General features: G+C 36.5%; 3 protein-coding genes and 1 non-coding gene across 8 annotated transcripts; 3 read left to right on the forward strand and 1 right to left on the reverse strand.

Moving 5' to 3' along the window:
- Positions 1-3,611: 3,611 nt before the first annotated feature.
- On the forward strand, positions 3,612-5,540 carry LOC104602673 (uncharacterized). Of its 3 annotated transcripts, none has more exons than XR_016083616.1 (6): positions 3,614-3,814; positions 3,895-4,010; positions 4,121-4,246; positions 4,340-4,608; positions 5,064-5,294; positions 5,389-5,526. XR_016083616.1 is itself a non-coding variant. In XM_088899964.1 (5 exons), exons 1-5 carry the CDS (start codon positions 3,706-3,708, stop codon positions 5,215-5,217), a joined length of 774 nt encoding a protein of 257 aa, XP_088756090.1. In that variant the 5' UTR covers positions 3,612-3,705; the 3' UTR covers positions 5,218-5,364. The 3 variants fall into 3 exon arrangements, 1 of the variants encoding a protein (XP_088756090.1); XR_016083617.1 differs by having other exon boundaries at positions 3,619-3,814; positions 3,895-3,998; positions 5,389-5,540; XM_088899964.1 differs by lacking the exon at positions 5,389-5,526 and having other exon boundaries at positions 3,612-3,814; positions 5,064-5,364.
- On the forward strand, positions 4,640-4,713 carry TRNAV-AAC (transfer RNA valine (anticodon AAC)). The gene has a single exon. It is a non-coding gene; the product is annotated as a tRNA-Val (tRNA).
- A 9,757-nt stretch (positions 5,541-15,297) lies between the features above and the next one.
- LOC104602685 (nicotinamide adenine dinucleotide transporter 1, chloroplastic-like) lies at positions 15,298-36,636 on the forward strand. Of its 3 annotated transcripts, XR_736106.3 has the most exons (10): positions 15,518-16,135; positions 16,473-16,568; positions 25,403-25,509; positions 28,516-28,564; positions 28,708-28,820; positions 35,250-35,344; positions 35,529-35,617; positions 35,702-35,796; positions 35,914-36,365; positions 36,475-36,636. XR_736106.3 is itself a non-coding variant. In XM_010266466.3 (9 exons), exons 1-9 carry the CDS (start codon positions 16,063-16,065, stop codon positions 36,292-36,294), a joined length of 1,098 nt encoding a protein of 365 aa, XP_010264768.1. In that variant the 5' UTR covers positions 15,298-16,062; the 3' UTR covers positions 36,295-36,431. The 3 variants fall into 3 exon arrangements, 2 of the variants coding, with proteins under 2 accessions (XP_010264768.1, XP_088757239.1); XM_010266466.3 differs by lacking the exon at positions 36,475-36,636 and having other exon boundaries at positions 15,298-16,135; positions 35,914-36,431; XM_088901113.1 differs by lacking the exons at positions 28,708-28,820; positions 36,475-36,636 and having other exon boundaries at positions 15,520-16,135; positions 28,516-28,659; positions 35,914-36,431.
- A 4,985-nt stretch (positions 36,637-41,621) lies between these two features.
- On the reverse strand, positions 41,622-42,699 carry LOC104602699 (50S ribosomal-like protein). The gene has a single exon (XM_010266480.3). The coding sequence runs from the start codon at positions 42,339-42,341 to the stop codon at positions 41,865-41,867; it is 477 nt and encodes a 158-aa protein (XP_010264782.1). The 5' UTR covers positions 42,342-42,699; the 3' UTR covers positions 41,622-41,864.
- Between the last annotated feature and the right edge of the window lie 19,843 nt (positions 42,700-62,542).

The following is a 62,542-nucleotide window of genomic DNA, read 5'->3' on the forward strand; positions in this document are numbered from 1 at the left end:
AAGAACCTACCCGAGCTCAGGCCGGCCGCAATGAGCTTGGCCTCCGTCAGATACTGTTGATACTTCAGCCCAAGCCGCGCCCATTGCCGGAGGCTCTTCGCCGTCTCCTTGTCAAGCGTAACCCCGGAGTCAGGAGCGGCCATCCCCCACTCGGTCTGAAAGGCCACCCCAGCACACTTCGCACCCCGAAATAGTCCCGCTTCCATGCTGGGACCTTGTTGGGGAGCTCGTGTAAAAGCTTAAAGCCCGGGCGAGGAGACAGGTAGTAAGTCTGCCTGCACCCGGGGAGAGGACCCGCTTGCTTCTTAAGCATCAAGATTGAAGAAAAAATCTCCAAGTCCAACGGAAAGCTCTCATCGCAGAAAAAGGAGATCGTCCCCACCAAGTTTCGAATGGAATTCGGGTGAAGCTGGCCGACTGTCACACCGAAGTGGTTCAAGACTTCGACAAAGAGGGGGTGAAAAGGCAATCGCAGCCCGCGGCGAGCTGCTCCCGGAATATCACGATCTCATCAGGACTGTGTTCCCAAGGAAAGTCACCCGAAGGTATGAAATAAGCATACTCCCCGGGCAAGTTATAGTAAGTAATAAGGGATTGGAGCCCTTCGGGCGTCATGGTCGAAGGGCCGAACTTGTCTAACATCCGACCCCGGCGAGAGGTGAACACCAAACTACCCGAAGCACCACGGCCTACGGGCTCAAACTCTTCCTCGAGCTCTACCTCCGGCTCGCTAGGGCTATCGGGGATGCAACTTGGTTCGTAGAACCTGCATCAGACCCGCTGAAAGGACTATCTGAGCCATCCGAGCTAGACATTGGGAGTGATGAGATCCAGGAAAGTACTCACCCGGACAAAAGCTGTAGACCACAGGAGCTCGGACGAACGAAAGACCTTGAGCGCGAACTGAAAAAACCTGGACGTGAACTGGATGCGAGCTGAAACTCAGACGCGAGCTCGAGAGAAATACAAAAGTGACAACAACTGGGGTCCCCCCCCCCGCTATTTATACTCACAATGACCGAAAGGCAACGGCTTAGATCAAAGCCAATCCGACGGCCTACGTCCGCACTGACCGCACGTCCCCCGAGACCGAGATGTGATTGGCGCACGTCTTTCTGAAACTGATAGCGTCGGCGCACATCTTTTCGAAACTGACGGAACGTCAGCGCACGTCTCCTCAGAAAAAACGGCAGCGGCACGTCTTTTTCAAATTTGAAAAAACACCCGCTATCGCGCCCCCAAGTGGCGCGCTTTTTTTGAAATTTCGAAACAACGTGCGCGCCGCCACATCTATCAGCATTTAGACAGACCGACTTGCTTCCCGCATAAATGGATGCTCGAAGAAGCCCAAGAAACCTTGACAACACACCTCGCGCTAGCGGAACCAAGATTCAAAGTGCAGGACAAATCTACCTGACACCTTGCGAACTCCCCGCGCCAGGGCAAGACCCTTAGCACGAGGAGTGGGGGGCAATTGATGAAGGAAGATTTGGCCCGACCTCGCAAATCACGGCACGTGGCAAAAAAGCAAGTAGCTCGGCACTTAAAACAGCGTACCGAGGGTACAAACGCCAAGGGGAAGAGACCAGCAGTCCGAACTCCCTAGCAAGGTGCCCGAACTCCCTACTTAGAGCCCGAACTCCCTGCAAGGAGCCCGAACTCCCTGCAAGGTGCCCGAACTCCCCACTTATTGCTCGAACTCCCTACGAGGAGCCCGAACTCTCCCTTTGGCCCCGAGTCACACAAAGTAGAGACCCGAACTGGCCCGTCTTATGACAGTTCGGGGCCCCCCTTATCCGAACTCAAAACTTCGCCTCACGTGCCGCTCCAGGTACTTCGCTTCCGGAGCATTGAACTAGACGAACCGTGCCGTACCTGACACCGAAGGAGTCCGTATCTAGGGGCGACACACCCGACTGACTTGGGATCTGACGCTTGACGGCCGCATTTCAAATGGCCACCTGCCATCGTCACCTGTCACCGCTACCTCCAGTTACAGAGACGGCTCCGACAAAAGGAACAGTGACGGTTCTGCCCCAGTAGAGGCGATGACGCCCGAACTGGCAGAAGCACGGCAATACTCATTCCCGACCTAATAGGAGTCTAGGAGTGAGTGCGCGAGGTGGTTATAAAAGGCTCTCCACCCCTAAAGAGGAGGTATGCAAATTTTGCGCTATCTGGTTTATCTTGCCTTTGAAGGATTCTAACTTAAGCTTCGGAGCCTTTACACCGGGTTCTCCTCAGAGCTTCCTCATCTTCTCCGTTTCAGGTTCCCCGTTACTCAGTTCAGAGGCAAGGTCGTTGACAGGTAGGACCGGCCAGATTACGCATCATCAGATTTCAATTTAGATTCCGACTACAAAGCAAATGGACCCTAAAAAAACAAAAATAAAGACACAATATAGTATAAACCAATACGCCCTAAACCGGCATATTAGCTTGACATCAGTGTCCAAAGGGTTAGGGCTGAACGACCAATTCAGTTGAAATGGGTTGTGTAACGTTTATCACAAAGAATGTAAAAGAAAGAAAAAAAGAAGAAAAAAGTCTATATTATTGAAAAGACATGATACCAAAACTCCAATAGAATAGGATTTTGATCAATCAAATCCCCCAAGTGAATTTCGATAAATAGTGATTGATTGGTCAAAATTTTTCTGGTATCATAGTGGAATCCAGAATTTTTCTTATATCATAGCCTAACCCAAATTAAAGATAAAGGAAAAAAGTCAGTGATTTGAGAAGAAGTGCTGCAACGTTGTTATGGTGTTTTCAAGTTTCAACCATTGGATCCATATCTCATGGGACAAGGGCTTCATGGATGCAATTTAGACGGTGCAAAAAAGTAATTTACAACAGAAATACTTTTCATCCCTCTTACAAATCACATGTTAAATCATGATTCATGAAATACCCTCTTCGTGATAATTGGAGATGAAGTAGGCCGTCACAAATGCAATAGAAAACTACAATCTTATTTGGAGCATCAAAACCATACAAGTGTTAAAAATGTTTAGTTTTAATCAAATTGAAGTGCAAACCATAATCACAAATAAATAAATATAAAACTGAACCAGAGTGGAATTGGGATCTGGATTCTCCTCACGTACTGTGCCTCACACCGATCGACCTCACGGTCACAACCTACCTTATATTGGAAGCATCTCCTCCCTAAATAATGTTCTCGATGTATGACAACAATATTTATAAAGTCGGTGTGAGACGCACTCTGTAAGGAATAGATTCGAACTGAGATTGAGATTTACACCACAAACAGACAGAGCCAATGGATATTAGTTCAGCCGGACCCGTAAATGGGAAAATGAATGGTTAGATGTCGAGATAGCCATATATCGTAAATAATTTAATTAGAAAGCTCACATGATAATTAAGGCCATATGGGCCCCGAACTTAAGAAGCCAGGAAGAAAGCAAGGGAAAAATATCACAATTGTTATCAACTTATCCGCACCCCTTTCCACGTGTTTGTTTGGTGCTTTCAACACGGCTTATGACGGAAACTCAGGCGTTCAGACTTACACCACAAAGCTGCTTAATTGACTTGAGCTTTCTGTCTTCACAAAACCACGCATCTCTGACTCTTAACCATATATATGCATCTGCATCGCACAGAGTGAGAGACATGAACGCAGCCCAGCAAGCTAAACTTTGCTTTTAAGTTGCATTTTTTTTTTTCTTATTTATCATGTACCATTTACTTCCCCAACCCAAAATTCATGATTTTCCCCTGTCACATGCCACAACGGCACCTAGTATCCCGACAGAATTTCTCCAGGAAGCAGTTTTCGCCGGAGGTGCAACCCTCTCTCTCAGTATTCAGATAGCAGTTTATCGGCTCTTCTCTTGGAACTAATTAAATTTGTGGTCACTGCAGGTAGCTTTTGGGGACTGGAAGCTGCATTTGGGCGTTTAGATGGAGTCGTGAAAACGGCTACAGGCTATTGTGGAGGAACCCTTACGAAGCCTACATATAGAGAGGTGATTATCAGGGTAAAGGAAAAACTAAAAATCTTGAAGACCCATTTTAAATACTTTTTAGTCCCATTTTTGTTTTATTTCTAAATTTTGACAGAAATAAGTTTTTTGTTCTTGATTTTCAGGTCTGTGAGGGGCGCACAGGCCATACTGAAGCTGTAAAAGTCATATATGATAAGCGAAGGATGTCATACAGAAGCCTCTGTGATTTCTTCTGGGAATTCCACGACCCCACCAACAAAGAATATCTAGTAATTTCACCTTTCTTCTAATGTTATTTATTTGATATTTTACTTTCATAATCCCCTTTTCTATCGCTTTTGCCTGACCAAAGGTTGTTGCAGAATTTTGGGATTATTGCACATTTTCGATCAGCGATATTTTACGCGAACGAGGAACAGAGGAAGCAAGCGCAGGAGTCGAAGATCAGAAGACAGATGAAGCTGAACAAAAGAATTGTCACAAAGATCATTCCCTGTGGCTCTGATTTCTTTATCGCAGAAAACCAACATCAGAAGTATTATTTGCAGAAGAATTATAGGCTTTGCGAGAGCTTGACTTTGCGAAGCACGGAGCAGTTTGTGGATTCAGATGTCGCTTGCAAACTTAACGGGTATATTTTAGAGTCAGTTCTTTCAAATGATGGTGTCGTGGTGTAGTTGGTTATCACGTCAGTCTAACACACTGAAGGTCTCCGGGTCGAGTCCGGGCGACGCCATATGGGTGATATTTTATGCCAAAGCCATTTGGATTGTAGATTTCAATTTTCTGTTTTGAGATACGGTCGCCACTCGCCGGCCAACGTTCCGACGTTCGGTCGAATTAACTAGCCAAGTCATTTACACATATGACTTAAGTACATAACACACGACACGAGGAGTTACTCCATGGTAGTCAATAGTTCAGTGACTGGGTCAAGTTTGGCCGGGTCCAAAATCCAAATCTGAACTGGGTCTAACAGAAAGCAGGATCCATAATTGATTGTTCTCTCTATCTCAGACAGAGTTCTTATTATTATTAGACCAATTGGATCTCAGTTAGTAATCCTGTTTGTATTTTCTATTGTAGGATATTAGCGATGGATGGGAAAACAGCTGTTGAAAACATGAAGAGATTCCTGAGGAGTAATGAGGAGATACCGAAGCAAACCAAGTCAATCTGTGAAGGAATTATTCAAGAATTCAGCAGAAACGAGGGAGAAGAGACTGTAAATGCATCATGATCAGTCTAATAGTATCTTCTATGCAGGCCAAAATCCATTTGAATGCGTACAAAGTGGGGCAATGAAAAGCAAATCAGGTATGCAAAAACGAGATGTCGCAGCTCTCTATTAACCTCAACTCATTTCTTCTGGAAAGATGCTTCATGTCTTATGATAATTTTCTTATTCCAGATTATAGTGGTGTGGTTCAAAGTCATCAATCGAAGTGGCCGATTTTCAAGACCTGAGACAGTAATTAATATATTTAACTGCTTAAGGAACAGCAGTTTGTACCTGTTAAGAGAATTTTTGTTATATATACTGAACTAAAAAAAAAAAAAAAATCGTCAAAGTCTAGAGACATGGCGGATTCATGGAAAGATACGGCTAGAAAAAAGTTGGGAATGTCCTTTCATGGGTTGTAAACTTGTAATCGGGTTATATTTGGATTTGGAATTGGCCCAACCACATTTAAGTACGATTTGATTAAATCTGACTTCAATCTAAAATTTTCAGGAGATGTCAGACTGATTTCCGATCTGTTTGGATCTTTAATATTTTATTTAATTCAAATTCATTTCACGATTTCACCAAGGAAAAAAATTTATGGCAAATTTACATGTTGTCTTAAATCATTCCTACTGTTTTTAACAACTCACATTGTCAGTAAATATTAACAGAAAAAACAAAATATCAAATTTACTCTACTATTTCTTAAATTTTCAAAATAAAATCCAACGAAAAAAATGGATAAATTTTTTAAACTATACTTATCGTTTAGCTAATTAATTAAATGTACTGTTACAGAAAAAAGGAAAAGAAACGTTAGTTCATCAAAACCCTAACCTTTTTAAACCCAACGAAACCTCAAAATAAACATACATCAAAAGTATATGACTATATGGTGATTGAAATAGAAAAAGGGAACGAGAGAGAACGAAGGTGAAGGAGATAGAGAGACCTCATGGGTTTCGTTGTTGCAAAAACCTCTCACAGAGAGACTGACGTTCTCCCCTGCACGCAAGATGCCACCATTGCTGCTCTTCCCCTCTCGTTCCTACCATTCTTCATAAACAACATCCTTCAGAAACGGCTCTGCAGACAAATCCAAAGGAAAGAAAGACCACTGTTGTTGCTCTTCCATTTCTCTTCTCCCTCTATATCTCTTTCCATGTTATCCCCATCCAGACACCATTTCTGCCGCTGCAACTTTGCAGCGGTAGACCCAGACAAAACCGACAGAGATTGAACCCTTGGTGTCACTTCCCCTCCATTTCCGTCCTCATCCTCTCCCCTCACTGCATCTCTTGGGTTTCCCGATGAAATCTCCATATAAAAAGGAAAGCCCAAGACCGTTTAAAGAGCGACAGAGTGGCTGAAACAATGAGAGCAAAATCATAACATGCCAGGCTCGATTTAAAGTTGCTGCATCTTGGGTTTGGGCTCCATCCAAACCCAGCCCCAGCATCAAAGACGAAGATGTCAGCGACGGAAACTGTGCCGGACTTCCAAATCAGCTTCTCTTATTAGCGACTATGGCAGAATTAATCAGAACTGTGGCAACACTCTTCATATAACGCTCGGCAACAAATCTCTTCCATAAATTGCTCCTTTTCTTGCATCTCTTAAAAATGAAATGAACTGAAAACTGTGGACACCCTACGCTCGGAAAAGAAACCTCCTCCATAAAAACCAGTGCCAGACTGTCAGCTCTAGGCCTTATTCGCTCTCATCTCTTTTGTCATCTCTGCTTTTTTCTAGTTTTTTCATCTAAAGCCCTTATAATAAATGTTTGTCTCGTGATTTCTTCCATTTTTTCCTGATTACAGAAGACATCTCACTGTAGAAAACCGCTCTATCGTTGGAAACCCATCCAAAATGTTACCGGATTCCGACTCTCTCAGTCGCCGGATACTAACGGGTATGATTCTCTTCGTTGCAGTGGCATTAACGTGTCTTGTTCTCAGTGCAGTGATCAATCTCGACGGAGTTTCTACGTCTTTTCTTGTTTGATTAAGCGATTGGTCTGATATCAATTCCACAATTTTTGCCCAATTTGTTCTCTCCTATTATTTCTAATTTCAAATCCAATGCCGTCCACATGGGCACTCTGCAATCAGAGCTGATGATCAAACTGTAAACTGTACAAATTTTTGTAGTGTAAGATGTTTCCTTACAACATCCAATGGTAGTGATTACAGGGGGTTGAGCTTTAAGTGGTCGTTCGGCCTGCCTTGACGACTTAGTTTATTTTGAGGTTTGAGAGGAACTTCAGATAACTTACGAAGAGCACGGTGAAACCCCTCATCCTTTCAGCATGAGCTTGAGAGAGAAAGAGGGGGAAGGAGGTGGAGGGTAAAATTGGGTTTTAAAAAATATATATTACATATGAATGAATTTTGATGGAATATTAAAGATCTTAATGATAAAGTAGAGTTAATCAAATAGGGGTAGTGTTGGTTAATTTTCAAACAATAAAAGACATACTTGGTCAATTAACTAAACCTTTAAGAAATTTACCCAAGAAAAATTTACTATCCCCTCTTTTGTTCCATCTTCCTTTCCGTTGTAAGGCCTATGTTCATCAACGGACTTGCGCCATTCTTTGATGGTGTAGAGGTCACAAAGAACCGTGCTGGAGGAAGATGTGACGTTGTCGATGACGATAGAGGGGGTGCCAATCTGTACAGCATCGTTGCTGGCAAAGTTAAAGTTTTTTGGAAGCGGTATTTTCGTTTCTTGGCATATTTATCATGGACGACAATGACACAACACCAGATTAGTGACACTGATTTTGTAGAAAATGAACGTTCCGTAGATTGTATACTTTCAACTTTCCGTAGCTGTTAACAAGAAAGAATCTGTTGTAACTAATCTTGTCCATGTGGAAGGCAAGTTGCCAAGTGGCTTCCACTGAATTTGTCTTTGTCATGGTATCAGAGTGATAACAATCGACTCTACCTCAGCTGCCCCTATCTGTCTGTATTCCAGCTTCCACCATTGTTCCTAGCGTACCCCTATTTGTGTTCTAGCTCCCACCATTGTTTCTAGCTTTACATTCTGACGAATTCTATAGCTTCAGTCAATCTTGTTGAAAATATGAATGATCATCTGAATCCAAACTCATCGTACTACTTACACCCCTCAAACAACCTAGGGCCGATTCTAGTCTCTTGTCCTCTAACAGGAGATAACTATGCAACATGGCAGCAAGCCATAAGGAACTCTTTGAAGGCAAAAAATAAGTATGGTTTCATCAACGGCCGTCTTCAAAGACCTAAATCTAGTTCGACAGAGGAAAGATCATGGTCCAAGTGCAACTCCATGGTCATTTCTTGAATCTTTAATTCTCTTTCCTGAAAGTTGCATCAGAGTGTTGCATACATTGAGTTCACAAGGGAAATTTGGTCCGATCTTCAAGAACAATTCAAACAGAGCAATGCTTTGCGAATCTACGAACTCAAAAGAAATCTCTCATTCTTGCACCAAGGAGAAGATATTGTAGCTACATATTTACAAAGCTGAAAGGAATCTGGAATGAACTTGCAACTCTCACACCAATACCTGCTTGCACCTACGGCACCTCTAAGGAGATGATTGTAGATCGTGAAAGAGAGGCTCAACCGGTTCTTAATGGGCCTCAATGACACCTTCAACAGCGTCCGATCGGGTATTCTTGCTTCTGATCCTTTGCCTAGTGTTAATCATTCCTATGCCTTGTTGGTACAAGAAGAGAAACACCAAGCCGTGCTTTCTCAAAAAGGAAACATGACCCTTGATGTTGCTGCCCTTTAAACTTCTGCACAACGACCAAGTAATGTAATCATTGCAAAAGCAAGATCACACAAAGGAATGTTGCTATGAATTGAATGGCTATCTTAAGGGATGGGAAAAAGGCAAAACATCTAACAAATCCAAGAATAGTCATTTCCAGACCATAACAAATTGTGTACAGTTTGATCCTCTCACAGACTCATCAATCGCAGATCTCCTGCATGAGCAATACACTCAACTATTGCAGATTCTTACCAACAATTCTACTAATACATCTGTTGTTGCAAATATGGTTGGTAAGACTCCTTGTTCCACTGATCACTCAAGTACTTGGGTCTTAGATAGTGGAGCATCCCATCATATGACCTCCAATAAGGATCTACTGCTGCATCCTGAAACTTTAACTATGCAACCTTTAATTTGCTTACCTGATGGTTCCACCTTGAAAGCCACTTACAAAGGGACAGTTCTCTTGCGGCCCAACCTAACCATCATAGATGTCCTTTATGTTCCCCAATTTAAACATAATTTACTGTTAATTAGCAAATTAATATCTCAATTGCATTGTACCATATTGTTTTTCTCCAAACCTTGAACAATATAGGGCCCAGTCTCTCACAGTTTGATTAGCCAAGGAGAATTGTGGAATGACATCTACCTATATTAATAAAGAGTACCAGACATGGCACAACCGCCTTGGACATCCCTTTGTTCAACAACTTTCTCTCTGTTTTGATGGGTGCCTTCTTTCACAAGTAGAGGGTGCTTGTGATGCTTGTGAACGAGCTAAACATGCACGTATCCCATTTCCAATAAGCTCCACACAAGCATCAACACCATTTGATCTCATACACTACGACATATGGAGAGCATATTGCACACCTTCCTTATCTAGTCCAAGTTTTTTCTCACATTTGTTGATGACTATAACTGTTGTACTTGGTTATTTCTTATGAAATAAAAGTCTGAAACCTATCAACTACTTGTATCATTTTACAACATGGTTTTTACACAATTTGATTGAAAAATCAAGATGGTTAGATTTGATAATGGGAAAGAAATTTTCTTTGGACCTATTCTAAATTTTTTTTCTACACATGGGTAATCAATCACCACTCTTGTATTGATTCCCCTCAACAAAATGGTATTGTTGAAAGAAAGCACCACCACCTTTTGGAGGTAGCACAAGCCCTTCAATTCCACGCTTCTTTACCCAACTCATTTTGGGGTGAATGCGTGATAACAATTGCCTACATCATCAATCATCTACCATCTACACCCCTACATGGCAAAAACCCATTTGAATAATTTTTAGTAAGCCACCAACCTATGATCATTTTTGAACATTTGGTTGCTTATGCTATGCACAAGAACGACCCCTTTCTGGTGGCAAGTTTGCCCCTAGAGCTGTCCAATTCTTGTTCGTTGGCTACCTATGTGGTCAAAAAGGATATCGAGTTTATAACTTAGCCACACGACATATCTTCACCTCCTGAGATGTAATTTGTACGAGACCACTTTTCCTTATGCTGATATTACCAAAACATCTCAAAGTCATGGTCTTCCGAATGTTGTAATACCTCTTCCACAACTTGAAGATGACATCATTGCACCCATTGAACACCATAATAGGCTTGATTCCAATTTTCACTCTATCCTTGAGCCAACATCATATGAAACCGAACTCATTCCTAGTGAGTCTTCTAATGGGCCAAACACCGGCAACTTACTAGCCCCATCAACCAAGCACACTTGAAATCGAAGGCCACCAAACTACCTTCGTGATTATGTTTGCTATGGTCCTACACATCAGCCCCACATTGATGGCTCACAAATTTTTGCCATCATAGAGTCTACATCATATACTCAAGCTTCTCGAGATTCCAATTGGCATCAGGCCATGCAAGAAGAAATTAAAGCACTAGAGCAAAACAAGACTTGGTCCATTGTTGACCTTCCTTATGGAAAGCATCCCATTGGTTCCAAATGGGTCTATAAGCTCAAGTATAAGGCTGATGGTGTAGGTGCATAATGTTCGCTCAGTCCCTTAAAGCACAGTAAACACTAAATTGATACCACATGGATGCTTGTGATCAGCCTGTAACCCATCTTTCCTCTGTAATGAACCTATAGTGCATCGTAGGTTTGTGATGAACCCATGGTTCATCACACACACACTTGCGACGAACCTATTTTTAGCACAAGCCCAAAGCAAACTCAGCCTGAACCTGCGATGAAGTTCGTATGCACCCGATCCCGCGGTAAATCCTCAATTGCTACGGGATCCCGATTCGTTAAGAATCGGGCCCAGATATTACCTACACGTGTAACTTCGAAGTGACGAACGTGACAAGGCGCCACATAGGTCTAACAAGACATTGTACGCCAAAGAGTGATGTCACTAGTGCCATGTTAGTTAAGTAAGGTGCAAAAGGGTAGTAGCACACATGGGTTATGAGGATTTTCGAGTAAAAGGAAAGTCAATCATCGGAAAGATTCCCATAGGGATACGTGGCAAAACCCCAACAATGCTCCTTAATGATTAATAGCGAATCTAATATTCATTTTCCTAGTAGAAAACAAACACCTTTAGCTCATTCCTTTCAGGATCTCAGGATCTTCCCCATAAATAAAGATCATTCTCATAACAAAGGTCATTCATTCAATCACTGATTACCCTTGTCACCGATCTCTTGGCTAAACTGTCTCATCACTCCCCTTTGCCCTAGCCTTCCGGTTAATTCCCAGTTCTCGGTCTTCCTCTGTCCTTCAAAGAGATCACCTCTCTAGCCTAGTCACCACCTTACCTACAGATGGTACCATTGATGGCTACAAGGCACACCTCGTTGCAAAGGGATATACCCAAGTTGAAGGGTATGATTACCACGACACCTATGCACCTATGGCAAAATTGGTAACACTTCGATGCATATTATCTGTGGCAGCTGTCAAAGGTTGGGAATTACACCAACTCAACGTCAACAATGCTTTTCTTGCATGGTGATTTATCAGAAGAGGTTTACATGAGAATTCCCCCAGGATTTCTGAAGTATGACAAAAATAAAGTTTGCAAATTTCAAAAGTCTTTATATGGTTTAAAACAAGCTTCCTGTTGTTGGTTTGAAAAGTTCGCTTTTGCTTTCAAAGGCATTGGTTTCACTCAATCCATTACTGACTACTCTTTGTTTACATCTACTCAAGGGGACTCATTCGTGGCTATCCTTGTTTATGTTGATGATTTAGTCATTACTGCTAATGATCCCTTTCACATCCAAGCCTTGAAATCCTATCCGGATGAATGTTTTCGAATCAAGGACCTTGGCTCTATACACTATTTTTTTGGGATTGGAAATCACTAGGTTCTCCACAGGCACTTTTGTGTCTCAACACAAGTATGCTATGGACATCATATCTGACATGGGCATGCTTGAATGCGTATCTATTTCTCGCCCCGTGGAACAACAATGATGGTTCAATTCTAGTCCTCCACTTGAAGACCCCATGCCATATAGAAGGTTGGTAGGCCAACTTGTTTATCTCATTATCACTCAGCCTGAATTGAGCTATCCAGTTCACGTTCTTACTAAGCATCTTAGTGCTCCCAAAGAGGAACACATGTAGGCTGCCAAGCGTGTTATTCGATACATCAAGGGAGCACCTTGTCAAGGAATCTTCTTCTTTGTCTCCAATGATTTGTTTGTCCAGGCATACTGTGACTCTAATTGGGCCTCCTGTCCAGTTACCAAATGGCCCACAACCGGTTATGTCACCATGTTAGACAAAGAACTCATCTCTTAGGAGACAAAGAAGCAAGTAGCAGTTGCAAGGTCTTCTGCAGAGGTTGAATATCGTGCTATGGCTCTTGCTACCAGTGAAGTTCTATGGTTACTTAGTCTACTTCGTGATTTTGGACTTACTTGTACACAACCAGTCCAACTCCTTGTGCAGTCAGACAGCAATACATATCGCCAACAATCCAGTATTTCAGGAATGAACTAAGCACATTGACATTGACCGTCACTTTGTTTGTGAACATGTCCAACATAAGACAATTCATCTCAACCACATTACCACCACTGTGACATGTCACAACCTGCTGTGACATGTTAACAAAAGGCCTTAGGATGTAACTAATCTTGTCCACGTGGAAGGCAAGTTGCCAAGTGGCTTTCCACCAATCATGTAATATCTACACTCTCCTCCTGTAACTAATCTTGTAGTAATACATTCTCCTCATGCTATGAAAATGTCAGAAAAGACATTTTTCATTGCTGAATCATTGCATTTTGTATTTCTAACATTCACAAATCTGAACCGGGGTGCATCAATACCTTGGTTCTACATTTGTACCGCAATCAAATACAACTTAAGGTTGAGTTTGGAAGGAGTGCTAATACAACTATATACAGTACAAATGCATACAAAATAATATAAAATACAAAATTTTGCACTACATATTTGTATTTGTACACCTTCCAAACCAAGCCTAACTAACAACGAACAAGAAAACTTACCAATTCTTCCACTGGTTTGTTAAAAAAGGATACTGGTTGGAGTTGCACTTTTTGCCCACAATTTTTATTTAGGCTCAGTTTGGAAGGAGTACAAATGCAAATATGTAGAGGGCAAAATATTGTATTTTGTATTATTTTGTATATATTTGCATTGTACATATTTGTATTTGTACTCTTTCCAAATTGAGCCAAATGCAAATATATAGAGTGCAAAATATTGTATTTTGTATTATTTTGTATATATTTGCACTGTACATATTTGTATTTGTACTCTTTCCAAATTGAGCCAAAGGAACAATTAGGCTCAGTTTGAAAAGAGTACAAATACAAATATGTACAATGCAAATGCATACAAAATAATACAAAATATAAGGTTTTGTACTCTACATATTTGCATCTATACTCCTTCCAGACTGAGCCTTAATGAAATAAAAAAAAGGCCATTACCCAATGTAGATCTTAATTATTTAGGGTCTTTAACAGGGGTGGGTTGGATTATAAGCAACACAGTTTTGTTGAAATCTAAACTTATATAACAATTTCATCTAAGTTGTATTTGTTTGGACATTTGAGGAGACCAGATCTGCTAGACTGCCACCATAAGATACTACCAACATATCTTCTAACACGATCTATAGCCACGCATCAATCATGTTTCGAACCTGTATGTTGTCATGATGGGGCTGTAGTTGAGATTTGTGAATATAGACTCCATATAAGGGGGTGTTTGTCAACATGTCTGACGTTGTAACAAAAACAACTGCCGTATTAGGAAAAATATATTGATTTTGTTTGTAGGGCAGTTGCGAGGGTGAAAACAAAACTTTAGCTATTAAAGGGGCAAAAGTATAGCTGAAATATTGTAGAAAAGAAAATGCGCAGCATCTTTATGTTGAAACAAACCAAAGTTATTTCACATTAGAATTCTACTCAATCCTAAGGGTGTTAAATGGATGGGATTTGGTCCAATCTGATCCAGTCCAATATGAGTCCATCACAAATGGACTAGTTCAGTCCAATTTGATGAATATTTTAGATCATTTTGGATCAGTCCCAAAATTCAATGTCTGGACTGTCAAATGTGTTCCAAATTGGTTTTAATTTAGATTTGCTCCAATCCAAACCTAGTCCATTGACACCTATATTCTTATCTTCTCTTCTATTAACAGACTGGATATTGGTTCAATCTAATTTAATCCAATATAAATCCATTACATGAATGGATCAAGTCCAATCTAAGCCAGTGCAATAAATATTTTGGATCATTAAGTTTGAATTAATTAATTCAATATATTTTATTAATCCATCCAATCTGTCCAAATTGATTTTAAACAAACCGGTCCATTGACACTCCTACTCAATCTGTAAACTTTCACGTTCACCACTTGCAGTTACTACTTATCCATAGGGATGTTGGAAGTGTGGGAACGGGGCAGGAGATTATGGCCGGGCTTATTCAAAATTTAACAAAATACCAACCCGAACTTTGGCCCAAATTGCACTCCTATGGGCCGATTGGGTGCATAAACATAATAGGTACCCATTGGATCTATCTCTCTTGACATCCACATGCACTTTCCAATCTTGGTTCGGTTGCAACTTGCAAACCAAATATATATGCCTCACAAATAGGTATTATTAATATTTCTACAAAAAAAAAAAAAAATAGGTATGGAAGGTAAGTGAGAGGGACAGCCTTCAACCCACATGAACTTAACCTACACCTAATGGTAGGTACACTGCGTTCTATTACTTTATATTGCCAAACCAATCATGCTTATAAAAATCATCGTTTCCATTCATAGGAAGTCATTCAGATTCCAATAGAGAAATGCATCGAACGTCAGGAACTCAGAATTATCTATTTCGGAAAAATGGTCTCAAGCCATTTTAAACTGGAAGAAAACTATTGGTTCCCTCTCTCTTTAGTCTTTCACTGGATTGGAACTTGCAGTGTGGCCCGCTTTGAGGAAACGGTGACATGGCAAATCATTGCCATCGCTTTTATGCCAGTCAGGTGACTGAAAGAAATCGAGAGGGCCGTTCATCGAGGGGACCAGTTTCACTCTTTAATTTTTGTATTTTTTTTTCGGTAAAGCTTTTAGTTACTACCATTAGAATTAGAATATAGAATGATAGAATAATAGATCATCAGATCAGCAATTCAGCAATCATCATCGGGGGAATTCGCCGTTCAAAGCTTTCTCTCTCTCCACTACAAAGATTCTAAGCACGAATCAGTCAGATGGTCAGCTCGCCGTCTATAACCCGGCAAGATTCTAAAACCGAAAACAAAGGAATGTACCAGCGAAACTACGTTTTCTGAAGAGAAAAAAAAGCATGGAAAGGAATATGAGAAAGCATTCTCTTCTTATCATTTACCATCTTTGATTCAAAGAACGAACCAACACGTTCATTGCCGCTGCGTGCAAGTTGATGTGACCACTCGACGAAGGATATATGTTCTGACCATGTCCATGCGAAACCGTCTTGTTTTCGCCATCGAATCTCCGGATCACAACTCGCGAGTTCTTAACCTTACTGAAGTTTCGAATTCTCCGCTTTGTTTACTTCCACGATGACCCGAGAGTCGTTGGAAGGTCCAACCACCACAGATCTTCTTTGCAACGCCTGTGCAGGTGCAGCCGCAGGTTTGTTTCTCATCGTCATCCTTGGTTTCTGTTAAAAGTTCTGAATTTTTAGAAGTCTGTTCGATCCGAGTTAGGGTTTAAGTTTTTCTCTTTTGGGTTTTCCTCCGTTCTTCTAGCATATTGTGATCCTAACCACTAAAGGGTAATGATTTTGAATTATGGAATTCTGTGCTATAAAAGAAAATTGAAGCTTTAGTTCATACTGGTTTCATATTGGAATTTGCATAATTTGTTCAAAACTTGTGCTTTTATCTTTTCTGATACGTAGTTGTGCTTTACTTCATGCTGGGTTTCGTATTGGAATTTGCGTAATTTGTCTAACAGTTCTACATTATAGGAGCTATTGCTGCCACATTTGTATGCCCTTTGGACGTGATCAAGACAAGGCTTCAGGTACATGGGCTGCCCAATGTGCCTCATTCTGGTAACAGAGGTAAAGCAAGTTCACTTTTATAATTACATAATTTAGTGGTTATTTGAAGAGTATGCTTCTTTCATTTCATACAGATGTTCTCATTATACATTGTGGAATGGATAAAATCTGAAATGCCTACATAAACAAAATGGTGAACTTCGTGGTATAATTTTGAACTAAATATGCATTTCTTTTGTGATGGTTACATGTAAAATAAAAAGGGTAAAGTAAGAATTTTGTGAGCAGAACTGTGAGTTTTTTTTTTTTTTTTTTTCTTTTTTTGTCTTGTAGAAAGAAGTAGAGCGAACCTTGTTCGGGTTCTATCCTAATTGAGTCCATGGAATGATTTCTGCTACCTTGGCTACTTTTTGTTGGTATTTCTTTTCCCAGAAATAGATTTGAAAGAAAAGAGAGAGAGTGAGAGAGAAATATTACAATCTTACAGAAAGGAAGAAACGCTACTGAAGCTCTAAACAATGAGATAGCCTTGGCTTATTGGTTTCATAGTATCTTGCCATAACTTACTCTGCAATTAGGAACTTATTTTCATTGGTTGTTGTGAACTTATCAAAGGTGAATGGTGAATCTTCTTGAACTCAAGAAGAACTTTTTTTTTTGGATAAATAACAGAAACTTTTATTAATAAAGAGATTAAAAAGGATGATACAACAGGAGGGAGGGGTAAGATCTCTTAACCCTCCCTGAAAGTTTACTTCATATTACAAAGTTGCCCAGAAAAGAATAGCTCTTCCCACCCCTTGCTTGGCCAAAGAGTCTGCCAAGGAATTGACACACCTTTTAGTCCACTAAAACTGAACTCAAGAAGAACTATTTAGGGCTTAAAATGTGTTTATTTGTCCAATTTGCAATTTTCAAATAAACAAAGGGACAAATCATTACAGTTTCACACATCACAGCTTCATAATGTGCATATATCTGAGACTGTATTCCTCAAGTTAATGCAAATACAACAAAATAGAAGTAAAAAACAGCTTTACAGCTACATATATTACTAGATTCAAACCCTTGTTGAGATAGCAAACATCTTTGTATGTGGTGACAGTACGTTTATCTTGATTAATGACTTTATGGTTAGCTATCACCACTGGAAATAAATCCTAGGCCCCAAATGGAATAATTTGCAGCATAATAGGTCATATGAGTTTTACGTTGCTTCACAGATATGGGAATTTTTGACTGAAGAATGTAAATTCCCAATTGCTTGGAAGATAGAGGGAGTTATTCTTCCTGGTTACTTCTGATATAGGAGGTTTTTGAGGTTTGATCTGTACCCTTACATAACACCAATTTTAAGAAGGCATGGTTCGGGCAGTAACTAAAAATCTAAAATAGTGTATGAACTATTTAAGATGAGAAGCACCTGGAATTACAAAATCCATAAGGCAGTTGTCGTTATTAAAATATTCTTGCAACTATTCTTAAAAGAATAACTGGTCGTAGTTTTTTCTCTATTACTATTAGAGAACACACATTGCATGTGGAAGATTCTACATCCAATACATCCGATATGACTTGGCTCCTTTAGTGAATCTTGGGTACATCCGGAGATGTTATATCCGCCTTTCTAGCTTGTCAGATTTGTAATGGAAATGTCCCCCTAGTTATATGGTTGCAACAACGACAGAAATATACAGTTAGAGGTTCAAGAATTTCACAGAAAAGAAGAATGAAATCAAAGATGCTGATCAAACAAGAAAATAATTGAAGTTATCATATGCCCAGATGAGAAGATTAATAATGAAAAATGCCAAAATCATCTATATGAAAAAGATAAAAGGATCCAAATTCTGGATTCCACAGTTCTGGTTTAAGGCCCCAGTAGCAGTGCAACTAAGACACCCAATTCAAATATTTTCCAAGCATGTACCCTGCCAAAATTTAACAAATGTTCAACCAAGTTCACCCAAGTTGCACTCCTAAGCTCCAAAATTACAATTCCCGTTCTCTTCCATTGTAAAGCTATTTTCTCAGATTTTTGGAAAGCAAAAAGTTTAAATCAATCCCAAGGTGAAAATCAGGAACAAAGGTTGACCCCAAACTGTGAACCAGGGGATAAAGGGAGAAATAGAGGGCTTTCACTTGAAAGGCACCAGGTTTCAACAAAACAAAAATTGCCTACTATATTACGATGTAATCATTCCAAGCCACTCCAAAAACTTCTCAATAAGGCTCTCAAAATTTTCTTTTAGCATTGTCTGGCTTGTCTTGATTTTTAGGAAAATCTCCAAGATCCCTTCTTGGGTAACAATTAACCTTCAACCAAAGTCTCCAAAAATCATCTTAAACCAGGCAACTAATGCAGATCGATCAGCTCATTCAAACCAGGCAAAAATCATCTTGTACATTCAGAGTGTAGATGTATTATTTTAGAAGAAAAAGAGAAGGAAAAAATAGAAGAAAGAATTAGAAGGATGAAGGAAGAAAGAGAAAACAGGTTTTGGAGAGGAAAGAGTATGAGGCATGTAGTCTCTTTCTATTATTTATATCACCTCATAGCATAAATAAAAGGCCAGTAATCCCTGGTCTTGTAAAGCAAAGAAAATGATTTATATAATCTCCCACAAAAAGGTGAAAAACAGAAAATAAAATATGCCCAAAACTACCTTATAAAGAAGGGATAAAATAACAAACAAAGCTAAAAGTATATACTTAACTACCTTATAAGGTAGTATACTACCTTAAAAGTATTTCAACAAACAAAAATGATTAAAAAGAACTTCCTTGTTAAATTAAATTACTTTATCATTATGATAACAATTCTGGTAATGAAGTTTATACTTAACTAAATGTAATTAACCTGTAATGCATTTATACATATTTCAATTCTGTAGTTTGGCAGTAATAAAAGAGAGAAAAGGAGAAGGAAGAGAGAAGAAAGAAAAGTTCTATTCAGTGTTAGGTTGGTGGTGCCTAAGTTAATATTTATACTTGGGGCGACAACTTATAACAAATAACATAGGAAAAACCAAAAATGCCCCTACTAGGCCGCCACATGTTACAACACTCCCCCTCAAGTTGGAGCATATATGTCAATTGTGCCCAACTTGTCACACAATTCATTATGTCACAAATAGTGAAGACCCTTTGTAAGACATCAGCTAATTGTTCCTTGGAACTGATGTAAGGAGTACAAACTTCCCCCTTTTCAAGTTTTTCCCTTATGAAATGCTTGCCAACTTCAATATGCTTGGTCCTGTCATCAAGAATTGGATTGGCTGCCTTGTTGTCACAATAGAGAGACATTGGACCATCAATGGAGAATCCCAACTCTTCAATCAAATTTTTTACTCATAGCACTTCAGCAACTCCATGCGCTATGGCCCTATACTTGGCCTAAGCACTAGATCTGGCCACTACACTTTGTCTTTTGCTTCTCTAAGTGACCAAGTTTCCACCAATAAAGGTACAATATCTACTAGTTGATTTCCTATCATCAACTGCTCCAACCCAATCTACATTTGTGTAGACTTCCACTTTCATATGACCATGTTTATTGAAAAGTAACCCAGTTCCTGGATATTTCTTTAGATATCTGAGTACTTTCTCAGCTGCCTCTAAATGGGAGGATGTTGGTGCATGCATAAACTGACTAAGGACACCAACAACATAAGCTATATTTGGCCAAGTCATTGATAGGTAGAGAAGTCTTCCTACCAACCTTTGAAACTTCTTGACATCCGCCACTGGTTCTCCAGTACAATCACCAAGCCGATGGTTTTCCTCAATAGGGGAATCTACAGGCTTTGCTCCTAACTTTCTTGTGTCCTACAAGAGATCTAGGACATACTTCCTTTGGGAAATGAAGATGCCTCTTTTTGAGCAAGTAACCTCAATACCAAGGAAATAACGTAGCTGCCCCAGATCTTTCACCTCAAAATTCATAGTAAGGGATTCTTTAACTTTTTGAATCTCAGAGTCCCAATTCCTAGTAATCACAATGTCATCAACGTAGACAATCAATACCACAACATTCTTCTGGTTTCTTTTGACAAACAAGGCATGGTCAGATTGGCACTGCTTGAACCCAATTTGTTGAAGTAGAACAATAGAGGAAGTGATTGATAGTATCAAGGTGAAAGTAGCCCATTGAGTAAAACCCTTGGACTGCTTTTAAGTCTTTTCAGTTGCAGATATTCTAAGAACATGGTCTGAAGTAGCACAATCTTCGAGAGTAAGAGATAAAGTAAGGCTAGAGTGGAAACCACTTGAAGGCAATAAAGTAGAGCTGAATTTTGATGGGTGCTCATATGGAAATCCATGCATCTCAGGAATAGGAGTATTAAGAAACTTTGACAGGAGGATATTGGGTATGTTCTTAGGACCGATTGGCAACGAAAACTCACTGAAGGCTGAATTATTGGCATTACTACAAGGGTTAAAGCTAGCCAAACAACTAGGATGCAGACATGTTGAAGTGAAAGGGGACTCAAAAGTAGTAATTTCATGGGCAACAAATAGAAGCCACACCCCATGGACGTTTAAACATGTGATTAAGGAAGTGGAGAAGATTGCAAAGGAGGTTGAGGCGGAGTTTAAATAGGTCCGAAGAAGTGCAAATGGGCTAGCTGATGGATTAGCAAAATAAGGGGCATTGAGACAACAATTATTTTGGGCTACACTGTAATGAGGGGTGAATAGAGTGATTAAAGGGGATCAACAGTCCCATCATCAAGTTGTATAAACTAATTACAATCTAAATTTTAATAAAAGACATATTTACTGATAAAAAAAAAGGCAAGTGAAATCTGCTGAACCAGGCCCTTGGGGATCAACAGTCCCATCATCAAGTTGCAAACTTTCCCTTCACACCCTTATGCTACAAACCTAGGAGGTTGGATCATGTAAACTTCTTCCAGATCCCCATTGAAGAACGCATTTTTGATGTCCAATTGGTGGAGTTCCCAATCAAAGTTAGTAGCCAAGGATAGTATAATCTGAATAGTGCTCATTTTAGCAACTGGGGCAAATGTTTCTGCATAATCGACCCCACACCTGTGTATACCCTTTTGCAACTAACCTGTCCTTATACCTCTCAACCGACCCATCTGCTCTGTGCTTTACTGTGAATACCCACTTGCACCCCATTGGCTCATTGCCTTCAGGAAGATTCACCAACTCTTAGGTGTTGTTTTTGTGTAGAGAACCAATTTCTTCTTTCATTGCATCTGTCCATTCAGGTATAGATAAGGCTTCTGCAACACTTATGGGAATGGAGACACAATCAATGACAATCAAAAAGGCACAAAATGAGGGTGCAATGTTTTCATAGGACAAGAACTAAGCAATAGGATGCTTAGTAGTACATGATCTAACTCCTTTCCTATGAGCAATTGGAACATCAAGATCATTAGTAGAATCATCAATAGCAATAGGTTCAGTAATGTCAATGGGAACAAGGGTACCTGGATTTTCCTTCAAGGAGTCAGATGGTGTTGGATGTATAGTCCTAAGTTGCTCCACAGCCTTTGAATTCAGCTGTCCCTTACGGTGCCTCAAGAAGACACGAATGGAGAGGAGTTAGGAATAAAGGGAAGAGGAACTTGAGGGGCTTGCCTCTCCTCCTTCACATTGTTCTCCCCTTGAGGAGAGACTTGGAAGAAGGTTCAGATTCAAAAAAGGACACATCCATTGATACAAAGTTCTTATGTGTGACAGGATTGAAGCATTTGTATCCCTTCTGGGAAGATGGATAACCCAAGAAAACACATGGAACAGATTTGGGATCCAATTTACCCCGGTTTGGAGATAGATCATGAAGAAAACACTTACAACCAAACACACATAAGGGAATAGAAAATAAAGGGGATTGAGGGAAAAGAAGTGATGTGGGGCCTTATATTGCAAGAGGCGTGATTGCATATGATTGATAACATAAGTTGTGGCCATCACAGCTTCAACCCAAAAACATTTTGGAACATTCATGTGAAGCATCATACTGTGGGCAACTTAAAGAAGATGTCGGTTCTTCCTTTCGGCAACACCATTCTGTTGTGGTGTTCTGGCACACGAGCTTCTATGAAGAGATCCATGAGAGCAGAAAAACTCAGTTAAGTCATGATGGAAATATTCCTTCACATTATCCGATTGGAAAATTTGGACTTCAATCTGAAATTGAATTAAAACCATGAGGTGGAAATCTTGCACAATCTTGGGTACTTCTTCTCTGGAATGCATAGGATATATCCAAGTGTATCTCTAATTATCATCAATAAAGCTGATAAAATACTTGTACCCACCCTCAGTAGGTATGCTTACAAGGCCCCAAACATCAGAAAAGACAACATGAAAAGCAAAGTAGATCTTTTATTATTTGATGGAAAAGTTGTTCTACAATGCTTACTCAATTGACATGTTTGACAATGTAAACTAGTGATAGACATAAACTTGAACAACTCAGGGAACATAACTTACTCAATTGACATGTTTGACAATAAACCCCTGACTCGAGCATTCTAACATGCCACAACCACAGTTGACTTTTTGTAGACTGACTCATAAGACTCACAGAAGTTGATGCCACAAGACCAACTTTATTCTCCAAGATGTAGGGGCCATCAACCATATCTCCTTTACCAATTGTCCTCCCCGAGGCTAAGTCCTAGAAAGCACAAGAATGAGGAAAAAAGATTACACAATAGTTTAAGGATTGAGTAATACTGCTTATGGATAACAAATTAATAGGAAGTTTGGGAACATGAAAGGCATGGGGTAAAACAAGGCCATCAGGAAGGGATACAGATCCTTGACCAGCAATAGTGAAATAAAATTGACTTACCAGTCATATGGTTTGATGCTCCTGAGTCAATGGTCAAAGGTGACTCGGGAGTAGAGGTACACACATGAAATGTAGAAGCACCTTTACCTGATGTAGAAGCAAATGAAGTAGAAGGGGTAGGAACCGACCTATCCATCTTCCCAAGAGTCCTACCATACAATTCCAAATGATCTCTGAAGGAGTTGATGATGTCTTCCTTGGGATCAGGACCACTAGGATGCTCTTAGGAAAATCCAGTAGTCAGATTATTTGGTTGGTAATCTTGTGCAACCAAATTTGCAGAAGTAAATTTCTTCTGAGGAGGCTTCTTTGAAGTGTCTTGATTCTTGGTTGCCCACTTGGGCTTCCCCACTAACTCCCAACAGGTTTTTCGAGTGTGTCTAGGCTTTTGGCAGTGAGTGCACCATAGTTTGTCCTTGTCTTCATTTTTCCTTGATTCTCCCTTCTTCATTCCAATGTTACCCCCTCTTGCAGCCAAGGCAACAGGTTGCTCCCCCTCAGAAACATTCATTAGATATTTTCTGCTCTCTTCAGATTGAACTAGGGCATATATTTCTTGAGCTGAAGGAAGTTCCCTGCTTCCTAAAATCTTCACCCGAAGAGGCTCATAAGCAGGATTCAGCCCATGCAAGAAAGCAAATACTCGCTATTGGGAGTCAAGTTTTTTTTATGCTTGTGCATCGTCGTCATTCTTCCACTCAATAGTCTGACAATAGTCCAACTTCTTCCAACAGATGTAAGGGCTGAATAATATGTAGATAGGCTACGGTCTCCTTGCTTACAAGTAGATGTTTCTGCTTGAAGCTGATAAATCTTGGCAAAGTGCTTCTGTTCAGAATAGGTTGCCTTGGCTTGTTCCCAAATTTCACAAGCTGTGTCAGCCCATATGAAATTTTTCTTTACATGAGGCAGCATGGAACCTAACAGCCATGACATAACCGTGCTGTTTTCTTGATCCCATCGATCATATTCAGCAGTACCGGACTTTGGTTCTTTTATTTTTCCACTTATGTAACCAGCCTTCCCCCTAGCTGTGATATACAGTTTGATGCCTTTGGACCATTCCAGATAATTTAGGCCATCAAAGGGGGTAATAGACATAGAGAAATTCATGCTGTCCATTCCCCCATTTAGGTTTCCTTGATGGGAAGTAATACCAGAGGTTGCTGAATCCTCAGTAGCCATTTTTCTCAAAAAACTTTACTGCTGATTTTTCAAAAAAAAAAACAAATTGAGATAGAAAGTTTGTACTTCTGTAGTTTAAGAAGACTCCAAATATAGGTTCAGCCGGACTGTAGGTAGCCGAAACACTTCAGCTTATAAGAGGAGACAACCAGCCCCTACAACCTCGAAACTGTGACATTCACAGTGGTCATACACTTAGATATGAATGTAACAGTATGTACCTGGCTTCCACGACCTACATTCCATAGAAAAAACCTTAGGAAGAACTCCTTACTGCATTCAGCTGCCACCACAACCCTAGGAAAACTCCTTACTACATTCGGCTGCCACCACAAACCTGGAAAAAACCCTTACTGCATTATGCTGCCACCACAAACTTCTTTTTGGTACAGCGACCAAGAGAGAAGAGAGAAAAAACGAAGACTGAAGGGCTAGATCAGTCCAATGGAGTCTTCATCTCCTCTTCCAATCGAAAAAAAAAAAAAAAAAATTCAGATGAAGAACACGATCTGAGAAGGTTGCACCCAGATCAGAGCTCTGATACCATGTAGTTCAACAGTAATAAAAGAGAGAAAAGGAGAAGGAAGAGAGAAGAAAGAGAGAAGAAAGGGAGAAGAAAGAAAAGTTCTATTCAGTGTTAGGCTGGCGGCGCCTAAGTTAATATTTATACTTAGGGCGACAGCTTATAACAAATAACATAGAAAAAACCAATGTATGTATATATGTATGTATATTTCAATTTTGAAATAAGTACCATTAGAATTCTTAATTCTTGTTTTGCATTCACTCCCTGTTTTCTTTGTCTATGATCATCTTTTCCCTCCATAATATTTGAAATATCTGATGCTCTGCACTCTATGGCTAAAATCAGGTAGCCTCATTGTCTCTAGCCTGCAAAACATAATAAAGAATGAGGGCGTGAGGGGAATGTATCGTGGTCTTTCTCCAACAATATTGGCACTACTTCCAAATTGGGCAGTGAGTACCATATTTTTTTATGAGTATCTAAACATTTTATTACATTTGGAAAAGAATATGGTATATTCAATGCCTTAGACCAAGAACATAGGCCAGCCCCTGCCGCCTCAATCCATTCCCTCATCACTTTACTATTACATTACATCTGATTATCCCTCAGCTCCCCCTAAGATAGTTGAGATATGTTGATACCTTTTCTTAATAATGTATCATCCGTACAGTTAGCTGATTTATGGACTCTATTGCATTGAATGCTTCTTCTATTCCCTGAACTCTTGTATTTCTTTTCGTTTTTTTTTTGGTAGAGTAACTATTGTATTTATTTCATAGCAGTGAGTACCATGTTTCTGAAGTTGTTTATATAAAACTTGTCTTGAATTCTTCTTTCTTGGATGATGTATTTTGTATCTTTATTTTCTCTTATTTCCTATAAAGATATTTTTTCCTAGTATTAGTTTTCATTTTTCAGTTAGTATTTCTATTTCTTCTTAGTTATTCACTAAACCTAAACTCATAAAATTAAGTTTGTTTATACACTAATGCAATCACAACTTTTGAGTAACTGCCTAGAAAATGATGGTAGTTCTTATCCCAACTCTTCATGGTTGTAGATTTGAATCAGTACATTTTATTGGTCATCCACATAAATTTTTGTTTATGTTTATTGATCAGCTATGATACCTGGCTACTTGTACATACTTAGTGTAGCGGTGTCAGACATGACACATGATATTACCACTGGATACTGTATAGACACTTTAGTGTACACTTTGTAGCATTCACACTTTTAAATATTTAAAATGGTATATTTTAAAATTTTAACAAATAATAGTATAAATAATCTGTATCTATTACTAGTTTAATTAAATCTGGCAAGATATAAGTAACGAAAAATCAAAAAACTAAATACAAAGGCATCGTATCAGCATATTAAATGGGATATCCATAGCTATATCCATGTTAGGGCTCTTAGGAAATAGAGTTACATGCCTATTTCCTGTATCTATGTCTATGTCAGATCCATATCTGGGGATTAGAGATCTCCACATTGGGATAAAATTGATTATATAATTTAGCATTAAAATTATTAGTAACATCCTTCTGTGTTTTTGGAAGGAGCTTATTTTTTTCAGAAAATAAAAAAGATACATTAGATGATGAAAAGTGGATATTGTAAGTAGAGTTAGAGTTGAGATATTTATGTTCTTTTATTTCTGTTTATTTATTTATTATTTACTAGTTATGGCTGGTCAGAGGTATAATTGTCTTTTCATGTAACTTTAAGAATTATATATAAGAGAAAGGAGGCTGCACACCTACCTATGTATTTCTTTTATGTAAACACCTCTATCCATGGATTCTCTCATTTTCTCTATTCTCTTGTTTGTTCTCTGTTTCTTCTTTTTACCTGAGCAAAAAATCGATAGCATAGATAACATAATCCAAGCATTTCATTCTTTTCTATTCTTCTATTCTTTATTTCCAATTGAACCTTTTGTATGTAAATGTTTTCATTATTTCATCTACGGATCTAGTTAAGGAGGCCAGGTAATGTCTATGCACTTTGGCTTGGCAAAGCAAGTCAATGCCTAGATAACAACTAAGCATCGCCTAGATACATAAATAGGCTTTATGTATTTACATGTCACATTGTCAATTATGAACTATTAAACTACAAACTGAAGCAATAAAAGACCAAATGACAAGTTAAATCTGATTTTCAGTCAAAAATCTTACAAGATTTTGAATAATCTTTCTTGTTCAAATTTCAAAGTAACAGAGGCACGTGTACAAGGATTAAGAACCCAATTTTTAGATTTATATGCATTCTTATTGACCCATAATGGGTTTTACACAACCATGTTAATATATAAAAGGGAGCTTAGTTACTTGTTATCCCCCACTAAGATGCTCATGTTTTATCTGCCTCATTTGTTGACAAGATGATAGGTCTCCAAAATACCTAGGTAGTAACCTAGTTGATGCTTTAACTACACTGGTTTACTAATTGTATGGAGAGCCAAAAAACCAATGCATGTTACAACAAATAAAATCAAATTAAATTTTGATGGTGGCAGGTTTGGCAATCCAGGCCCTCAGGCTTCGGAGGAGTTTTAGGGATGAATATGGTATAATTCTAGCAATGTATTCTGGCACTATAGGCATGGAAACTTCCATTTAGTATGCACTACTGAAGCTTTGCAAGGTGTTAGATTGGCAAAATCTTTAAATTACAGCAATCTGCAAGTGGAAGGAGACTCTGGAGTGGTGGTGGTGTGCTGGCTAACAGGACAAAGACAAGAATGTTGGTAATACATGTGGGTTTTAAGGGAAATCAAGTGTTAAACAAGGGAGAGAAATATCACATATAATAGGTGCAAATTCAGCCAATAGGTTGGCTGACACCTTAACAAAATAAGGTGTACATAGCCAACAATTATTCTGGGTGTACTAAATTTAGAATGAAAGTACTTACCAAGATTCGTGGTTTGGGGCTGGGGTCAGCCATATTTTACATACTAATTTTTTTTTTTCATTGTTAATAAAATATTAAAGTTATCCATCAAAAGAAATTTCACAACAATAAAATATTAATTTCTGGGTCTTGTTGTTTGGTTGTGTTTTAGTTGGTAGTTGTTTGAGGGTTTTTTTTCTTCTATCAGGTGATGTATTATCTCCTTCCTCTTGTATTCTCTTCTTTTTTTTTTCATAATGAAATATTTTTTTTATTATAAAAAAATAAAGGAACTAAAGAAAAGGAAATGGGCATGTTAAAGGCATTTATACCTAGGTGATTGATAGAAAGCAATTTTGTTTGTAATACATCTTTCTAAGCAGATTATAATCCACTATAACACATGTATTAAACTAATATCTGCCTTATTATACACTGTCTTTCCACTTCTAACAAATATTCACAAAATTATTTCTTGAATTATTTGATAAGATACTTAAAATAAGTCCTTTATTTATCCAAGTGATGATAGTACTTATTTCATTATGTAGGTGTACTTCACAGTTTATGGGAAGCTCAAAGCCCTGCTTCATTCCTATGGTTGGTTTTCTGAGTACTCCTTAGAAAATTTCCATTTTTTATCTTCAATTTACGGAGGTGGATTAATCCTATTCAGTAGTTTTGATAATTTTCAGGTAATTGAAACCTGTCCTGATTTTCTTTTCATTCTGTAACAATTGTAGTGGATGAGGATAACCAACTCACAATTGGTGCAAATATGATAGCTGCCTCAGGTGCTGGCACAGCCACAGCTATTTCAACTAATCCATTATGGGTTGTTAAGACCCGACTCCAAGTATGCTTTGATTTTTTACTGGGATAAGCTGTAATGGTATCTTGTAATATGCCTGACTGTAGTTATATACTTGTATGTGGAATTTTCTTAAGCAGGATAAACATTATATGCATATTGTATGGTGCAAATCATTGATTCTCTTAGCAATCCTGAATTTTATCTTCTTTTTGGTTTCATGATAGTTGCATTTTCTTTTGAAGATACCTTTCTTTCTCTTCATGCTTACTTTTGGTTTATTTTTTCTTTTCTGTAAAATGCCAAAGGTTAGGTCCTTATCCAGTCTGCCCCTATAGTTGGGACCAACATTGGGTAATGGCCCTTCTTTTATTGTGTTTTTATCTGTAGCACCATGATAATTCAGATAAAAATTTGTATCTATATATGTGAGAATTTTTTTTTTCTTTTTAAGCAAGGAATTGAACCACTTTTTATGGGGTTAAGCTTGTGAGCCACATTTTGATACCGGAAACATCAAGGATAGATAGGAGAATTCCATTTACAGTAGTTCTACATTAGGGGTTAGTGTTCAGACCATATTTATCTGCAGTAGTCATGGGTGAGCTAAATAGGAATCCACTAACTGGGGGTGGTCTTTTGATGCATTATGACCTTGTATTGATTTACGATGTTAGAGTGGTTAAATACAAAACTAAAATTATTCAATGATGCTTTAGAATAAAAAACCTTCAAGTAGGTTAAACCTGGAATATATGCAGCATAAATTGGCAATAGAAGGAATAGGAATTAATGTACAACTAATTTTGGTGGTGAAGAGATACTTCAGAGGACCCATTTTTGTTACCTTTGTTCAAGAATCCATGGAGAGATAAAAAAATGTTTTCTGCTGAATAAGAATAGGGTAGGGGTGCAAGTTGCAAGGGCTGGGCCGGTTTTAAGGTCAACCAAGGCCCAACCCTAAATATTGGACCAAAAGCCTGAGACCAGACTGGGCCTGAGGTCAAGCCCAACCCTTACAACCCAGGCCCAGCCTGAACTGAAAATTGACATACTCGGGTTGGGCCTAGGCCCAGGCCAGGCTAGGGTTGGCAAATACCCTTACTGTTAGACTAAGCTATAGTATTGTGAAATATTTTATTTCTAATTTTCATATATTGTGAGTCCAAGTATGGTGCATTTACTAATATTTACTGCACGTTAAATCAAGATTTCATGGTTTCACGTTTCACAAAGTGTACAAGATTTTATCACTTTAACAATGTGAGGTGTGATATGTTGTTATATCTTGTATTACTAGTTCATGCCTTTTGCTGCATAGTGCAGTTGGTGCACCGTATATTTTACCTATATTTGTATATCAAGTATTTCTTGTATTTTTATTATTATTTTTAAAGTGGCACCCCATTTTGTTCAGCCATGTGCCTTGTTCCTCAGGGTCTAGGAACCTCTTGCACTTAAATTGTGCTTCTTGTGTTTAAAATATTGCACTTCATGCAAGTTCTGTGCAATATGATATTTTACCCTCACATCATTCTAGGGTAAACTTGGCTATTGAGCTAGAAGGTGAAATGATGGAAATAATGGGTGGGATGCAGGAGTTGATGCTAAAGCAACCCTGGTTTCAAGATCACCTTGGAAACCCATCTCTTTTGTGCTGCAAAAATTCCTACACTATCCATTATGATGCCATATCAGTTAACAGAATCAATTTTGGGAAGACCTTAAGTGGGGAGACCAGCCCCTAAAGGAGAAATTCCAAGCCTCATATTCCATCTCACTTAACGTACATTCCTCTATCTCCCATTGTGCCTTCCCCTCTTCTAATGGATTTACTTGGAATCTTGGTTTGAAGGGAGGGCTTGTGGACCTAAAAACCCCCTTAATTTCTGCCTTGACCCCCAAGGTAGTGATGGTAGGGTTTGGACAGCATTAAAGGAGAAATTCGAAGCCTCATATTCCATCTCACTTGACATACATTCCTCTATCTCCCATTGTGCCTTCCCTTCCTCCAATGGCTTAACTTGGAATCTCAGTTTGGAGGAAGGGCTTATAGACCTAAAAATCTCTTCAATTTCTGCCTTGTTGGATCTTTTGGAGGGAGTTTTTCTTGACCTTCAATATAGTGATGGTAGGGTTTGGACCATGAATGCTAATGCAGATTTTCCTGTGCTTCTTTATTTAAAGCACTCACTAGAAGTCCCTCCTCTCTTCCCCAATTCATTTGGAAAGGACCATCTTCATCGAAGATAAGAATTTTCTGTTGGGAGGTCTACCATGATGAAATCAATTACTTTTGAAAATCTTCAAAAGAGAAAGCTCTATTGGAGCTTCTCTCCCTATGTTTGTTCTTTGTGTCTCACAAGTGGTGAGAGTACATTCTGGGGCGGTAACTTAGGCGGGCTTGGGTTGAGCAATTTGCCAAATTTTGAATAGGCTCGTCCTGAGGGCTTGAGCCCGATGCTCTGTGAACTCTTCAAGTTGGGTACACAACTTCACCCCTACTACATTCCATTTACTAATCTCCTGCAACTATGCTGCCTTCATTTGGAATTCTTCAAGCCATTTGTATTGTGAAAGATTTCTGCCTTTGTCCCTGTAATCTGTACATCCTCTCATTACTTCCTGTTTTTCTTCATTAATACGATCAGTTATCCTTTATAAAAAAAAAATTATGTGGACATGTACAAGAGTAGTTGTATGTGCATTTGGGAAGAGATGAACTCAAGACTCTTCAAAGACAAGGGCAAAAGCCTAGAAACAAGACTGGAAAACACAATGATTAAGGATTTCCCACTGCCACTAGGGTTTGGAGGGTGTTTAAGGGGAAGAGGATGGTTACCCTTTGTTGTGTAGCCTCATGAATCAAAAAAAAAAAAAGAGTAATGTTTTCCATTGGATAAGAACATTGGTGGTTTTCAACCAATTTACTATGGATGACATGCTTAGGAATTGGGCAATGGTAGCTTCTTCTTCCAATGTCAAATCTTCTTCATGGTGCCAGCCACTAAATGGAAATAGAACTTTGATTGGTCATTGGTGCAGCATTGGTAATTTAAAGCCATGGAGTTGGAGGTGTGTTCAGAATTGGGAAAACGAATATTTTGGCAATGTTGCATGGATTGAGGATGGCTAAGGCGCTATTCAATTCAAAAAAGAATTGAATATTCGATTCAATTCAATTAGTGAAAACAAGAGGGAAATGAAAATGGGGAAAGTTGTGGATTAGGGTCATTTGGAAAAAAGGTGAAGAGCCAAAAGAGAGTCTGACTCTTATTTTTGGTAATTGATGAGTCTTGAGAATCTTGACTCTTTTTTTCCAAAGGTTAAAATTTTTGTATTTTTGAAACTTGAAAAGGCAATAAATAATACACATTATATAATTAGCAGATCAAATCGGATTTTTTTGGATTGAATCAAGAGGTAGAGAAGTCTGACTTATTTTCGGTAATTGACAAGTCTCGAGAGTCTTGTGACTCTTTTTTTCGAAGGTTCAAATTTTTGTATTTTTGAAACTTGAAATGGTAATAAATAATACACATTATATAATTAGCAGATCAAATCAGATTTTTTTTCAGATCAAATCAGATTTTTTTTTCAGATCAAATCAGTAAGCAATTCAATCCAATAAGCAAATGGATCATATTTCCTGATCTGTGTCAATTTGATAATCTGCCAAGGGATATCGAATCTGGCATAATTGGATTGGATTCAAATTGGATTAGAATCTGGTTCATTTACACCCTTACATACAGGTAGGAGGTTATTCCAAGGTAATATTGTCTTAGAACAGCAATGACAAAAGTGGGATCATGGAGATAAAGACACTTGATGAGGGGGAAAAAGCTGCTATCACTTGAAATTGGAAGATAATGGCAGTGGGCTCCAAGTTTGGCTAACTCTGTAGCAGATGGATTTGCAAAAAACATGGGTTAATAGAAATTACATTTACTGGGGCACTTTATTTGATGGGGAATCTATGTAAGGGGGCTTAGCTGAGGCTAACAACTCATAAAGGGTGCTTGACACCTATCTGCTTTGCTCATATTTTCAGCGGTAATAAAACCATTTTACGAATTAGAAAATGGGAACAATGAAATGGTCTACTAGCTAAAGACTCTAATAGCAAGTGAGGTCAAATGAAGCTGGAGGTTGGTGCAACCAAACTTGGGTTTACCATCATCTTTATCGAAGAGGCTTGAGGAAAATGCAGGAAATTTCACTAAAGCACAAGGACACCTTTGTTTGGTACCAAACAAGATACATTTACTAAGACAAAGAAACATTTTTAGATAAAATTTATGCAGGAGAAGTCTGTCTGAACAAAAAGAATTTGACAGATTGTCCAAGAGCAGAGGTGTGTTTCTCAGGAAAAGAGAGGGGTTTGAGGGGAATACAAGAGATCAAATAGCAGTTGAGTTGAGCTATATTGGGTCCACTTTGAGCTTGGAAGGCAGAAAGAATCATGAGCCGGAAGGTGAAACTCAAAAAGGAGAAATCGGGGCTGTCAGAAGTGAAAAGAAAGAGGGTAGAAGGAGAAGAGCAGAAAGACATGCGGGGTGGGACAGAAGAGAGGCAAGTTAATAGAGAAGAGAAGGAAAGCTTTGAGAAAGAAAGTTTAGGACTGGAGGAGAATAGAGGCGGGAAAAGGGAAAAAGAGGAGGTGGTCCATGAAGGAGAAAATGAAATGGGGGAATCCAGATTGGAGAGGAGAAGATTGAGTATGCCAAGGAAACAGAGCAATTTGAGCTTGGGGAAGTGGGAGTGGGTGATGTTGGCAATTTCCGTAAGTGAATGCTTGAGGTTGAAAGGGTTGAAAGTAGTGGGGGTGGGGAAGAAGAAAGAATTAACAGGTCCTTCCCCAAAGGTGCTTAAAGGAAAGAGAAAGTATAGAATGAGGCCTCTACAGGAGAAAAATGAGAAAATTTTTTTAAAGAAAGAGAAGGGAGGAGGAAGTAGAGTGCAGGAAGAAGAGGACGGAAGTTTAGAAGAATAAGAGATTACAATGGATCAAACCCATGTAAAAGAGAAAACAATTGATTTGGAGAAGGTTAGGAGAAGATTGAATATGCCAAGGAAACAGAGCTTTGAGCTTGGGGGAGTGGGAGTGGGTGATGTTGGCAATTTCCATAAGTGAATGCTTGAGGTTGAAAGGGTTGAAAGTAGTGGGGGTGGGGAAGAAGAAAAAGAATTAACAGGTCCTTCTCCAAAGGTGTTTAAAGGAAAGAGAAAGTATAGAACGAGACCTCTACAGGAGAAAAATGAGAATTTTTTTAAAGAAAGAGAACGGAGGAGGAAGTAGAGGGGAGGAAGAAGAGGACGGAAGTTCAGAAGAATAAGAGATTACAATGGATGAAACCCATGTAAAAGAGAAAACAATTGATTTGGAGAAGGTTGTGAACATCGAAGTAGAAGTGAGTAAATACTCGGGTATTTATTTCTTGGGGGGAGAGGAATTTGCTAGAAAAATTCAAAGAATTAGAAGAGAAATTTCCAATGCCTTTGAGGGAGAATGATGGAGTATGAAAGAAAATTCTTCATTGTTTGAAGATAGGCACAACAAGCAGATTTCAGACAGATTCACAGGAGCTACTAATGAAAAAGATGTAGACTGGGTGAAGATCAAATTTTTGAGAAAAACAGAATCTTGGAGTTGGAAAGGATTATTGAGGAGTCTAAGACTTGGATGAAGTTCAGGAAGGATATTTTAGTAGTTAGAAGATTCAGAAAACAGAAAAAGCATCAAGACGTCTTGGTGTCAAGTGTCATTGCTAGATTAGAGGGGGTCTGTTTGGAATTGGACCAAACAAGGCGATAAATCTCAGGAAAACTTCAAAGAAGTAATTTCTTTGGTGTTCAGTTCTGTCCTTTTGAGGGTGTATTTGTCTCTGTTGTCTTTTCTTGTTGGGCCTGGTTTTAATTCTGAGTTTGTTTCGTTTTGATATGTGATTGCTTGAGGCTGTCATTGAGGTTTCTTGACTTGGGTCAGGTTATTGGGTTAAGGTCGTTATTGGTTGGTCCTGTTTGGAGAGCTAGGTTCCTGGAATTCTTTTTTTTTTTTTTTTTTGTTGATTTGGTCTTGTTTTTGTCTTTGAGCTGGAGGTGTGGGTGGAAGCTGAAGTTTATTTGTTCTTCTCTCTCTCGGGTGATTTCTGGTCACTCTCCTTGTAATTTCTCTTTTTTCTTTTATCTTTTAATAAAAGTTGTTATTTTATTACCCAAAAAAAGACAAAAACCATCACCTCGAAGGGATGAGAGGCTGGCAGCAGAAATCTATTTTTTGATCATGACCACATGCTTTACATGTTTTACTTGCATGGTATTAATGATGCTTTCTTACTTACATAAGTCCTTTCTAACCTGCCATCTGCATTATAGGCTTATAGCTGATAATATGGTACCTCAAGGCATGTAGGATTCTAATGATGTTAATCTGATTTCTATGTTCATTTATTTTTATATTTTTTCTTTCAGACGCAGGGAATGAGGTCAGGTGTGGTTCCTTATAAAAGTATACTTTCTGCTTTGAGAAGGATCTCACATGAAGAGGGGATTCGAGGATTATACAGGTCACCTATTTCTTACTGAATATAGGTTAACATAGAATCGGATGTTAGGATTCAACTTTCTGATAACCTTCTAATTTGCCTGGTTCATAAGTGGGAACTAGTTGAAATCCAAGTTAGTTTTCTTCATTAGCCAAGTCACTCATTAGTTTGGTATGATAACATTGTCTTCATATGATGAAAACAGTGGCCTTTTGCCTGCACTGGTTGGGGTAAGCCATGTTGCTATCCAGTTTCCAGCATATGAGAATATGAAGGCTTACTTGGCAAGAAGAGGTAATTATGATATTTAGTTTATACTGAATCTTCAACTATTTGGTGTTGTTTTTAATACTAATAGTAATTTAAAAAATGTTTCAGAAAATACAACAGTTGATAAGCTGACTCCAGGACATTTCGCCATAGCCTCCTCAGTATCTAAAATACTTGCTTCCACAATGACTTACCCCCACGAGGTACAATCTTGAAGTTGCTTCCATAATTCTTTTACTAAGAGATTTGTGATCAATAACATAAATACCTATAATTCTTTGTGCATTCGTTTTTATTTAATTGGTTTTTATTATCATTAGGTTGTGCGTTCAAGACTGCAAGAGCAGGGACAAGCTCGCAATCCTGAGGTCCACTATGCAGGTGTAATTGACTGCATTAAAAAGGTGTTCCACAAGGAGGGTTTGCCTGGCTTTTACCGTGGCTGTGCCACTAACCTGTTTAGAACGACTCCAGCAGCCATTATTACCTTTACTAGTTTTGAAATGATTCAACGGTTTTTGCACGGTATTTTATCTCATGACCAACACTCACAAGCCCATCCAAAGTCGGATAGTCGTGTGAAGCCCCAGAAAGAAAGTGGAGGGGCCCGAGAAGAGGAAGACAATGAACATTTCCAGTCCTCGCATACTCAATTGAATAAGAGGAGCTCTTCAATTCCTCTAGAGGCAATGAATAGCTAACACCTACACACTTATTAAACTTTTTCTTTTTTTCACCATGTTCGAGGGATGAACCTTTACATGTTAAGGAGGTGAATAAAAATGATACGTGTTCTATTTTTTTTAATAATATATCGATTTTTTAGTTTCTGTTGCTAGTTGAGGGCAATGACATATTTTCTGTAACTTTTGTGATCCCAGAACATACATGCGAGTGCCATGAGGCATTAGTGGTCGTGGCACCGACACAAATGTTGCTTGCCTTCAGGGATAGATGAAATATGCTCAAGTTGCTGGAGTCGAATTGTTTTGTTCTTGGAATTGGTAATAAAAATTAATAGTAGAGGCATCGAATTCGAGAAAGAGTTTTATATTTTCTTTCTCCCTGGACTAGGCAAACTTGAGGATGGGTGGTGAGGGTGAAACCGAGATTCAATTCAGCAACTTTTGAGTTTGTTAAGGGGCCCCGCATTCTTGTTTCATTTATTTTTAGGGATCCTTAGCATTGATTTGGGCTGTTAAATTGTTAATATATTGATTATATTATAACAATCTCTAAGATAAAATATTCCAGATTGGAGTTAAGGTGTCAGACGCATGGATTTTGCTATGCTAGGTCTGGGTTCTAAGTTGATCTAAATGGTTGGACTTGGGACGGTTGGACCATCCCACACAACGTTCCAAGTGTTCAATATAGACATAGTTAAATGGACTCTGGATCTTCTGTTCACGAGAATTCTGCTCACATTTACGTACAATATATCATCTCCCGTGAATTGAGAACATTTACCCCTACATAATGCTATGCAGAGGATGAAATGTTCTCTATGTGTGGCTGCGATAAACATGAACAGAGTTTGTGTGGGCAGGAGATCCGAACACAGTTAAATGGGTGGGGTTTTTCTGAATTCTGTTTTGTCTGAATTGCTCACACATGCTGATTTAGAAGTCAGAACACAAACCCAGAATCACGGGGAACACCAGTCAGGAGGCTATAACGATCCGGATCTGATTTACTCTTTTTTTTTCTATTGTTTATATCTTTATATTAGGAAGAAAAGGTGATCGTGGACGTGGTAACTAGTGTAACAGTTATAAAACAAACATTAATATAGTATTTACCATCCAGGAGAGCATTTGTGATTGATAAAGAGATGGCCAGCGGCCTCACCATAACCAACATTAATATATCTTACATGAACGGATCCAGCTACTGGCCAATGTTAAAAATTACGAGCTTTTAAGCAATGTTAACCAATTATATATGGGGTCACCTTTTTTTTTTTTTTTTGTGTGTGTGTGTGGGTCTGGTCTGTTCGTAATCGGTCAACCGGTCATGTTTATTGTGTTTAATTATCTTTCTTCTCGGTTCTCGCATTATGTTCCGGAAAACCTGGCTAATTTTCCTTATCCATGTATTTTCCATCATTGTTTTGCCTAGTCCAACATTGGAAAAGAAAAGGGATTTGTTTGCTTCACGATCGGGAGATCCTTGCTCTTAGTTTTCCACGGAGGGCCCAAGCAGACAAACTAATTTGTATAATTGTATTTCTGTTTGTCGCTCCTGTTTATGCATCTCGCCACATGGACATGGACATGGACCGATGGACGTACGTGTATCATCGTCATCAAACACATGCATGCTTTCAATTTGTTCCGAATTCAACGATAGATCACCCTTTTCAGGATTTTGTCTATGTGAATGCCACCTTGGCACCAGCCCCACATCGTTTTGAACATTGATCAGTTGACATGACGACATTGTAATTTATTACTTGTACAAGTATTGGGCATGTTGGACAAGTACAAGAGGAGGAGGGTACTTGTCTCACCAATTATGGATGTCGATCAAGCTTTCCAAGAACTGAACTTGGTGTTCAGAGAGAGGGAGAGAGATAGATAGACAGATACGTGAGTGTCCGATCGACCTAATATCAAATTATAATATGGCTGCCAACGTAACGAAGGTCTAAGGAAACAACCTTTGTCGATTTTGTCGTAAACCAGACCTCCACATATCAATGGTGTTTTATGGTAGCGTGTAATAAGCAACCATGAACCACCTCATTAGGGTCTGATTCAGTGCATTTTGATTTTACATTTTAAGGGTGAAAGCAGTGCATATTCTTCTCTTGCATGGGTGGTGCTAGCTATCTCCTATTGCAAGCTCCAAGTTGTGGAATACTTGTGGGGACTTTGGGTGGGAGGTTTTTGTTTTGGTTCTGTTGTTGGTCGCGACGTCGGTAGTAGTGGTTAGTTAAGTGGGTCTAGAGTCTTGTGGCTTTCTGATTACTGAATTTACTCATACATTCATGCTATAGAACTTGGCTAGCGTTTCTGTGGGCAGAGCCAGCACGAACATGGGTCCAGTGTTAATTAATCTCCCTTTGAATTGAAATTTGTATGAAAGTGATCTAAACATGTCCATATACAGATTTGTGATTCCAGGTTAGGCTGTGTTCATGGTGTGGTATATCCCCCTACTTGGGAATAAGATGTCATTTAACACGAAAAATGAGATAAAAAGAAAATGCAGAAACAGGTAATACTGGGGTAGAGCTGCAAAATAGAATAGAATTGTTCGAATTTGAATTCAAATTCAATCTGAACAAGGGTTGAATTAAAGGCTGTTCGTGTAGGGACCAGCTCAGAAGGCCGGACGCCACTGCATTCAGCCCTTCCAAACGGGCATTAAGATTGTGTTTTGATGCCATTAATGTTTGTATTTAATTTGAAATGTTTTAGGTCGATCAATAAAAATTAGCGTGCATCCGTATTGGAGGCTGTTTATAATTGAAACGGACATGTCTTAAAAATTCACGTATGGGAGTGCGACTGATCATTGCATTTATAGTTGAAACGTCAAATTGATGTTTTTTGCTCCAGGGGTGAAAGTCTAATTATTCTACCTGACTACAATATATATCCCTCTCGCCAATCACTAGTTTACCATGAATCATAAAAGTGGAACCCACCATGTATGAGTTGTGCGGTGACAGATTATGTTGTTAGGTTGCACTTTGCCATTAATTCTAAATCACTAACCAATTCATATTTATTTAATAACCCAAAGCAATTTATTTAAAAACAACACTGCTACCAATCACAGCTTAAATTGTCATAGGTTCAACTTTCATACAAATTAATACAATTTTAATTCATTTTTCTTTCTTCTTGTATCTTTCCTCTTTATCAAAAAGAAAGAAAATCAATTCATTTCGTTTATTGAAACACAATGCAAAATCCATTTTTAGTTCATTTTATTAAATTAATATATAATATTTTAATTTAATCTATTTATACTTTGCAACCTCCTAATTCGGTTAAATCTGGTTCAAATTTGAAAGCAACCGAATGAAATTTGGATGTACCACCACACCACACCAATACACTACTTTTTTAGGTGAATGAAATCGCATGTCTGCACACCATCTATGCAGGCAGGGTAAGGGTTGGGAGTTGCTAGCTCTCAAAAAAGACACTGTTTTTCCCCCCTTTGATAAGTTTTCTGCACATGATTTGTCATTTTCTCTGACCCCAGCTACGTATAATTTGGCCTGCGCAAACTGGGGCTAAGCCATATAATATCCTGTACCCAAACAGTAGCTAGCTTCTTTCTTCATTTTTGAGGCCCGAACTCAAAAATCAAAATTGCTTCCTTGCAACTTCCAACCAACAAGACAACAACCCTGCCAAAGTACCCTACACACAGCAGTGAGCCAGTGCTTACTTTTGGGTTACCCACGGGTGAATCACCTATCATCTGATGCGACCAAAAACAAAACTGCTCGTATTAAATTAATTTTGTTACTTGAACAAGCCATTTGTAAAAAAGTTTTGGTCCAATCGGAGAGAGATGAATTCTCGTAGAAATTGGAGCTCCGTGTTTCAGGCCAACGGTAGTGATGTGCCACGTGGGTATATTCCTTTGGCCACATCACACCAATTGGGTGATTCGTAATTGAGTAATTGACCCATTGACCCATCCACGAGTTACAGATCTCATTTCACGCCAACTAGTCATGAATCGGGGGATTCAGGAGCAGTCCAATCAGTATTCAGTACCATTCCCCCCCACCCCTAGGGACCAAAACAGACAGTTATCCCGTGTGGGGCCCAGGAAACTTGGGTTAGCATTAGCGAGAATCATGTCATCCATCCGGACCATCCCCATTTGAAGTGATGAAAGAAACCCTTGTTTGTGCTCCTCCAAAGGTCCCATGGATTTGAGAGCTTGGACAAAAAGAAACAGTGAAAGTGGAAGAGAACCATCACTCTGCTGCGAAACATGAACCACCCACAAGCAGTAATTATGGTAGCTTCTTATTCCTGAACTTTTGTATTCTTCATACCCAGACCCAGAGCCCCTTTGACCTTGAGTCGAAACAGTGATACAGAAAGCCACTGTTTTAAGTTAAGACCCAGTCTTCTTTGCATTAAAAAAATAACACTAACAAACATCTCCTTTTCCAGTTTCCTTCTGGGTCTTTGGGGGAGCCTGAGAGTCTGAGACTAGTCTACTGAGACCCTGGTCTGAGGTCTCTCCCCTCTTTCCTTATTGCCTGCCTAGCCAAAGCCTACACTAGTCCTAGAGTAGAGACCAATTAATTAAAGAGAGACTTATTAGCTCCAGCCTCCATGTCCATGTCGCTCTTTCAGTTTCAGGCCGAGGCTTTCAGTTTCCTCCCCTCTTTTAAGTTTCACCTTCCTCTTTCGCTTTCAAACATCCCCTTCACCAACGCACATTGCAAAGTGAAAAATTCCAAATTCCAACTACACATCAAATCATTGTACACATCATATTCCTGCTATTCTCAGCCCATCCAGTCACACCCCTCAACAGTTCCCATGCTAACATGCACCCTTTTATCCATGCCCACAAGCAAATTGATCAGCCATGGCATCTCTCTTCCATTCAATTCATTAAATAAAATAAATCCAATTATTTTATCATCCTCAACCACAAGGTAGCACAGATATTGTTTTCAATCAAAATCATCCAGTTAAAAAATAACCCACCTCCCCAATTAGAAGTTGTATCAGACTAATTAGATATGTCTTAACGACCTACTCGATTAAGTCTGGTTTACGAATTAGGTCAACAACACAAAGGGTGGTCAAAAGATTCAAGAACAAAAGGTAATCTAATCCGACGGTTGCAATCACCCCACCAAGATAAAGTAGCAATTCAGATTGAAAAGCAGCATTCTATTATCTGGGACAATTTCGCTTCTCACATACTCAAAACCAAAATTGATGTCAGATGCTCAGACTTTGGTTCTTTCTTGAGCTTTCAGCTTTAACTTTCCTGCACCATAACTATGAATCAATCTCACACCCGGTTCATGTTAACAAAATTCGCTAATTGAATTATTTTCTCATTCATAACTTGTACATGTATTTCTCAAAAGCTCAGGAAAATAACACCCAGAGGCCAAAGAAGAGAGAAGACTGAGACCTACTACTCTTCAGGAGAGAATTCTTTTTTTTTTTTTTTCTTTTTCAAAATTAAAAGAGAAAGAGATGAAGAAATTACAGAGAGAAAAAGGAAACTGAGATCACGTTAAATCCGTACTTTTTTCTGGCTCAGTCTACTCGGGAATGGCGACGAGTACAGGTCGCCAGGGTCTCCTCAGTAGCCGATACCGAAACGCCGCTGACAACGGCCTAGGCGAGCCGATTCCACCGCGCCGAGCTGACGAAGAGACGGGAACTCGGTTAATCGCCGAAGGGAAAGCGTCGCCGATGTCTCTAATACTCTTCTCCTTGGGTGGTGGCTTGGCATTTATGTCTTCGAAAGGCGGCGAGGAGACGAACAAATCCTTGAGAGTGTGGCTGAGCAAAGCCTTCTTCTCATTCTCGGGCGGATCGGGAGAGATTGCTTGCTCCCGATCCGGGGACTCCTCCCTGCGAGGCAATCTGCGCCCGCTGCCAGAACGTCCAAGCAGCATCCGTAAGGTTTTGCGGCGACGGAGGTGGACGACGGGACTTGTGGTGGGACTCCGGGTTGGGCTGCCGGCCACGGCACACTGAGTGGCGAGGAGTTTGAATTTCTGCAATGTGGCCATTATTTTATTTCTCCTACTTGGATCTACGTTTTGGGGTGTAAAAATAAATCACTCTCGTTTCAGTGAATGCTTTCTGTGGGTTGGAGGTGGGTTTAAGAGCTTCGAAGAATCGCTGGTTTTGCGATGAGAGATCGGTGGTGGTGGTGATGAGGGAGATTGCTTGAGAGAGAGGAAACAAGTAGGAGGAGAAGGAGGAGGAGGAGGAGATCTGTTGTTTTCTCGTACCCCATGGAGGATGGGATTCTTTGTTTTCTTCTTTACTCTTCTTCCAAGTGAAAGAGAACTCCTCCGAAAGTCCGAATGTGGTGGCTGGACTGGACTCACTGAAAGAAACGGTTTTTCTTTTTATATATTGTTTAGTTTTGAGCTGTGAATTTAATACGGACGCCTTTTGTTTTGTTTTGTTTTTTTATTTATGAGTAGTATTTTTTTTTCTTTTTTCTTGTGAGATATCTGAACGTCTCTCGTGTCATTGTGGAATGTGGACTCATCGTCTATCAATGTTTTTTATTGTACACGTGGCTATTTCAGTAGTAATATCACCAAAGTCATCTTAATGCCTAAGCTTGGGGATCAGGACCACAGGACCCATTAATGGGCCTGCGGCCCTGGGCCCTCCCATTGATTGTCGTGTGTTCCGGTTCCGTATTCATTTTCAGGCATTCGGGACCATGCTTAGTATTGGCATGGAATCCTAACTACTCCCAACTCCTCCTAACTGGATAAAAAAAAAAAATAGTGGCTGAAACGTGATCAAATCCAAGCTCTGGGGTAGATCCGATGATAGAGAATAGTTGTTATATTTGACCATGCTCATGTCTGTTGTGTTATCGTGTACTGATGTTGCGCAATCCGACTGTTAGCTGTTGGATGTGATCTGGCTTTCCAATAGACGGTGAATTAGGTCGATTCGTAGAAAGTGAATTAGAGAATCCGAAATTGTTTATCTGGTGAGGTCGTTCCGATGCTTAAATTAGTACTTGGTTGCGAGTTAAAAGATTTTGAATGTAGAGAGTTAGAGAGCTAGAGAGCAGGGAAATTACGCGTACCTTGCACTCCCGGGGGGTAAAGCCTTTATATAATGGAGTCCTCGCGGGTTTTGCAGAGTGGTTCTAGGATCCTCATCACGATGAGATCTGTTTCCGTGTTAATTGGGGGATAACACTGCCAACTGATAAGGTTCATCACTTCTGCCCGAACCGAACGGGGAGATAATGCTAGCTGTTATGCGGTATGACCCCGTGGAGTTCGGGAACCATCGAAGGGATTTTCGGTATCATCACGTAGTGGCAAATCGGTATCCCCGAACTGATGTCTTTAAGTCTCGAATTGGATTGAGTACCAAGGTGACTTGGCATCGAGGTGTGCTTGTTGCGATCTAATGTCGAGGCGATCTCATTTCGATGTGACCTTGTCTCGAGGTAACTTTAGCTTGGGGTAGTTGGGTACCCAAGATCGTTCTGTTACGGATTGGTCATGCTGAGCTGTCATCTGTTAGTTAGGTCGTGTCCACGTATCCCCTGTTATGAGGTCGGGCCAAATCACCTTTCATCATCATCATCATGTACGATCATCAACCAACGAGGAATGGGGTGTCTAGAATCTATATGTGCTGATACACGTTGCAAATTTGATTAACTCAGAGCACAAATCAAGTAATATTTAGATTCGAGTTCGGTGGATTAATTATTTTAGATAATTAATAATTAAAATATATAAGTAGATAAACTATACTACACATTAAGATTATACATGGAACAAATTGAATCAGGTTAAACACAAAATCGATTCAATAAATTAAACGGTGTGGATGTAATAGGATTATGTAAATCTCAGGTTTGAATTGGGATTTTTAGATACCATTATATATATATATATTAAAACGGTATATGTTAATTTATTTTTCCTTGCTCCATTATTTCAACTCTGTATTCTCTTTGGTTTTCTCTCCCTCCCCTTTTCTATTACTATTTTTTTTTTCCAATTCATCAGTCTCTTTGCATTCGATGTAGAGGCCCGTTTATTGACTTGTCTACTCACAATAAAGGCAGGTATCGTGCTAAATATGGAAAGCGAGAAATCAGCGTAATGGAAAACTAATTTAGATATACATGGACTGATGGAAGGAAGTATCTATTACAGATGGAAAGATGAATTTTGATAAAAACGTAAGTCTCTAGGATTCACCATATTCATCTCTTCTCACAATCTTCCTCCCAAAACACCATTCTTCGTTGTAATCGATACCCCCTGTTCCAGCTGATCGACAAACAGGCATTATTTTCCTCTGTTTTTGACAGAATATAAGGTGGATGATTAATTTCTTGCGCACACGTACCGGTGGGTCTCTTGCTCCATCCAGCTTGTTATGTTCCTTGCTCTGGTTTTTGACATAGTTCCATCAAGGACTGCAACAGTGTAACTACACAACTGTAAACTAATTGGAATGGGTTTAGTTCATTCTCAGTTGTATGCTCCAAAAAAAATCATTGTACTTTTCAGGTGGTGAGATTTTAGTTCGTATGGTTTTGCTCTTCTCTTTTTATCAGTTTGGCGAATGAGATATCAATTAGATTATAACCATATATGCTCGCTCAAGGTATGTTTTCCCTTTTCTTTATTTCTGTTTTGTGTTAAATCTCATTTTAAAACGTTTTTGTCACTTACAGTATTTAAATGGAACAAACGAAACCTGTTTTCATTGCCCCCATGTGCTACAGGCATCGTTCTGTCAACTGATGACTGTAGTAAAGATTCGGGTCAACGTGGTGACCGAATTTGGGTTAACAATTCGGTAAAATAGCTTATTGGGTTGGTTTAAAAAGTAGGTTAGTATAGATTAATAATTAGTAATTAATATAGATTAATAATCAGTTAATATCAATCATAGCTTATTGTGTAATTGTTTGATAGGATAATTGTGTTGTATCTGTTTGCCTTTGCATAGTGGTTACAAGCCATGAATATGTTTTATTTTTCTCTCTTTTAAGTTTTCTTTTAGTCTATATTTGATTTGAAGGAAAAGGTAGGGAAAGGAAGGAAAAGGTAGGGAAACAAATACAAAATTTGTACAGGTTTCTCTATCTTTTCCTTCCTTTCCCTACATTTTCCTTTAAACCAAACATAACCTTAAGGGATTTTTTAAAATGTTAACAATTTGTATTATGAACACTTGTATATATCCTTGTACAAGGAATTGGTGCTGAGTCTACTCGTGATGTTTTGAAGGTTGATTTCATCAGTGAAGTTATTCAAGTAAGGGAAAGAATGTATTGATGTTTTGAAGGTTGATTTCATCAGTGAAATTATTCAAGGGAAAGAATGTATTGGGGCTGCAAGGGAATTTCATCAGTGAAGTTTTACCAATTTTATAATTATATTTTCTTTGGTGTTTGTGGTTTTGTTGTATTTCTTAGTAGTGGTAAGTTCTTTTTGTTGTCTTCCTTATCTCTTCACTGGGATGGCCGATGCAGGTCAAATTGTCATTTCTAAATGATATATTTTCATTTCAATTAATCCTTTCTATCATCATATTGAGTTTTCAAGTGTTCCTGTGCACTGCACGGGTCCCGCTAGTGTATATATATAGTAATTAGTCCATGTCACCATGCCTCTCATTGCTCCAAACCCCCTTCCTAATTTCCTGTTTTCTTGAATTTTTTATTTTTTTTATTCTACATAATTACCCATTAAACCAATAAGGAAACATCATAAGCTTCACTATTTCTAACAACCATAAAGAAAGATGAATTTGTTTTTCTAATGTTTAGCCAAGTGGCACCACTTCCCCCTATTTTCTCATAAATTGTCTCTAATTCCTATTTATCTCACAAATTATCTCTAACTCTTATTTATCTTTTAAATTATCTCTAATTTAATAGAGAGATTCCCTCCTAAAATATCTCTAATTCCTATTTATCCTCTCCCCATTTTTTATCTGCATCTATATAAAGAAAGTGTCAATTAAAAACTTTTAGAATTATTTAAATATTATAATAAAATTATATACTAACTTTAAAACATTTATTCAAAACACAAAAATTAATTATAATAGATTTAATAATATTCATATTATTAATAATTCTATATTTTTACAAAATTCATCATGAAATTATGTAGTAACAATAAAAATTATAATTTCACAAACTATTCAATTTAAATGTTATTCAAATGATAAAAATTTAACATTAAAATATGAAACATTATTTAAATATTTCAATAAATAAATATCTTAAATAACAAACCATTAAGAATAGCTAAATAATTATATAACAAAATATTCAATATTACATAATAACATTAAAATAAATAAAATTCAAATAATGAAATTTTTTAAATATTTTACATATTATTTAAATATTTAACATGACTAAATTTTAAATAGCTAAAATAACAAAATTATGTAATAAATTTAAAAAAAAAATATTAAAAGTAGAAATATAACTATAATAGATTTTATAATATTCATATTAATAATAATTTAATATTTTACAAAATTAATGACAAACTATGCAATAATAGTACTAATTAAAATTTTATGGATTATTAAATTAAATAAATAATTAATATTTTAATAATTTAAATAACTAAATAATATTGTAAATAGCTAATTTCACTTATATTAATTAATAATTATAGAATATAACTTTAAAAAAATAATATTTACTAAATAATTTTACAATAATAGTGTATATTCATTATATATTTATATGTATACTAAAATTAATATTTATTTTATTTTCAGTAATTATATATTGTATTTTTTTGATAAATATGTTTTTTTATTTAACAGTAAATTGTCAATAATTATTGGAGATTAAACAACTATTATTTAACTTTTGAAATTTAATTTATCATATTTATTGTATTTTTATAGATTTATTTTTTGTAATTATGTATTTTTTATAATTTATTGATTAATATTTATTAGAGAGTAAACTATTATTTGAAATTACACTATTTATTGACTAATTTAATATATTTTTAGTGTTTATTGTAATTTTGTAATTATTGTATTTTTATTAGATATATATTGTATTTTCATTATAAATTTGTTTTCAATAATTGTGTATTTTTTGCTATAAATTTTCAATAATTATTGGAGATTAAACTATTGTTATTTATTACAATGTTTTCAAAATCGGACCGGACTAGACGGTTAGACCAGAAAAACTGGGAACCGGTCAAGACTCCGGTTCCGATTATACTATGAACCGTTTTTTTTTCAAAAAAAATGTTGAAAAAGTCGGAAAACCTTTGACTCAAGCGGTTGAACCGCTAAACCCTTCAACCAAGGCAACGGTTAATGGTTTACTGAATTGTTCACACTTAACAAGAGTAGATAAAGAGATGGGGTGGGATTGAAATGAGATCAGTTTTCAGATCTTAGATCTGAGACTAGTAAGACAAGAGAGAGAGAGAGAGAGAGAGAGAGAGAGAGAGAGAGATCTGAGATGTGAGAGAATTGAGATGAAATCTAAGGTCGAATTTGTTGTCGCTAGCTCACTACTGCTACCTGTTACTATTGTCGCCATTGTAGCTGCTGCTACCATTGCAGGTGAACCACCACGTCCTCCTCCTTCTTCTTTCTTTCTTTCTTTTTTTCTTTCTTCACTTTCCTTTTTCTCTTTTCTTTCCTTTCCCAGTTGATAGCTTACAACTATCTCTTCTCTCTATTTGTATTTCTTCCCAACCTATGACCTAAATGCTAATTTAATGGTCAAGATATACCTTGACCTTTTGACCCGCTTAACCTAGATGGTTGAACCGTTGACCCAGAAACTGGTGGCCAAAGCAGTTCGGATTCCAGGTTGATTTTTAAAACCTTGGTTTATTAAAGATTAGACTATTAATTTAGCTGAAATTAGGAGTGTTCAAGGATTGGTTCAGTTTGGTTGCAGGCTGTTTCACTCCAACCAAACCAATTGACCATTAGTTAGGTTGGGAGTTTGTCACCCGAAATCAATTGACCATTAGTGAAAACCCGCGAACTTTGGTTGTATCAGTTTGGGTCTATTTTCGGTTTGGTTTGTTTGTCAAAAATATTTAAACTTAAAAATTAAATTTAAATTTAATAAATTATAGTGGTATTATTAAAAATAAATTAAAAATTAAATTTATGATATAAAATATTGTAGATTAAGAAATATTGGAAAATTTCCACTTTTCCATATTAAAAATTATATAAAATATTAACATATTATTTAAATATTTAAATAACAAAATATTTAACATGACTAAATCTATATTAAGAATATAAAATGTAAAAAATGAAAAAAAATAAATATTATTGAAATAATGGAAGTATATTAATTAAATCTTGTTATTAATTATTTATTGTATTTTCGTTATAAATATATTTTTTAGCAATTTTGTATTTTTCTATAATTTTTTAATAATTATTAGAAATTAAACTATTGTTATTTGTTAGAAATTAGACTATTAATTTAGCTGAAATTAGTATTGTTCACTAGGCAATTCAATTCGGTTGGAGATTGATTGTTTGGCTAGCCAAACTGATCTAGTTGGGTTAAGGAGTTGGTCACTTGAAATTGATTAACTATTAGTGAAAACTAAAATTTTGTTAATTAATAAATGTTCAAATTTTTAATGTTTAGCGTAACTTACATTAACCATTGTAATTTAATAAAATTTCATTAAATTTTTATAATAATATTTATTCATAAAAATATTACTAATTGGTATAATTTACTAATTTCTAAAATCAATAATTATAGTTAACAATTGTTAAATAAATTAGGGAAAATATTTAACTAATTATCTATAATTTTTAAATAAATAATAATTAAAAAATTAGAAAATGAATCTATGAAAAAATTCTTTAAGATTATTTAAATAATAGTTCATTATTATTATTATTATTATTATTATTATTATTATTATTCAACTAAATAATTATTAAAGATTTTAGGAAAATTAAATTAGAAAATTAATCTATCAAAAATTGTTTCATATTTATTTAAATAACAATCCATTATTATTATTTTAATAAATAATTATGAAATAATTTAGGAAAATTATTAAATCTATCCACACCACTTTAGGCCACTTGGTTGACTTTAACCATAGTTTTACATTAATTAACAACAAATGATTTACTTTTAATTAAAATTAATGTAATTTACCATAATTACATTATTTTATTATAATTACATCACATGATTAGTAGTAAATAATTTAGTCTTAAAAATAAATAATTTACATTAGTTCACATTAATTTATTGTTATAATAAATAACTAATTTACTATACATTTTTGCTAATCAACAACAATTTCAATAATTATTGAAAATTATCATAAAATATTGTAAATAGGGATGAGGAAGAGAGGGTGGGGATGGGGAAAATATTTTTGCTCAAAATTAGGGACAAGAAAGGGACAGGATTTGCATATAATTCTCCAAGCCTGATGGTAAATTAGTAAAGTATCAGTAAATTTAATATTGATTTTTAAAATACCTCCAAGTTTTCCTCATATTCCTATAATCTTAAGATTTCACAATTCCATTTATAAAATACCCCTAGATTCCTATAATCTAATTTATGAAATATTCACAAATTAAATTATTTTTAAGTGGTTGTCTCATGACTGGGAAAGACTGGGAAAAATTTAGTACAAGGGCAAGGGATAGGAAGGAGTTCCTAATCGCACGGGGCCGCTAGTATATGTATAAAATTCTTGTATTGGGAGAGAGAGAGTCTGGATCTCGTGCACTCGGAATGGTGTATGCCGAAGTGCACTTCCATTCATTTGATAACACGTTAATGTCTTATTTTTTATATTTTAAAATAAAAACCAAAACAAATAAATGAAGTTTGAACTATCAGGTCGATAGAAAAAACAATCATCTTTGTGAAAAATATTTCAGAAAGGTGAAGTTGCACCGGGTGATGTTTGTGATGCGTGTTACCCATTATTCCCCTCAGTCTCGAACATGGTTGGGTTTTGATTTTGCCACAGAAACTCGTGGAAGTGAGTTAGGCTATAGACAAAATGGAGTGAGTGAGATTGAGAAGGATTGGTTTGTTTTCAATTTTGAAGAAGAAAGACTGGTAAGTCATAGTTTGGGAATGAACAAATAAGTAAAACAGAGAAATTGATATAACATCCACTCTCAGTTGGAGCAGACAAATTGTTTGTCAATGAATTGTTTGTTAATCTTAAAACAGAGAAATTGATGCCAGCTAATCTGGAACTTTTCACTTATTTTACTACCAATAAATATAACAAATCGAATCCCAAGAAAAGAAAAATAACAAATCAAGCAGAGACCTTCTTCTTTTCCTGGAAAAAGATCACACCTAAAATGAAACTGCTACATGGTACTGAATGTCAAATCTGAAACCACTATTCAACAACATTAACTCAAGCGAGATCTCAAACTCTTATTAAACACCATAGCTTTTGACAAACAAAACCAAAGAAATAGCAGAGGCTCTCTAACTCGGTCGTTGCGCTGGATAGTTGGCTCCTCTAGCCCTAAGAATGAGCTCATAATCATTCGTTAATGGAAGTGGTTTTCAATAGCATGAGTTAAATTGCTTTGGTTGAACCCCAAAACTGAAGATCAAATACCTGTAATTCGTCCTTGACTGAAGCTGACTTTTTAGCTTCAAACAATACGAGACTTGTAGCCTTAGGTAAAGGTTGAAAAGGAAAACACGAGTAATCATTGATTGAAGATTTGAGAAGAAAAAAACAGATCTTTCTTTGTAAAACTTATGCTCTGAATTTGCAACCGGTAATGGCTTCTGCCTCTAGATGAAGCTGGAAGAAGAAAGAGAAGTCTAGGGTTTGGTTGAGTTTCTTCCGTTTGAGTCCAAACTCTTGAAGAGTCGATATGGGCTTTTTTTTTTTTCACTTTTTCTTGTTTTTCTACTTTCAAAAATTGCATCATATATACACCCTAGCACACACCGTTCCGACTTCCGACTTCCGAGTGCAGGAGATCCGCACTCATCGGGAGACCCAAGACGGTCCTTGTTCCAAACTTTCGATCTGCCGTATTCTTCGGAAGGCTATAAAGTTGAAAAGAAAAGAAAAGGAAAAAGAATGAAGAAAATTCTTGGTACACAGCTGAAGACATTTTTTTAATTTAATTTTGGGTAAATCATACATAACTGAAGACTTGGAAGAGCATGTGCTGAGTGGGCCACACATACGTGAGTGCGTAACTGCGTATTCCCTTTAATGGGGAATTACCGAATAATGACCGTGACCTTTATGGGAAACTAACGAAACAACAGGGGCACTGCAGTCAGTACACGTCTAAATTTGTTGGATGATTAAAATAAAGAATAAAAAGCTAGGTTTTTACTTTTTACTTTTTAGCGCATCTCCTGTCTTCTTCTTCCTGCATGAACACAATGGATCTTTCTCTTTCTCTTTCTCTGTCTGCAACTCTGCACTCTGCACTCTGCAGTCCAGATCATAGTAAATATTTGATGAAATTTCATTCAATTTTGGCTCGAGACAGAGCCACGGACAAATCTATTTTACATCAATATTTCTTTCGTTTAGAATTTGATAATTTTATTAAAATATTATACAATTAAAAATTTAGTGTTTTCAAACTTGACTACTTGAGTGCGGATCACCTACCAACAATATGTTCAAACACCTTGCCAACGTCTTCCGACACCACACATCTAATACATAACCGATCGCAATTTTATGGTGGGTCCCAGTTTTATAATAAGATACGTGGTGTTGTATCACGTTGGTAGGGTATTGGAACACAGGTACTGGTAGGTGATACCAACTCATCAAACTTGGGTAGGACTAATGTAGGGGTTAGCAAATGGGTAGGTTCTACCCGGAATTGAATGGAACTGACCTTGTTTTAAATTGATCTTATCCAATCTATTACAGGGTAGGGTCTGGTTCTAATTTTTTGGAATTGACTCCCATTCAGGTTGGCTCTAGGGCCTAGGGGTTTATCCTATCCGAACCGACACAATGAATCGATCTTGAATAGCCTTGGTAGAACTTGCCTCGGAACCGAACTTACCTTGAAATAAATTCTAAAATACTTTTTGGGGATGCAAAGATTTGAACCCAAAAACTCATTGTTACAAAGGCCATGGTCTCACTTAACCAATGAGTTACTTAAGTTGTTTGATTATTTATTTTCATTTTAATATTTGAATGTGTATAATAAGTAATGTAAAAGGTAATATTTACAAAAATTAAATTTAAATTACAAGTTTTGAACCATATAATGATAATCTACATATTAAGTTACTCATTAAGTTTTTGAAGAACATGCTTCTTTTTTTTTCTTTATTTAAGGGGGGAGTAAAGAAAGAACAAATTCCATAATAGACCCTAGAACCAAGCCCGGAACCATCAAGGCTAGAACTGGCTTTCACAGGGTAGGTTCTGGTTCCAAAAACCCATAACTGACCTCCATAGGGTAGGTTCCAGGTTTTGTTGTGGAACCGAGCCGAACTGATCCATGCTCACCCCTAAGTTGAACCAATGACCTAGTGTCCTGGCAAGTTTTTTGGGTCTCAGTTACTTAATGATTGGATTTTAAGTGCTTTCGTAAAAAGTATTTCTATAAAAGTGTTTTTGGAAAAGTACTTTTATAAAAGTGTTTTTGTAAAATTTGAAAGAAAATGAAGGTCAAAATAGTTACAAATGCTTATTTAAATGATTATTGGAAAAAAAAAGACTACCAAATGCCCAACTTAAAAATGTTGGGTGCCAAATGCAAATAAATGCTTATATGAATGAGAATTTATTCAATAAACACTTATTTTTAAGATAAGCACTCTCAAACATGGCCTAACAATGAAATAATTAAGCTTTAACAAGAGGTTCAAGCACCTGAAAATGGTTGAAAATTTTGGACTTTAAATCTTGCCTCCGAATCGGATTGATCTACACCTCTACAATCGGAGGTTCACTGATCTTACCATAGAGAATCTGTGGGTTTGATCTACACCTCTACAATCGGAGGGATGCAACTGATCCATTTAACTAACTACCGAGTTATTAGTAAATTTGATTTGATTCTAAAGATCATCAAAATTTGAACTCAATCAATTAATCAAATACTCAAATTGAATTCAACCAATTAATTCAAATCTATGAATTAAAATTGGATTTAATTGAATTATTTTACCATAAACTTAATTATAAAAACGGTAACCAATCGTATTCATCAAAATTCATGGTGGGGGTGGTATTATAGATTTCCTATTCTTTATCAAATAAAAAAACTGTTATATAATTGTGTTAGAGAGAAATAAAATATTTTTGAAATAATCTCATATATGTATATCAATGTTGTAACCAATTTGGCAGATTGAATCAAGCCATATCTGAATTTGCTCGTAACTCAGATGAGACTGCTAAGCATATTCAGAATATCCGAATTCAATCCGATAATGTTGAATCTTGAATATGAAATTGAACTTTTGGATACCACTTACACCCTTAGAAACAACATTGGTGTATACAAGTGTTATGTGATAAAATACTCCATCCATTAAAAGATAAGGGTAAATTGTTGAAATCTTCCCTGAACTTTTTGATACAATTGCAAGTGGATGAGGGGACACAAAAATGTCCAAAATGCCCATATAATTATGATTGACGTTGGTTTTAGTAAACTTTATAAACATTTACCTTTAAGCCATTGATATCAAGGGCAAATTTAAAAGATAAATCAAAATCAGAAAAAAGATTGAAAAGGTTTGGATCAACGATAGAATTTGGAAAATAAACATTTTGATCAAAAAGCAACTACATACCAAGATTCTAACAAAGGGGCATAATTGCAATTATGTCAGAAAATTGATGGAAGAGGTGAATGCAATTACCAAAGTTCAGAAACTTTAGAATAGGTTTCAGCAATTTATCCAAACAAAAACAAGAAAGTTAAGAACAAAACCGGGTTGACCTGGACAAATGGCAAATTAAGATTTAGGATGCCCTCTATGGAAGGATGGAAAACAATAAAACTAATTGCAAGTTCAAAAGACACAAGGGACAAAATAAATATGATTATGCCTTTTTATTTCTCCATTTCAATAAATCAATGATTAAACTACAAGGTTTCTTTTTCGATTTTATGGTGCCACAGCTTGATAGATCCTATTACTTGGACCCCCCTCAATTTAAGGGCATTTTCAGTTTAGGCTCAATTTGGAAGGACTACAAATGCAAATATGTAGAGTGCAAAACCTTATATTTTGTATTATTTTGTATGTATTTATACTATACATATTTGCATTTGTACTCTTTTCAAACTGAGCCTTAGTGTTTTACCCATGGGTAGGGGTGGATTTGAGCCGAGTCGAGCCGAATTGTACCAGGCTCGAGCTTGAGCTCGAGCTCGGTTTGTGCCAGAACCTTGAGCTCGAGTAAAAAATGCATAAGCTTGAGCTTGGCTCGGCTTGAGTTTGATTTTGAGAAAAATATTTTATAAAAATAAAAATTATATATAAAAAAATTAAGAATTATAATATTTTTATTATATATATATATATAAGAGCTCGACTCGTTTAATAATCGAGCCATTGAATTGGGCTCGAGCTCGAGCTCGATTGAAACCGAACCGAGTCCAGCTTTTCACAAGCCAGGCTCGAGCAACTCGTGAAAAGCTCAGCTCGTTGCCACCCCTACCTATGGGGAAACCTAGCAAAACATGAAATGGGGAACTTTTTTAGTCTACAGTCTACAAATTACAAATGACAGTAGCTTCAGAACTCAGGGTCCATTTGGTTTGCAGTTGCAATTGGAATCGGAATCAGAATCGAAATGGCTTATTCTCATAGTCTGTTTGGTTCAGACAAGAGTGAGAATGAGAATTGGAATCACCAGGAATGGGATTTCATCCCAATGAAGGGACAGAGAATGACCATTCTCACAAATCGGGGAATGCCATTCCAGTAGTTAGAATCAGAATAGCCCATTCTGATTTCGATTCCAGACCTCTATTCCTGTGAATCAAACGGGGCCTCAGGGTCTATTTGGTTGCTGGGGTTAGGGGTCTGGAATCAGAATTGGTATGACTTATTTTAATTCCGATTGTTTTATTGGGTGGAATCAAAATCTGATTCCCATTTTTTGGTGGGATGTTTCTCCCCCTGATAAGAATCTTATTCCGATTAATTTCAATTCCAATAATGATTTTCATCTAGACGAAAAAGGCAAGGGAATAGAGTAATCCAATTCTAATTCGAACTGTAAACCAAACGGTTACTTAAATGAGATGAGATGAGATGAGATCTAACTTTTAACAAAGGGTAGGAATTGACCTGACTCTCAGGGTTAAAGTTAAGTGGCCAACAAAATCCGGGCTTTCTTTGATTTTTTTTTTTTTCTTTTTTCTGTCTATGCTTGGGTTGAGCTTTACCCTTAACCTTTACAGGAGGGTTCATTTATTAAAGCTTGGTTCCATGTATAAAATGTATGTGAAGTGTCAACAAAACCGATGAGCATTAATTATGATCAATCAATTCATTTAACACAAATATACAACAAAACCTAGTTATAGACAGGGATGGAGGGAGGAGGCCAACCCCTCAAATTTTGAATACACCCATTCTGATACGCCCTGATCATAAAACTGCTTCAACCTTTGAAAATCTCATTTCATATACGAACAAAAATAAGATACAAATGCCACAAACATGAAAACTTGTAAAATATGATTGAAATGGGCAAAGTTAGAAACAAAACCTTTAAGGTTGATTGGCTTTCCAATCTCGTTCAAATCCCTAAATTAGTTTCCAAATGACTGTAGCAAAGAAAGAAATGAGTTCATCTTGTTGTCACAAACAAAGAAATCATAACTATAATAATATACAAAAAAAAAATGCAAACATAAAGAAAATACACAATATTCAATGTGGTTTGGTAATTGGAGCCCACATGCATCCACTGATGAATTCCTGTAACATTTCATTGCTGTCAACTCCATAATTACAGTTCTAGTGCATAAGCTCTAAATTATCAATGAATTGGGTTTTCTGTAATCTACCAATTGAGCCCAATTGATGTTGTGTGGTAAATACATAATTATACCTATATCAACAATGTAAAATTAAATTTCAGTTTTGTTTCAGACTGAGCTCTGCACTGCAGTACCCCAGCTGGGGGCTAAAGACCTCTTGACACTTGATGCTCAAAGCAAGCATTGGGCTCATCATTTGCGGAATGTAGGTTGTATATGAGAGGGCACATAGTTTGGTAAACAGCCCTCTCCCCAAATTAACCAATATGGAATTTGAAATCACCAACTCTCTCAAATGGAGACCATTCAACTTGACACATCATCAATTGTTGATCTAGGGATCTGGCATGACTAGAGATGCTCCAAGGGATACATACTTAAACCACTTTTCACTTCTTTTTAGAGATTTACCCTGAATTCTTTATTTTTTTTTTCTTTAAATGACTCTTAACACATAGAAGGACAATAATATATACCAGTACTCCATCCGGCAATCCATTTTTAGTTATCATTCTCTTCTGAGTGCATGCCACCTTTTGAAAACTTTTATACCTCGAGTTGCAAATGGATTGGATTGAATTCACTTGGATGTTGGAGGATCTGTCAAATTAAATGTGCAAAACTAGCATAAATCTACAAAAATAAATATGAAACAAGAAACTATATATAAATATATTGCAAACAGACAAGAAATAGGTCTATATAAATCCCTGAAGATCTTTCAATTAAAATTCTAGTAATCAAGACACGCATATGATCATTTCATATTCTAAGTATCAATTAAACGATATCTCATTTTGATTCAATTAATAAACAGATGTCATTTCCAATAACAATTGAATAGATCTAATTATAGTTATAGTTAATCAGTATTAGATTGATTAGATATCCATATCCAACTTGAATTTCAGTCCTATCTAAAGTAGTTTTAAACCCAAGGGTGCTCTTATTAATTTGAATGATAAAAAGACCTTCACCCCTTCCTCCTTATAAGCGATGGAGTGCTATATCATCAATATCAAATTCAAAATATTAAATACGTACTGATCTCTACTTCATTTACTTTGAACAAAGTGCTCTTCTCACCAGTCACCCCCATATATAATTAATAGGAGCTTTTGATTCCACGATAAGCATGGGAACATGCATATTTCCATCTCTTACCACATTGATTATATATTGAGATGAATTAATGGGACAATTAACCCATCTTGGGCATTGCAACTTAACCTGTCTTTCTTCTTCTTCTTCTTCTTCTAACAGGCATTCTCATCGAGTTGTCTGCAATATTTGTTGGTTGCAGTAAGCTTAACTAAAATCATATTATTTAGATAGGTCTGAAGAAGCTTTAATTATTTGAGTCTCTTGGGGTTTAGCTGTTTACAATTAAGGAGCTAATACTAGTTTTAGGGTTGCTTCGTTTTAGGTCCAAGTTGGAAGAAATGCGATTAATATGTAAGCCCCGATGACTGTCTAATTAAGCAGCAGCTTCTCCCGTTTGCCGTTTCTATTAAATAAAATAAAAGGACATTGGGGGCCGTGTATGCAATGTGGTAACATTCTCCTCCTCCTCCTCAGTCTTCTCGTAGCTTAGCTAGCTCAGCCCTTTCCCCTCAGAGCCAGAGGCTCGCACGCATGCATACAAAAGAGATAAAAAGAAGAGTTAAGGACGACGTAGTAGTAGTAAATGTTATACATATAATCGTTTCCTAGGAAATAGCATTGAATGGGGCCACGAGTCCACGACTCAGTCAATCGCGACATTGTACGTAATAAGGTTGCTTTTGTCCTTCGCTATTACTAGCTATATATACAACAAGAGATTAATCGGTCGTAGTAATTAATCATTTTTAAATCTTAGGGCTTCACAACTCTGAATATATTCAACTTTGAAAACTGCCGGAGACCAGGTAATGATACTTTGTTTCCTTCGCTGCAGAGTGCAGACGCATCTCATGTGCTTACAAAGTTACAACTTTAATTTGGCAAAAATCTGCTGCAACTGACTTCAAATCAACTCTCCCATAAGGCTGCCCCCATTACGTCCCACAGTATATTTCTATTGTGTATTGGGAACATCTTTCGATGATAATACTATTAGAATGATTATATTATATTATTATCGAAAGATATTCTCAATACACGACACAGCAGAGATGTACTGTAGGACATTGTAGGGGGCTGATTTGATCTAGCTGCAACTGCAAACAAATTCAAGGTGGTTTTATGAAAGAATCCCACACTAATTAATAATGAAGTAATTAATTATTATTATTTACAAGATATAACAACTTGGAAATACAAATTCAAGGTGCTGTGTAGTAATTACAATTATTCTCATGATGAATTTTCAATGGGATGAGATAACCAAACGGTGGGTAGAAATTCTATAAATTTGACATTGATCATGCACCATCAGTTAAGCTGAGATGAGTAAACGTTCACTGACAACCTTCAGAGATATTTTGTTTAATTTTTTGAAACGACCACTACAATTAGAACAACGACAAGAGGAACAAAGAAGATGGCAAGACGATCAGTCCCAAAGCTTGGGCAATTGTGGATATGGGCCAATGTCTGCCTAAATCTGCTTAAGTTTTTTGAGTGAGTCTAAGATGCATTTTATATATATATAGGTGTTAATGACCGGTTTTGGGCTGGATCCATATCGGCACATCTAAATCAAAATCAATTTGAAAGGATTGTACAGACCAATATGACATATTGAATCGGATCAATTCGAACTTAATTAATAGTCTAAAGTGTTTATTGGATTGTATTGGACTTGATGTTTAGAAAGCTCGACACCCACTCTCCTCTAAGAGGCCAAGACTGACTTGCAAACAAAAAAATCAGAAAATACAAAAATTCCATCAAATAATATTCCAACTGGGAACAACCTTCAACCCTGTATAGAATTATTGCTTTGAAGTTTGAAGCCTTGACGGTTTTTTTCTTTTCTTTAAATTTTTAAGTTGTTGCTTTTAAGGGGTAAGTAAAACATTATGGGTTACAAATAACAACCTAATTACTTTTGTAAACGGATAACTTTACCCTTGAAATGCATGCAGTGGGTACTACGTGGCATCATTGTGGGGGCCCCATACTCCCACATGCTTTAGTTCAAAACCCCATGTCACATGTTCAAATTAAGCCACCTTTCTGATTTGGTTGGAATACTCTTCACTTTTCAAATTAAATCACTTTTTACACAAGCTTTTTTGTGTATATATATACATATATTGTTTGAAATATTAATTTACCAAATTTAGTAAAGGATAAAGCTATTTATTTCCAAAAGTATGGATGCAAACAAATTGGATCAGATTCGAATCAAGGTATATTCGAATCTGATCTGCCATTGCTCATGTCAGATTCGATCAGATCTGATAGGACTCAATTTGAATTATAATCCTATCGGTAAGTTGGATTTTCAGATCTAATCTGATCCGATTTGTTTTCTTTAAAAACTAATAAATTATTTAAAGAAAAATAAAATATACTAATTTAAATAAAGTAACAATAAAAATATAAGTATTTTTTAATTATTTTTACCATATATATACATGTTTTTATAAAAAATAAATAATATAAAAAATTTATATAAATATAATATAAAAAATATATTTATAAATAAATAAATAATATATATATGTATTATATATATTTATATTCATAAATATATAATATATCGGATCAAATCTTCTCGGATCGGATAGGGGTGATCTGAATCTGATTCAATTATTTATTGGATCCTATTATCCGATCCAAAGATTCGAACAGGGTGATACAGGGTGATATGAATTCGACCAAATAGAATCGGATATTGGATGGGATCATGATCCGATCCTTTGCATCCCTATCCAAAAGGCATGACATAATAATCTATCTATCTATCTATATATATATATATATATATATATATATTAAAAAAAGCAGTTAAGAAATTTTCTCCATTTTTTTTGATTTTTTTATTTTTTTTATTCCATGTCATTTTTTAAACAACCAATGAGATGCACTTTCCAAGAACCTAAATAATCTCTTCTCCTAAAATTTCTCCTAAATTACCTCCCCCACTTTCTCCAAAATTATCTCTAATTCCTATTTATCTTCTAAATTATCTCCTATTCTTATTTATCTCCAAAATGATCTCTAATTTAGTAGAAAGGTTCTCTCCTAAATTATCTCTAATTCCATTTATCCTCTCCCCTAACAAAATTATATAATAACATTAAAATATTTATTAAAAACACAAAAAATAATTTTATATTATTATAAAATATATCACGAAATTATGTACTACCAATTTAAATTATATTTTTCCGTATTATCAATTTAAATGTTTTTAAAATATTTAATAATATGTAATATATTTAAATAAATAAAATTCAAATAACAAAAAATTTTAAATAATTTATCGATTATTTAAATAGTTATCATAACTAGATTTCAAATAGTCAAAATAATGGAATTATGTAATAAATTAAAAAAAAATCTTCAAAGTAGAAAAATAGTTATAACATAATATTCAAATTAATAATAATTTAATATATTACAAAGTTAATAATGAAATTATGTAATAATAGTATAAATTATGATTTTATGGATAATTAAATTCAATAAAAATTAATATTTTAAAACTTAAATATTTTACATATTATTTAAGTATTTAAATAACAAAATATTTAACATAACTAGATTTTAAATAGTTAAACTAAATAAATTATGTAATAAATTAAAAAATCTAAAAAGTAGAAAATAATAATAACATAATATTGTAAATAGCTAATTTCACTTATATAAAGTAATAATTCAAGAAAATAACTTTCAAAAAATTAATATTTATTAATAATAATTTTTTAATCTGTATTTATTATATAATTGTTTATATTAAAATTAATATTTTTTGTATTTAAGTAATTATTTATTGTTTTCGTGATAGATGTATTTTCAATGGTTATGTATAAATTTATTTTGTTTTTTATTTAACAGAAAATTTCAATAATTATTGGAGATGAAACTACTATTATTGAATTTTTTAAATTTAATTTGTTGTATTTTTCTTATAACTTATTGATTAATTAATATTTATTAGCGATTAAACAATTATTTGAGATTAATATTTTTTAGTACTTATTGTGTTTTTGTAATTTTTGTAATTATTGTATTTTTTTGTTACCAATATATTTTCAATAATTGTGTATTTTCGCTATAAATTTTCAATAATTATTGGAGATTAAACTATTGTTATTTATTAGAGATAAGACTATTAACTTAGCTAAAATTATGAGTCTTCATGAGTAGGTTTTGTCTTGTCGTAGGCTATTTGGCCAACCAAATTGACGTGGTCAGGTTGGGGAGTTGGTCAACTGAAACCGACTGACCTTTTGTGAAAACTAATCCACTCAAGTTGTATCAGTTTGGTTCGGTTTTCACAAAAGGTTAGTTGGTTCAGAAGATTTAACCCGAAAAATAAAATTTTATTTTAAAAATTACAATGCAATTAGTAGAAAATAAATTTAAAAATTAGATTTATGAAATAAAACATTTTAGACTAAGAAATATGGGAAATTTCTCACTTTTTCATTTTAAAAATTATATTTAAAATATAAAATATTAATATATATATCCATGGTTAGGTTGTTCAATTTTGGTTGGTTTACAAATGGCCAAAGTGAAACTGATCCAACTTGGTTGAATTGGAAAATTTTTTAACCGAGTTGATCGGCTTGGTTGGTTTCATAAGTTTGATGAATAAACCTAACTGAAATTAATTATTGTCATTTTTGTATTATAAAAAAATTTATTAAAAGTTGTATATAAAATATGAAAAATTATTAATTTTTTAAAAAGTTGAAAATATAAAAAAATTGTATAGTCTTATGTGTTTCTATTTGGGTCATTTATTAGAAAACACCTTATAGTTTTATATATTTATTTAAACCAACCTAATAGTTTTCATTCTACTAAAACATCTCATATATTTACAACTTATTTACTTAGTCAACCTTTCATTAAGGATTGTTTGGTTTGCCATTAGGCCCATGACTTTTTATTCCAAAAATACCCTTATCACTTTTTTATACAGAACACAAAATTCGCCAAATATAGCCAATATTTTAAAATTTAAATATTTTACATATTATTTAAGTATATAAGTCAATAAACAAATATTTTAAATAACAAAATATTTAACGTAACTAGATTTTAAATA

The sequence above is a fragment of the Nelumbo nucifera genome, chromosome 3 (assembly GCF_055504915.1).
Source record: "Nelumbo nucifera cultivar China Antique chromosome 3, China Antique-T2T, whole genome shotgun sequence".
Classification (NCBI taxonomy): Eukaryota; Viridiplantae; Streptophyta; class Magnoliopsida; order Proteales; family Nelumbonaceae; genus Nelumbo; species Nelumbo nucifera.

Coding starts and splice junctions, on each gene's coding strand:
- LOC104602673 (XM_088899964.1), top strand. CDS start 3,706: ATGTACCATTTACTTCCCCAACCCAAAATTCATGATTTTCCCCTGTCA. Junction 4,011..4,120: donor ATAGAGAGGTGATTATCAGG/GTAAAGGAAAAA, acceptor CTTGATTTTCAG/GTCTGTGAGGGGCGCACAGG. Junction 4,609..5,063: donor GTCGCTTGCAAACTTAACGG/GTATATTTTAGA, acceptor TTTCTATTGTAG/GATATTAGCGATGGATGGGA.
- LOC104602685 (XM_010266466.3), top strand. CDS start 16,063: ATGACCCGAGAGTCGTTGGAAGGTCCAACCACCACAGATCTTCTTTGC. Junction 16,136..16,472: donor CTGTGCAGGTGCAGCCGCAG/GTTTGTTTCTCA, acceptor TCTACATTATAG/GAGCTATTGCTGCCACATTT. Junction 35,345..35,528: donor GGGATTCGAGGATTATACAG/GTCACCTATTTC, acceptor TGATGAAAACAG/TGGCCTTTTGCCTGCACTGG.
- LOC104602699 (XM_010266480.3), bottom strand. CDS start 42,341: ATGGCCACATTGCAGAAATTCAAACTCCTCGCCACTCAGTGTGCCGTG.